Source organism: Oryctolagus cuniculus, chromosome 16 (genome assembly GCF_964237555.1).
Source record: "Oryctolagus cuniculus chromosome 16, mOryCun1.1, whole genome shotgun sequence".
Lineage (NCBI taxonomy): Eukaryota > Metazoa > Chordata > Mammalia > Lagomorpha > Leporidae > Oryctolagus > Oryctolagus cuniculus.
The window spans coordinates 67812421-67883729 of record NC_091447.1 but is presented as its reverse complement, the minus strand read 5'-3'; the positions used below and the strand labels follow the sequence as shown (position 1 = coordinate 67883729).

The following is a 71309-nucleotide window of genomic DNA, read 5'->3' as shown; positions in this document are numbered from 1 at the left end:
GTAGATAGTTCTAATAACAATGATATTCCATTCCTCCCTCCATCCCTCCCTAACCATCCCATACATCCTTCTCCCTATCTCTTAATTAGTTTTTGAGATAACATCTTTAAAATTTACATTACAGTAAAAAGCCTTAATACTTCATCAAAGAAGAAGTTTAACAAGTACAAAGCAAAAAGACACTAGTAGGAATATAGACAATGACTATAAATAATAACTGGAAAAATGAACATTTCACCCATATAGAGTAAATGTTAAACACAAATAAAAATTAGATGTTTTATTTCTTGAACTTTTGGTTAACACTTTTAACACTTTTCTATGGTTATATGTGTGTGTTTGTGTACACAGATATGTAACAAAATGCAGCATTTTAACCATTTTCAAAAATGTTTCTTGGGAGCCAGTGCTGTGGTGCAGTGGGTTAAAGCCCTGTCCTGAAGCCTCAACATCACATATGGACACTGGTTCTAGTCCTGGCTGCTCCTCTTCCAATCTAGCTCTCTGCTATGGCCTGGGAAAAAAATGGGGGGTGTTCCAGGTCCTTGAGCCCCTGCATCCATGTAGGACACCTGGAGGAAGCTCTTGGCTCTTGACTTCAAATCGGTTCAGCTCCAGCTGCTGCAGCTGTCTTGGGATTGAACCAGCAGATAGTGGACCTCTCTCTCTGTCTCTTCCTCACTCTAACTCAGTCTTTCAAATAAATACAATGAATCTTTTTAAAAAAAGTTTTGTGAGTTATTTTGATTTACTTGCACAGCAGTATGACAAAGAGAAATCTTCCATCCACTAATTGACTCCCCAAAATGCCTACAACAGCCAGAGCTGGTCCAGACTGAACCCAGGGGCCCAGAATTCCATCCTGGTCTCCTGTGTGTATGGCAAGGGCCCAAGCACTTGGACTATCATCTGCTGCCTCCCAGGTTGTATTAGCAGGGAGTTGGATGAGAAATGGAATAGCTAGGGCTTGAATAGGCACTCCACAATGCAGGCACCCAAGAAACTGCTGAACCAGCTTTGCCACAATGCCAGCCCCTATTGTAACCATTTCTTAGTGGATAGTTCAGTGGCACTAGACACATTCCAATGTTGTACACTGTTGCTGTGGATTCATTCTGGGAGGAGAAGCACAGTGGGGGCAAGAGGCGTGGAGTCACAACACAGACCCCGGGAGTCAGGTGAAAGTGGGCTAGAGGTAAGCAGTTTGCAGACTCATTGATTTCAGTTGGTGCAGCAGCTTCTATAGCCAAGGCAGCCAATCTGGTCAAGGGGTGGTTTATGCCCTAACCAATCACTGCCTATTGCCAGGCATGCTCCTTTGCCAGTTGGGTTCTGAAGCCATTCCTGAGTAACTGACACTCACTTGCCAGTGGCCATCTTGGCACAGCCTTCTCATTCCACCACATTTCCCCCTTTTTGTTTATTTTTGAACAATGGGAGGCACAATCCTTGGCCATACCATTGTTGACCCCGTTTCTATGTGGTCTCCTCATTTGGCTGTGCCTGTCTTAGGTTGTACCCCAGGGGATCTTACCTGTTGTTGACTAACCAGCCCTCAAATTGGGAGACCACAGGAGTGCTTGCTCAGATGGGGGTAGGAATGAGGAACAATGGTAATCAGGAATGGCAAGACTGCACGCAGGCTGTGGGCTTTTCTAGTGGCTGACTGGAGCTAAGTGGGGTATAAAGCAGTAGCAGATTTGGCTGTGGGCAGTTCCTCAGGGCAGGATGATAGGGCAGCAGCTTGACAATCAGTAGCAGGTGCATCCACTAACAAGGCGGACTCTCAGTCTTGTTCAGTTGGTCTGGTTGACTGTAAGTTACAGGCTTGATGTTTCTGGCTGGTAGCCAAATGGGCTGTCCCACATTCTCTGGAAAGACACAAGCATATCCTCGGCCCTTGGTTAGCAGAAGCCTTTTTATGGGTGTTGTAATCCAGGGCCTGAATTGTGAATCCACTCTGACATTAATGGCAAACATGTGGGTGGGATGGGGTCTAGTGGCTGCCCTGAGAGCCCGGGGTACCCGGGGACTGCCACAAATGTGGGGATCCTGACTGGTTGCAGATGGGATGACCTCACATGGCTTAGCACTTTGAGGTTTTCTAAGTTCATCCCATGGATATTTGGGGGATGGCTGGCTAGGCATTGCGACATTTTCTGATGGCATGTCATTTTCACTGTCAGAGCTCTCTCTCCCTAAGTTATCAACTGGTGCCTGTGAGGCAGCAGCCTGGAGGGGCAGGCTCTTATCACTCATGTATTCATTATGTTTGGTAATCTGTGTGGATTTCTGAGAGGGGGGTATCTTTCCCATGTTTGAGTACTTAAGAGTGGTGCACCACACCAACTCTAGCCAAAGGAAAGACACACACAGCACTGCTGCCATAATAAAACAAATTCCTAGCACCTCAGTGGCTGATGGCATTATGCAGGGGGGTCCCTACATTAGATGAACAGACAGTGGTGTATCAGATCGTAAGTATGTCCAGTGCTTAGAGGGGAACTCCTTGATTTGTTTGGTCAAGGCCATATGCCCACGCAGTGTATCAGGAGCTCACCTCTCTCGAGTGAGGGAAGATGACTTGGCTCCAAATTCTGGGATGATCAGTCCCTTATGTGAATTCGCCGGGTGAACCAAAAGTAAAAGAAGGAACCGAGGGGCCGGTGCCATGACTCACTTGATTAATCCTCCACCTGCAGTGCTGGTATCCCATATGGGCACCAGTTCTAGTCCTGGTTGCCCCTCTTCCAGTCCAGCGCTCTGCTGTGGCTCTGGAAGGCAGTGGAGGATGCCCAGTGCTTTGCCCCCACACCCACATGTGAGAATAGGAGGAAGTACCTGGCTCCTGGCTTCAGATCGGTGTAGCATGCTGGCTGTATCGGCCATTTGGGGAGTGAACCAGCAGAAGAAAGACCTTTCTCTCTGTCTCTCTCTCTAACTCTGCCTGTCAAAAAAAAAGGAGGATCCGAGAAGTGGCGTTACACTTCTGGGTGGTGTGTACCTAACCTAGGTACACAACTGAGGACAAGGGCAAGGAAATGGGCGTAGGAGGGGGTTCACCCTCACAGAACTGAACAGCACACAAAACACCGAGGGGCCTACTTGCTGAAATCAAGGGGGGACCTCGCCAAGTCCGACACACTGTCTCTCATTCATGTTGGGCGCCAGATGTTGCTGTGGATCCATTCTGAGAGGAGTAGCATGGTGGGCGCAAGAGGCACGGAGTCATCACACAGACCCCAGGAGTCAGGTAAAAGCAAGCCAGAGGTGAGCAGCCCACAGACTCCTTTATTTCAGTTGGTACAGCAGCTTACATAGCCGAGGCAGCCAATCCGGTCAAGGGGCAGTTTATGCCCTAACAATTCACAGCCTGTTGCCAGGCAACCTCCATTGCCACGTGCTTTCTGAAGCCATTCCTGAGTAACTGACACTCACTTGCCAGTGGCCATCTTGGCATGGCCTTCTCATTCCACCACAGTACACTGTCCTCTATCCAGTTCTTTTAGCTTTTCATCATCCCAAGCAGAAGTCTGTACACCTTACAAAAAACAACTGCCCATTCTCTAACTCCAGCCTCAGGGCAGCCTCTGTTCTACAGTAGTGTCTGAGAATTCTCTATCTGGGTTCCTCACTGAAGTGGAATCATACAATATCTGACATGTTGTGTCTGTTTTATTTCAGTTCCATCATGTTTTCAAGGTTCAACTATGGTACTGTATGTATCAAAATGCCACTCTTTCTAAATTTTTTGTTTCATTTTGATAAAATTCACATCAAATCTCTCAAGATACTAATTTTTCAAGCTTTACTGAGGTATAATTAACAAATAAAAATCATAGATTTTGATGTTGTAATATACCTATAAGTTGTGAAATTATTATTACAATCAAGTGGACACCTCACATGAAGACCATTTGTGTGTGTGTGGTGAGAACATGGAAGATGCAGCAGAGTACCTGTGTCCAGCACTTGACTCTGGCTCCTGACTCCAGAGTCCTGCAAATGCAGACCCTGGGGGGTAGCAGTGATGGCTCAATTGATCGGGTTCCTGCCACCACATGGGAGACCTGGATTGAGTTCCTGACTGCTGGCTCCTCCTCCAGCTGGGCTGGTGCAGCCATCGGGGGAGTAAACAGAGTTGATGGCAACTTTCTCTGTCTCTGTCTCTCTCTCTCTCTCTCCTTCTCACGTGAACAATAATTTAAATTTTAAAAAAGGAAGCTCTCCCTACCCCAATTAAACATTTATAAGTACACTTTTTTTTCTCCTCAAATACCACAAGGAAGCAGCTCCACTAAAAAGTAAATTTTCAGTAACTGGTGCTCTCAAGGGATGAATCTAGAACTCCTGAGTTTGTTTTAGTCCATCACTGAGGAAAAGAAAAAAGATAACAAGGACAGAGAGAAAAAGCTATTTCTCCATATACATCTGTTTCTCGCATGTCCTAGAGCTAAAAAGGGAAAATCATCTAAAATTTGCTTTATATAATCTTCATAGAAACTCGTAAAATTAATTTTATTTTAATTGGCAGTTATATGTTTATGGGAAAGAGTGCAATGTTTCAATGCACATATCCATTGTGGAATAATTAAATGGGGCTAATGAATGTATCCATCAGCTTATTTCTTTGTGGTGTTGTAACCAGGCAGAAAATCCATGGGTTCTTGTCAACTGCTTTTGCCAATGGAACATACCTGCAATGGTTTGCTCTTGGAGTAGAGAAGATTATATTTAAATCTGCACAATACAGCCAGCACTGCAGCTCACTAGGCTAATCCTCCACCTGCGGTGCCGGCACCCAGGTTCTAGTCCTGGTTGGGGCGCCGGATTCCGTCCCGATTGCTCCTCTTCCAGTCCAGCTCTCTGCTGTGGCCCAGGAAGGCAGTGGAGGATGGCCCAAGTGCTTGGGCCCTGTACCCATATGGGAAACCAGGAGGAAGCACCTGGCTCCTGGCTTCAGATCAGCACAGTGCGCCAGCCGCAACGCACCAGCCGTAGCGGTCACTTGGGGGGTGAACCAATGGAAAAAGGAAGACCTTCCTCTCTGTTTCACTCTCACTGTCCACTCTGCCTGTCAAATAAATAAATAAACAAATAAATAAACAAATCTGTACAATTCAGGCACAAGGCCGATAACTAAATACTAGGCTCCCAGAGGAGCTGGAAGTTACAGGTCCTGGGGCTTACTTCTAAGGAAGTTATACATATTCATTAAGTTTAGGGAAGTTCCAGGCAGAGTTATGCACTTCAGAAAGGAGTAGGCACACATGCCTGCCAAGGTGTCATGTGTGTTACATTATTTCATGTTCATCTGGTGTTGAAGATTTAACATAAAGAGAGGGGTTAGCTTCATATCAGGAAGGAGATGGTGAGGGGCCAAGCCCGGCTTCAGCACAGGTGCCACAAAGCGGCCACAGCTGAATCAGACTTGCATGCTTCTCCTGCATGAAATGTGTTAACCACTGAGTTTGGCTGCATCCAATCAACGGCCTCCCCCTGATCCTTCCCACCCCTTTATTTGCAAGAACACCTGGTTATTCTCAGCAAGCATTTAGCCAACGCAAGGCTACTTCTTTTGCTTCTGTGGGGGCAGAGGTGTGTTGAGCTCTCCTGCAGTTTATAACTGATGGAATCAAAAGGGGGAAAGGGCGTCACTGTCGTCTGGCTACTTCCGGCTTCATTGGGGTCATGAGCCCTAAAGGGCTTCAAGCAGGATGCAAATGAACTTTAAGGACTGGGGAGCAGGTTCCCATGGAAACGAAAGGTCTTGCAATAGGAGATCCGGCTCGGGCTTTCTTGGCTACAAATGAAAATGGTTGGAAAACAAAGAAGATGGAGACCAAATAAGCAGAGAACAGGAAAGCAGATGGGTAAGTCAGCCAAACCCAGCAGAAGCTGGAGAACTCCATCCACCAGTCACATGAGGTTTCAGTAGTCCTTACTCCCACTTGTTGACTGTCCAGTTGGTCGGTCGACTTCATGGCTGGACATGTTTACCCAAACTCAGCAGGGCTGTTGGGTCACACAGACTCCCCTTGTTTCTGCCTGGAGAAAGCTCTAAGGTGATCTTAACTTGTGGGATGGCTGCATATAATGCTGGCCAGTGGTCGCCCTCAAGGAGGCCAAACCTCGGGATGATGTGGTTAAGTCTTTTTTTTTTTACTGAATTCCGTAGCTTTTTTAGATTTGATTCAAGTATGCTTCCAGCTGACTGGTAAAAATATCCAGAACTATTACCAAGTACTTACGTCCCCTGGCTTGTCAACATCACAGTAAAATCAGTTTGCTGACCCCCAGGTAGTTGTCCCCAGAACTGTGAGCCTGGGACTTGGGGCACTTATGTTTTGGGCTTTAAGAAAAAAAGATTTATTTAGAAGGCAGAGTGACAGAGGGAAGGGGAGCAAGAGAGAGGTTTACTATCTGCTGGTTAACTCCCCAAATGTCCACAACTTCTGGTGCTGGGCCAGACTGGAACTGCCTCCAGATCTCCCACATGGGTGCAGGAACCCAAAAGTTGAGTCATTGTCCACTGTTTCCCAGGTGCATTAACAGGCAGCTGGATTAGAAGCAGAGCAGCCAGGACACGAACTGGAACTCAGATATGGAATGATGACATTGCTAGCCACAGCTTAACCCTCTGCACAACAATGCCAGCCCTACTCCCATCTCTTTGGGGTGGTTGTTGGTGTTTGCACACAACATACACTTTTGGGTGATTCCTTGTTTCCAGTCAGATTGTTTGAGAGTCATTGAAATACAACTCCTTTCCATAATGAGTACGGTCACATGTAGCCTCAACAATTTGAAAGGCACAATTGTCAGTTATAGAAAACATGTTTGTCAGGATTATAATACCAACTTTTCTACACTGATGGAAGCCCATATGATTCTCTTCAGTGAGTGTCTGAATTAGTATCAGTAGGGGCAATTGTTAGACAAGCTAAAAATTGGAATGAGTGCCATCTACAGGTAGGAGATTTATATAGGAAAATGTTGGCTGCTTCATCTGCTGGCTGATTGCTGCCCCTGACAACACATAACTGCTGCTTCAGTGAGCCCTTTACTATCACCAGTAACTTCAGTATTAGAGTCCCCACGTGTTGTTTCTTTATTGTCTGCCATTAGAAGTCCCACTTGCCTTCCAAATAGCTTCTTAAGCATGTGGAACCAGAAACGCACACCTGGAATTGGGCTAAATGTGTATGTTTCTCCCTGAAGGCCAGTCCAAGGGCACAATCTCTATTCATACTCTATGCCCATTCTGTAACTGGATTTTTTGTTTTCTAATTAGGTTTTCTGGGTTCCTTATATATTCTGGATAGTAATCCTTTGTCAGAAGAATAGCTTAAATATTTTCTCACCTTATGTTGGTTGTTTCTTCATTTTGTTGATTGCTTCCTTGATTGTGCAGAAGTTTCTTTCTTTGATACAATCTAATATGTTTTTGCTTTTCTTTTTGGTGCTTTTGGGATCTTATCCCCCCCCCCCCAAAAAAAAAAAAAACATTGCCTGTGGTATTATATTGAAGTGTTTCCCTTTTCTTTCTAGCAGTTTGATAGTTTTGGGTCTTACATTAAGATCTCTGATCCATTTTGAGTAGATTTTTGTATAGGAGGAAGGGAACATCTTAGTTCAATTAACTGCATATGGATATACAGTCTTCCCTTGCCAGTAACTGAAGAGACAGTCCATGCTCCAATGTGTGTTTTCAACAACTTTGTCAAAGTTGACTATAGATTCATGGATTCACTTTTTTGATCTCCATTCAGTCCCTTTGTTCTACATGACTGTTTTAATGCAAGTTCCATGCTGTTTTAGTTGAAATAGCTCTGTGGAATTTCCTGAAATCTAGTATTCTGGTTCCTCCCTCTTTGTTGTTTTTGTTCAAGATTGAATTTTATAAATTTTTAATAGTTGCATGAAAAATGTAGTTGGTATTTTCATGGAGACTGCATTGAATCTGGAAACCTCTTCAGGTAGTATGGACATTTTAATTATATCTTGCAAATCTTTTTTGTTTTGTTTTCTTTACCTCTTTCAGTAGTGTTATGTAATTTTCATAGTAGAAATCTTTCATACCCATGGTTAAATGGATTGCAAGGCATAACAATTTTTTGTAATTACTTCTTTCTGGTGCAGTTCATTATTGCTGTAGAGAAATGCTACTGAGTTTTGCACACTTAATTTGTACCATGCAACTGAACTTCTTTTTCAGTTCTACTAGTCTCCTGGTGAATGTATTCAGCTTTATTTCCATACAAACTCATGTCCTCTACAAACAGGGGCAATTTGATGTCTTCCTTTCCTATTTGTCTGCCTTTTATTTCTTTCCCTGGCCTAGCTGTTTTGGCTAAAACTTCCAATGCTATATTGAATAAGAGCAGTGAAGGTTGATAGCCTTTTCTGGTTCCAGATCTTAGAGGACATGGTTTCAGCTTTGCTCCTTCCAGGATCACGTTGGCTATGGGTTTGTCCCATCTGGCCTTTACTGTGTTGAGGTGTATTCCTTCTATACTTAATTTATTTAAGATCTTCAGTCACGAGTGGATGCTGAATAGTGCCAAATGCTCTCTGCATCTACTGAGGGGATCATATGAATTTTGCCTTTTTTTCTGTTGATGTGATATATTAGTTATTGACTTGCAGAGGCTGAATATTTCTGAATCCCTGATAGAACTCATACTTCATCATACTAAAGGACTTTTGTTGGTGTGTGTATTGAATGCCAATTGTTAGTATACAGCTGAGAAATTTTGCATCTGTGTTCATCAGGGATATTGACCTAGAGTTTTTTTCTGTTGTGTGCTTGACTGGTTTTGAAATCAAGGTAATTCTAGCCTCATAGAATGCATTTGGAAGGGTTCCCTTCCTTTCGATTACTTGGGAGTACTTTGAGATTAATTGCCTTTTGTTCTTCCTTAGGAGTTTGCTAGCATTCAGCAGTGAAACCATCTGGTCCTGGGCTTTTCTTTGTCCGGAGACTTCTTGTTACACTTCCATCTCACTACTTTTTATTGATCCATTCAGGTTTTCTTTGTTGTTCAATCCTGGTCAGTTATAGGTGTAGAAATCTGTCCTCCTCTTCAAAGTTTTCCAATTTGTTGGTGTGTAGTCATTCATAATAGTCTGTAATGGCTCTTTATACTTCTGTGGTGTCATTTGTAATGTCTCCTTTTCCATCTCTGCTTTTATTTATTCAAGTCTGCTTTCTGGTTTTACTCTAGCTAAAGATGTATGTTTTATCTTTTCAAAAAACCAAATTTTTTACTTCATTAATCTTTTCTATTTTAGTTTCCTATTTTATTTATTTCTGCTCTGATGTTTATTTCTTTCCTCCTAACTTTGGGCTTGGTTGTATCTTGCTTTTCAAGGTCCTTAAGATGTAGTTAGGTTGTGGTATTTGTGTGTGTGTGTGTGTGTGTGTAGGTGCTTACTGTTATAAACTTTTCATTAGAATTGCTAGAATTGCTTCTGATATGTCATAAGTTTTCAGCTGTTGTGTTTCTATTTTCATAAGATTCAAGGAATTTTTAAATTTTCCTTATTTTTCAAGGACCCACTTTTCATTTAGAAGCAAGATGTTCCATTTCCATGTATTTGGATAACTTCTAGAGTTATTTTCTCTTTGGCTGACCATTTCTAGTTTTACTCCATTGTGGTCAGAGAGGATAATGTGATAGGATTTTGATTTTTTTGAATTTGCTGGGATTTGTTTTGTGGCCTAATCAATGGTGTGTCCTAAAGACTATTCTTTTTTTTTTTTTGGACAGGCAGAGTGGACAGTGAGAGAGAGAGAGACAGAGAGAAAGGTCTTCCTTTGCTGTTGGTTCATGCTGGTGGTAAGAGGATGTATCCTGTTGTGGTTGGACTTAATGTGCTATTTTTGTAAGAATCATTTGGTCTATAGTATAGTTTAATTCTGATGCTTGTTTTCCAATGATCTGTACACTGACAAAAGTGGGGTGTTGGAGTCCCCTCAAAGTCAGGGCAGGCTCAGAAGGATCCACAGTATGGCTGGGCGGGAGTTTGGGACAAACATGCAGCACTGCTCACACCCACCAAAACCAGAGCTTGCACTGCCCTGGTGGGGGTTGAGGAAGTAGGGGACATGGTCCTGTATCCACAGAGGTGATCACTCCTTCTTAAGGTTTTGGGAATAGGACCCACTTTGCTGTGCAGAACCACCTGACCAGTGTAGTGCAGGACACCGCTTAGGCTAAAATGTTGGTCGCTGCTGCTGCAGGGTCTAGCTAGGTTTATGAGGCTGTGGTCCTCTTGCCTGAACGGTGGAGTGACTGTGGATCCCCAGGGATGAGGATATACAGGGGTTTCTATCTCCTACAGCAGTACAGATTCCAACTGTGGCTCCTTTCTCAAGATGGTGTCATGGAGCAAGCATTTGGTACCAGTTGGATTCTCAAATTCCCAGCAAGACTGAAAAGCATAAACATTACAGACCTCTGAGCTGAAAGCTGGCAGCCAGTCTTGCTTTCCCACCCATCTGATGTGAACTGATACTGGGGAAATATGTTCCTGACAATCCTTCACACCCAGCATCTCCCAAAGCACCCTGCAGTCCGTGCTGCCTTGCTCAGGGGCACGGCCAAGGAGCACAAATCTGTTCTCCCTCCTGTGTGCAGGGACCCATGGGGGCTGAGGCTCTGTCCTGAGGACTGGCAAGAAGACAGGCACGGGAATGGACCAGCTAACACCTGTGGTGGCTCCGGTGATGGGCCGGCTAACACTCATGGCACCTCCGGTGATGGAAAGCACAGGAACCATTCCCGCTGGATGGACTGGAAACCTGAAGAGTGGGAGGCACGTGCTATTGCCTCATTCAGTGTTTGGACAGGAATGGCATTGTGGCGTAGCAGGTTAATCTGCCTGCCACCTGGTATCTCATCTCAGTACCAATCAAGTCCAGGCTGCTCCACTTCTGATCCAGCTCCTTGCCCGTGCACCTGGGAAAGCAGTGAATGATGGTCTGAATGCCTGGGCCCGTGACACTCACATGGGAGACCAGGATGGACTTCCAGGCTACTGGCTCTGGACTGACATAGCCCAGCCATTGCAGCCTTTTGGGCAGTGAACCAACAGACAGAAGATCTCTCTCTCTCTCTCACCCTCTCTCTCTCTCTCTCTCTCACTCACTCTCTCTCTCTCTCTCTTTCTCTCTCTCTTTCTCTCTCTCTTTCTCTCCCTCTTTCTCTCCCTCTTTCTCTCTCTCTACCTTTCAAATAAGCAAACCTTCTTTTAAAAAAATTAAGGTTCTCACCTGCCAGACATACTATGTCTGGAGAGTTATGTTTGCACAATGAAATAGGACATTTGCTGTTTTTCCCTCACATGAAGAATGTTCCTTTTTTTAGTTGTAAAAATTTATTTTATTTGAAAGGAAAATACTGAGAGATTGAGATAGCAATGTTCTCCATCCACTGGTTCACTCCCTAAATGCCCACAGCAGCCAAGGCTGGGCCAGGCCAAAGCCAGAAGCTAAGAATTCAGTCCACATCTCCCACATGTGTGGCAGGGACCCAACTGCTTGAGCCATCACCTGCTGCCTCCAAAGATGCACATTAGTAGGAATTCAGAATCAGAGTGGAGCTAGGATTCAAAACCAGGCCCTGCAGTACAGGCATCCCAAATGGCACTAACACCCACCTCAAAAGATGAGTGTCATCAACAGAAATGAGAAGACCCTAAATTCTGCCTCGTTTGTGTTTATGAGAAGACTGATATTGAAAACTGGCTTGATTTCTTGAACACATGAAAAAAATTATTTTATTCAAAAGGCAGAGTTACAGAAAGAGAAGGAGTGACAGATCTTCCATCCACTGATTCACTCCCCAAATGGCTGCAACAGCTGGAGATGGGCTAATCCAAAGCCAGGAGCTAAGCACTTCTTCTGGGTCTCCAACATGGGTGCATGGGCCTGAGCATTTATGCCATCCACCGCTGATTTCCCAGGCCATTAGCAGGAAGCTGCATCAGAAGTGGAGCAGCCAGGACTCGAACCAGCACCCTATGGGATGCCAGTACTGCTGGCAGAGGCTTAACCTAACATGCAACAGTGCCGCCCCCTTGTGCACATTTTTAAATACTCCCATCACAGCTCATCCTCTACCTTTGCCCCTTGTCATGATGTATTCATCAGTCAAGAAACAGAAACAAATCCAGTTATCATAATGGAGAGAACGGAATATGGGCAATGGGTCCAATAGCTACTGCAGGACAGAGGTAAAGAGGGAAAAACATGTGAACAGAAATGGTAACTAAAGGGACTCTCTCCAACAATGAGGCCTGAGTGGGGAGAGAAGAGATGAGTGAAATGTACCACACTTCATATGTAGTTAAGGTTAGTGACCATGAGTGACCTTTTATTAAAGAAAGGTGGAAAGTAGAGTAGTGATTTTTTTTAAGAGCTCCAACCTGGGGCCTGCACAGTGACACAGCAAGTTAAAGCCCCAGCCTACAGCGTTAGCTTCCCATATGTTGAGAGGAAAGGTTGTGGAAAGAGAACCCCAAAAGACATGGAGATGATGATAGATGCCTTCACATGCTGTGACCTGAGGACTGATTCTAGACATCTTGAAGCTGCCCATTTCAGTTCTAGGAACACAAGGATGGCAAGGGCAGTGAGATTAGCTAATTCTGTTGACAATTCTCTGCAGAGCTCTCTTGATGTCCCTGTTCCTCAGGCTGTAGATGAAGGGGTTCAACATAGGGGTGACCAGGGTGTACATCAGTGAGGCCACAGCACTCTCTCTGGAAGAGGTGGAGAAGGATGCACTGAGATACACGCCTAAACTTGATCCATAAAATAAGCAAACGACCAACAGGTGTGAGCCACAGGTGGAGAAGGCTTTGTACTTCCCATCTGGGGATGGGACTCTCAGAATGGAGGACACGATTTTATAGTAAGAGAAGAGGATCCCTGAGATAGGGAAAAACCCAAATACAATACCAATAAGATACATGACTATGTCATGGTTGAAGGTGTTATCACATGTAAGATTGAGAAGCTTAGAAGGGTCACAAAAGAAATTAGAAATTTCAACTGCCTTGAAGCAGGTAACTGGTAATAATATCAAGTTGTGCAGCAGAGAATCGAAAAGGCTGGCCACAAAAGACACAGAAACCAAGAAGCCACAGCGGCGGGGGTTCATGATGACCTGGTAATGCAGTGGATGACAAATGGCTACAAACCGGTCATAGGCCATCACAGTCAGAATCAAATCATCCATGCATCCACAGATGAGAAAGAGAGACATCTGTGTCAGGCAGCCCACATAGGAGATGACTGTGCTGTGAGTGTGGATGTCCACAATCATCTTGGGAACCATGGTGGAGGTGAAACCCATGTCAGCCAAGGACAGGTTGCAGAGGAAGAAGTACATGGGGGTGTGCAGGTGGGTGTCAGAGATGATGAGCAGGATGATGAGCAGGTTCCCGAGCACTGTGACCAGGTACATGGACAAGAACAGCCCAAACAGGAGGGACTGCAGGGCTGGATCCTCTGAGAAGCCCACGAAATGGAATTCTAGGACACACGTCAGATTTTGTGTTTCAACAGAGCCTGTGCTCCTTCTGGAAAAAGAGAGAGGGATGGAAAAAGGAGACATGGGCCCACAGTGTTTGCATATAGTTATTCTACATATAGTTTTAATTCAGCTAATCATGGGTATAACATCAGGGTAACTCTAAGGTCCACAGAAGAAATATAATTAAAAGAATGTTTTTTAGAGCAACTTTAAAAAGTTAAGAAACCCAGAACATTAGACATAACTAGTCCATGAACATAGTCAAATGCAACCAAGTCTTTTAATAAAAAAGAATAGGAAATGCCCTTTTGTCTTCAAAGATAATATTCTAAATAAGCGTAATTAAGAAGCAGTTAAATATACTTTATTTTAACAATAATACAAATTTCATTGACTTATTTGTGCTCTAAATGCCAGGACTGTGTTATGTCAACACTAACTTAATGTTGATCATTCATGATTGGAACATACTGTTGTGTGTTAGTTATCTTTTAGAGGTTTCATCATTCTCCAGTTTTCTGCTTTCCCTTTTGTATCTCCTTTTTGTTTAATAGGGAAACACACAGAGAGACATGGATAGGGAGGGAGAGGGAGAGAGAAAAAGAAAGCAAGCACACCCATCCATTGATTCACTCCTAAATGCTTACAATGTCTTTGGATGGACTACTACAGAAGCTGGGAGCTGGAAATTGATCCAGGTCTCCTACATGGGTTATAGTCTCCCAAGTACTTTAGTCATCACCACTGCCTCCCACAGTCTGGGAGGAAGCTGAGTAATCAACAATAGCCAGGAATCAAGCTCAGACACTCCCTTGTGGAGGGGGTATCTTAACCATGTTGTGGGCACACTGTTGTGTGTCTGTCTGCCATGTGATCCATAACTTCTATCCTAGTCACTGGTGGGGGTCAAATTTTGATAAATGTGGTTTAGTTAAGTGCACATAATCATACAAAAATCAGTGATCAAGTGTAACTTTAGTGTATTCTGCACCTGTCAGTGAACAGAAATAAGGATTTTTTAAAAGAAATGTCTGAATTTTCAAAAGCTTAAACAGGTAATTTTTGTATTTGCCTCAAGATATCAGTAAATTATCTTGTGTTTGAGAGGTGTATCTTATTTAAATATTTTTTAAATTTTTCTTTTTTCATAACAACCTGGTAATGCCGCTTTACAGTTTTTATGATCATAAACCTTCCTATTTGCCGTTGAAGTGTTTGGTATCAGAGAGCACACAAAGTCAACTTTGAGTCCCAATCTTCCTATGCATAAAGAAAATATTTTCATATTAACCTTTCCTTATTCATGGGTTGTAATAACATAACTTTATCTGCCCTAAGACAACTGTAGTTCATTACTGTAGCAGGAGAAGCTGATTGAACTGAGAAATATATAAAAGAGAATTCCAGGAAGTAATGTAAACATACTTGTGCAGATTCTTCATCCGTGAAATGGATGTTTGCCCTACAAGACTGTTGGAAGGAAGTTTTCTTCAATCTTTTTATCTTTCTTTCTTCATTTTTCATCCTATTTGACACAGAGGTATCTTTCCCCCACTGCTTCACTCCCCAAATGCCCACAAGAGCTCAGGCTGAGGCTGGAGCCCAGATCTCCTAAGTGATGTCAGAAACCTGAGTACTTGGGTCATCATCCGAGTCTGTCATGCATGTTAGTAGAAAGCTTGGTCAGAATCAGTAACTGGGACTCGAACCAGGTACTTCTCTAGGAGAGACGAGTTTCCCAAGCTGAGGCTCAACCAAGTGCACCACAACGCATGAACCTTCTTGTCAGTATTAGTTTGTGCATCTCTAAGTAGATTTCTTTAAACCTCACCTGAAAAGTACATGAAGGTATCTAGTATACACACCTACTACCCCTGAAACAGACTAGGGTGCAGTGAAGTTGGGTTTTAAGCCCCTCTGGGATGTACATTCACTTCAAACATTTCATCTGCTTCACGTCTTTAGCTGGGAGGGGGGCATCATCTAATTAGTCCGTGCATTATTATGACAAGCTTTTGAAAATCTATGTCCCTCTCTTCATATCACACAAGTGAGGATTTCTGGATGAGTAGCAAAATTGGATGCATGTATGGTTTTGTCCAACACCTGTTTGCTATTCCAAAAAAAAATCAAATACATCTTTGATAAACCAACTAACTATATATTTGATACACCATCTATCTATCTGTATATCTATATCAACTCTATATTAGTATCATCAAATGTTTTTCTGGGTAATATCTAGTAGTAATCCTTTCCTAATAACAAGAAATTTCATGTTGTGTGGGAATGTTATTTCTACTTGGCATAATATTATTTCTGCTTGCTGTATGGAGGGAGTAAGGAAATCAGCATCATTCACCTACAATACATGCCAACACATGTGTAAATCTCTCCACCTCCCCGTGATTGTATTGTCCACTGGACACAGGAAGAATAACACCCATATCTGTGACAGGTTATCATCTAGGAGAATGGAGAGCACAAGCATTGCCTGTCCCCTTCTCCTGTGCATTTGTGCTATCTGTGAAACACAGTTCTGCCTTGATTTTTGAATACTCAGAAACAAAAGATTTTGCTGTAGATTACATTAATTGCCATTACAGGATCCATGTGTCCTTCACAGAGATGCAAGCACAAGCTATTCCATGGTCTCTAGTTCTGTGGGACTTTCCTGAAAGGGATCTTCAAGAAAGCACCAGTGTGTTAAAGCCACACTGATGACGGCCAGTTATTGCGAACCGTGGAAGGGTCTACTGAACGTGTAACAGAGATCTTCATTGCTGATGCCTCCACTCTGCCAAGGAAGGTACAGCATTAGGGCATTAAGAAAGGAAAGGGAGTGGCCGGCACCATGGCTAACTAGGCTAATCCTCCACCTTGCGGCAGCGGCACACCAGGTTCTAGTCCCGGGCGGGACACCAGATTCTGTCCCGGTTGCCCCTCTTCCAGGCCAGCTCTCTGCTGTGGCCAGGGAGTGCAGTGGAGGATGGCCCAAGTGCTTGGGCCCTATACCCCATGGGAGACCAGGATAAGTACGTGGCTCCTGCCATTGGATCAGCGCAGTGCACCGGCTGCATGGCGGCCATTGGAGGGTGAACCAGCAGCAAAAGTAAGACCTTTCTCTCTGTCTCTCTCTCTCTGTCCACTCTGCCTGTCAAAAAATAAAAAATAAAAAAATTTAAAAATGAAAGAGTTTCATTCTTCTCAAAAATACATGTTCACAGCCATATTGAAGTTTCAAAGCCTTTTTAGATAAAAATGTGTTTATTTTACAAAAAAAGCATCTATAAAAATTATAATGTATGGAAAATAATGTATTATGAAAAAAATCTATGTGGATTTCAAAAGCAGTAATTCATACTTTTCATTCCATTTTTCCATGAATATTCCGAAGTCCTCTCATTGGAGGACAAGAGCTTTGTTGGCTCTGTAGATGAGGTCCCAACTCAAATGACAATGCTAACTCTCAGAGATGCCAACAACTTGGCGTGGAGCAGATATGATTCAACACTACATTATCAGCATCTGAAATCTGATGTATTCAACTTCTTCATTATCTCTTCCTGCTCAGAAGGACTTAAACAGAGCTCCAGTGATCTAAACTACAGGAAACTCTGAGGACTGTTGGTAATCTCTTTCCAGTTCTGCAGTCAGAAATGGAAACCAACACCCCATTTTATGTCTCTGATTGAGAAGACTTTAGTGATTACAAGAGTGGTGAGCAAGTAGGCAGAAGAGAAACCCAGGTGTGGGGTCAGGAGAGCCATTTCCTCTGAGTTAGCATGGACCTGGGCTCCTGTGGTCTTAGCCTTTGAGCTCCGCCACACTTCACACAAGACTGCCCACAATCAACAGAGAAGCCCATGCAAAGAACACAGTGGAAGGAAAGTGAAACTGCTGCTGGGGTCACCAGAGGGGTAGAGTGGCCATGTGCCCTGTGTCTGATTCAGATGTGGTTTCAGGAGCCAGTGTATTAACTAAAGCTGCAGCCAGTAGCCCTGGCATCCCATATGGGCAACAGTTCAAGTCCTGGCTGCTTCACTTCCAATCCATTTCCCTGCTAACACACCTGGGAAAGCAACATAAGATGATCCAAGCCCTTGGGCCCCTGAACCACAAGGGAAAGCTGGATGGAGTTCCTGACTTCAGCATGGTGCAGCCCCAGCTTATGTGGCCATCTCATGAGTGAATCAGTGGATGGAAAACTTTCTCTCTCCACCTCTCCCTCTCTGTAACTTTCAAATATAATAACTTTTTTTTACAATGTGCCTTCAATTCTTTGTACTTCACTATCAGATACAAGTCACAAAAAAGTGCTGAGCTCCTCTATGCAACAGAAATTGGGAGATTGTGCAGATGCAATAAAACAGCCTACTTGCAACAGAGTTCAGAGCCTGATACTTAGGAAGCCCTCTTAATGCCCATGATGTTATGCTCCCTGGCATCTTCATCATCACCATTATGATCATGTTTCTGTGTTCAGGGGACAGTTTAGAGATGCATTTGCTTCTGTCATGAAAAGGACTGCGAGGGAGAGAGACTTAATACAGGAGGAAAGCCAAACTCTGAATGAGATATCTGGGACTCTTATGAGAAACAAGAACATAGACTTCACAGTCCTCTGGGCTGAAGCTTTGCTTATTGCTTCCCTCCCACAAGTCTACCCCAACTCTCACTTTTCTTCTGATGAGGAGAAAACAATGTTCCTAAGAGTCCAACCTCCTTCCCTGCTATCCCTCCGCACTTACTGGGCTGCGCTGAGTCTCATCTGAAGCATGACCATGGGTGATGGCTCCACTGCTCCTCTTCTGCCTGGACTGCAATGGAGGGAGCCTCAGGTTCTGCACTCAGGACTGGAGACAAACTTGGGCAGGGTCCTGGTGCAGATGCTCACAATGGGAGTGCAGCCACTATGTTTCCACCAGGAAGGCCAAGGTATGAATGTGCCAGGTCATTACTAGGACCTTGGGTGCACAATGCACAGAGCTCCCAATTAGCCAGCCAGTCCATGTTACCCTAGTCCCTGAAGACTTGCCTATATTCATGGAAGAGGAATAGGAGAAAATAAGTGTACCTGGAACCTGTCCACAAGGAAGGTCACCTGTGCCCTTTGGTGCTGACATCCAAGTTGCAAAATCTTGACATAAAACTCAGCCTTCTGTTTTCAATTTCACAGCTGAATATGTGATTTTCTTTGTCTCCCAATCCATTTTATTCATCATGAAACCTAAGGAGAATTGTATGTTGTATACCAATAATCAAATACTTTTCTCACTTTCTCGGTTAGCATTAGTCTCTAAATAGAGCTTCCTATTTCATTTCCTAAGCCTTTGCTTGGGTTTGTATTTTATGTCTTGGGAACTGATGTGCTTTTTACTAATTTGAATTAGTCTTCATCGCCAGGTTGTGACTCTTATTGAATTATACTCATAGATTACAAAACTATTGATAGTTACATATTTCTTTGTCCTTATACTTCAATACTTCAGAAGCAGCAGGTGAAAAAGCATACTTCAAAAAGTTTGCAGAAAAAAATGTAATTAACTGATAAGTTGATAATATGTATTTTGAGAACTTATGAAAGATCCTACATATGTACAAAAGCATTTCATTTGGGGGCTGGTCAGTCTAGTTATTCCAACCATCCTACTGGTCTGGTATAGGAGGAAAAATGCTTTCAACAGTGTCTCATGGGTCATCTGTATCCCATAGAACACACTGAGCTGAGCTCTCTTGCTGTGGGACATGACTGGGGGTGAGGTCCCATTGCCACATCATTCTCATTAAGCAATAAGAGCTGAGGCTCTCTCCTTAGGACTGTTGGGAAGAAAGACAGCCCTGGGCCTCCTAATGTGGATGAATCTGGGAGGAAGAGACAGAAGTACAATTTTTACTGCATTAGTATCAGGAGATTTTAAAAATTATCACTTTTATTTAAATGTAGAGGGACAAAGGGAGACAAAGATTTCTTCTATTCACCAGGTCACCCCAAAAAAACCATAGAACTTGGCCAGGAAAAAGCCAGGAGCTAAGAACTCAACACGAGTCTCCCACACAGGAGACAGGAATGAAATTAATTGAGCTAAAATCTGCTGCCTCTCTACAAGCACTCTAATGGGAAGAGGGAACTGACAGAGGAGCCAAGAGACAAACTCAGGTTCTTCAGTACGGGATGTGGGCATCCCAAGGGGAATCCCAACCACTCTGCCAAATGCCTGCCCTTGGCACCAGCATTCTGTAAGGCTGAAGACAGGCTGATCTGTCCTCCTGTGTGCTCTTGAGCACTCTGAGATGTACAGTGCTTTTGGTGGTGGTCTATGAGCACCACAGACTGACTACATCTCTCCAGCATTTCAGACAACCTAGCAAACCATCATGCTCTCAGCCAAATTGTCCTGCAGGAGAGCATTCCGAAAGGCAGGTTTTGTCTGCCTCCTGTATTTATTCCTATTCCACCATACTTCTCCATGGGGGATCCATGGTCATCTAGTCGAAAGAAGTGACTCTGCTTTCTCATCTTCCAGCAGAATCTCTCCAGTGCCATCACAACCAGGGGCAGCCATTCTAGGTCCAAATGCACCAGATGTTCCCAGCGGCTTCTGATGTTTTCTTATCACTTAAATGCTCATTTCACTCCCAATTGTATTTAGATTTTTGCAAAATTTTATTTAAGGTCTACAACTTTCATGTATTTGCTGTATACATTTTCAAAAACATAGTGATACTTCCCAACCTAGACTTCTTCCTGCGCACACTCCCACCCTTCTTCTCTTCCCTCTCCTGTTCCCATTTTTACTTTTTACAAAGAACTATTTTCAGTTAACATTATACTCATAAGATTTACTCTACACTCTGTAAAGAGTTCAGCAAATAGTATGAAGAAAAAATCCACTGTTCCTCAACAGTTGAGACAAGGGCTGCTCAAAATCATTGCCTCTCAAAGTGTCAGTTTCACTCCTATAGATTACATTTTAGGGGCTCTCCTAGTTAACAGAGATCAGGGAGAATGTGGTATTTGTCTTTTTGGGACACCCTCATTTCATTAAGTATAATGGTTTCTAGTTGTATCTGTTTTTTTGTGAATAACAGGATTTTGGTATTTTTTAACCACTGTGTTGTATTTCATAGTGTGTACACACAATAATTTCCTTATTGAGTCTTGTGATGATAGACATCTGGGTTGATTCCATCTCTTAGCTGTTGTGAATTGAGCTGCAGTGAACATGAGGGTACAGATAATTCTTCCATATGCTGATTTCTTTTGGTTTGTTTAAATTCCCAAGAGTGGAATGGCTAGATCATATGGTAGTTCTGTATTCAGATTTCTGAGGTATCTCCATACTGTCTTCCTCAGTGGCTATACCAGTATATATTCCCACCAGCAGTAAACAAGGATGCCTTTTGCCCACATCCTCACCAGCATTTGTTGTTTGTTGATTTTTGTATGAAATCATTCTAGGCCGGCGCCATGGCTCAATAGGCTAATCTTCCACCTAGCGGTGCTGGCACACCGGGTTCTAGTCCCAGTCGGGGCACCGGATTCTTTCCCGGTTGTCCCTCTTCCAGGCCAGCTCTCTGCTGTGGCCTGGAAAGGCAGTGGAGGATGGCCCAGGTGCTTGGGCCCTGCACCCCATGGGATACCAGGAGAAGCACCTGGCTCCTGCCTTCGGATTAGTGCAGTGCGCCGGCCACAGCACACCAGCCGTGGCAGCCATTGGAGGGTGAACCAACAGCAAAAAGTAAGACCTTTCTCTCTCTCACTCTCTCACTGTCCGCTCTGCCTGTCAAAAGAAAGAAAGAAAGAAAGAAAGAAAGAAAGAAAGAAAGAAAGAAAGAAAGCCAGCCATTCTAACTGGGGTGAGATGGAACTTCATTGTGGTTTTGATTTGCATTTCCCTGATGGCTAGTGATCATGAGCATTTTTTCAAGTATCTTTTGGCCATTTGAATTTCCTCTTAAAAGAAATGCCAGTCTGGGTCCCAGCGCTGTGGCACAGGAGATTAACCCTCTGCTTGCGGCGCCAGCATCCCAAATGGGTTCTGGTTATAGTCTCGGCTGCTCCTCTTCCAATCCAGCTCTCTGCTATGGCCTGGGAAAGCAGTAGAAGATGGCCCAAGTCCTTGGGCCCCTGCAACCACATGGGAGACCTGGAAGAAACTCCTGGCTTCAGGCTTTGGATTGGCACAGCTCTAGCCATTGTGGCCATTTGGGGAGTGAACCAATGGATGGAAGACCTTTCCCTGTGTCTCTCCCTCTCACTGTCTGTAACCCTACCTGTCAAATAAATAAAAAATCTTGAAAAAAAAAAAAAAGAAAAATGCCAGTATAAGCCCTTGCCCATTTCTTAGCTGGATTGTTTATTTTGTTGTTATTAGGTTTCTTGAGTTCTTTAAAATTCTGAATATTAATCTTTTATCTGTTGCATATTTGCAAAGAATGTCTCCCATTCTGCCAGTTGCCTCTTCATGTCGTGGAGTGTTTCTTTTGCAGGGTCAAATTAGTCTGTTTTTGCTGTGATTCCCTGTGTTTCTTGTGTCTTTTCCAAGAAGTCTTTGCCTATGCCAATGTCATGCAGAGTTTCCCCAGTGATCTCTAGTAATTTGATGGTATCAGGTCATAGATTTAGGTGTTTGATCTATTTTGAGTGAATTTTTGTGTGTCTAGTTTTTGTGTAAGGGGGTCTAGTTTCATAATTATGCACGTGAAAATCCAGTTTCCCCAGGACCATTGTTCAAGGGACTGTCCTTGCTTGAGAGATTGATTTTAGTTCCTTCATCAAAGATGTTGGTTGTAGATGCATGGATGATGTCTGGAGTTTCTATTCTGTTCCATTGGTATACACATCTATTTTTTTTTCCAGTACCAGGTAGTTTTGATAATAACTGCCCTGTAATATGTCTTGAAATCTGGTATTGTGATGCCTTCAATTCGTGTGTGTCTTATAAAATTGCTTTAGCTATTCAGGGTCTCTTTTGTTTCCATATGAATGTTACCATCATTTTTTCTAGTTCTGAAAAGAATGTCCTTGGTATTTTCATTGGTATTGCATTGAATCTGTAAATTGCTCTTGGTAATATGGACATTTTGATGATACCGATTCTTCCAATTCATGAAAATGGAGGTTTTTCCATTTTTTATCTCCTTCCATTTCTTTCTGGAAGGTTTTGTAATTTCTATCATAGAGGTCTTTAACCTCCTTGTTTAAATGTATTCCAAGGGATTTAATTGTTCTTGTACCTATTGTAAATTGAATTGATCTTAGAAGTTCTGTCTCAGCCATGACATTGTATTCATATAGAAAGGCTATTCATTTTTGTGTGTCAATTTAGTATCCTGCCACTTTACAAACTCTTTTATGAGTTCCAATAGTCTCTTAGTGATTCTTTGCTTCCCCTATATATAGAATCATGTCATCTGCACATAGGTATAGTTTGACTTACTTCTTCCCAATTGGCATCCCTGTAATTTCTTTTTCTTGGCTAATGACTCTGGTTGAAACTTTATTGAATAGCAGTGGTGAGAATGGGCATCCTTATGTTTCCAGACCTTAGTTACAATGCTTCCAACTTTTCCCCATTCAATAAAATGCTGGCTGCGGATTTGTCATATATTGCCTTGATTCTGTTGAGGAGTGTTCCTTCCATACACAATTTGCTTAATGTTTCCATCAAGAAAGGGTGTTGTATTTTATTAAATGCTATATCTGCATCTATTGAGATAATCATATGGCCTTTGTTTTTCAGGTTGTTAATGTGATATATATCACACTTATTCATTTGTATATTGAACCACTCCCTGAATACCAGGAATAAATCCCACTTGATCTGGGTGATTGATCTTTCTGATGTGTTGTTGGATTCAATCAGTATTTTGTGGAGGACTTTTGCATCTATGTTCATCAAAGATATTGATCTATAATTCTTTTTTATTTTTTTATTTAGTAAATATAAATTTCCAAAGTACAGTTTATGGGTTACAATGGCTCCCTCCCCATAATTTCCCTCCACCTCGCACCCCTCCCATCTTCCGCTCCCTCTCCCATTCCATTCACATCAAGATTCATTTTCAATTATCTTTATATTCAGAAGATCAATTCAGTATATATTAAGTAAAGATTTCATCAGTTTGCACCCACACAGAAACACAAAGTGTAAAATACTGTTTCAGTACTAGTTATAGCGTTACTTCACATTGGACAATACACTAAGGACAGATCCCACATGAGAAGTAAGTACACAGTGACTCCTGTTGTTGACTTAACAATTTGACACTCTTGTTTATGGCATCAGTAATCTCCCTAGGCTCTAGTCATGAGTTGCCAAGGCTATGGAAGCCTTTTGAGTTCGCCGACTTCGATCTTATTCTGACAGGGTCATAGTCAAAGTGGAGGTTCTCTCCTCCCTTCAGAGAAAGGTACCTCCTTCTTTGATGGCCCCATTCTTTGCACTGGGATCTCACTCGCAGAGATCTTTCATTTAGGTCTTCTTTTTTTCTTTTCCAGAGTGTCTTGGCTTTCCATGCCTGAAATACTCTCATGGGCTCTTCAGCCAGATCGGAGTGCCTTAAGGGCTGATTCTGAGGCCAGAGTGCTATTTAGGACATCTGCCATTCTATGAGTCTACTGTGTATCCTGCTTCCCATGATGGAGCATTCTCTCCCTTTTTGATTCTATCAGTTAGTATTAGCAGACACTAGTCTTGTTTGTGTGATCCCCTGGACTCTTAGACCTATCAGTGTGATCAATTGTGACCTGAAATTGATCACTTGGACTAGTGAGATGGCATTGGTCCATGCCACCTTTATGGGATTGTATTGGGATCCCCTGGCACGTTTCTAACTCCACTTTTTGGGGCAAGTCCGATTGAGCATGTCCCAAATTGTATATCTCCTCCCTCTCTTATTCCCACTCTTATTTTAACAGGGATGACTTTTCAGTTAAAATTTAAACACCTAAGAATAATTGTGTGTTAATTACAGAGTTAAACTGATAGCTAGTGATCCTGAACATTTTTTCATGTGTCTGTTGGCCGTTTGGATTTCCTCTTTTGAAAAATGTCTATTGACATCCTTGGCCCATCTCTTAAGTGGGTTGTTTGTTTTGTTGTTGTGGAGCTTCTTGATTTCTTCATAGATTCTGGTTATCAACCCTTTATCTGTTGCATAGTTTGCAAATATTTTTTCCCATTCTGTCGGTTGCCTCTTCACTCTCCTGACTGTTTCTTTTGCAGTACAGAAACTTCTCAATTTGATGCAATCCTAATAGTTAATTTTGGCTTTGACTGCCTGTGCCTCCAGGGTCTTTTCTAGGAAGTCTTTGCCTATACCTATATCTTGCAGGGTTTCTCCAATGCTCTCTAATAATTTGATGGTGTCAGGTCGAGGCTTGCAATCCCGTGGGGGAAAACAAAAAAGCTCACCAGGCTAACTAGAAGAGAGCAGGAAAAAAAAAAGTGACCGATACGGACACGAGTTTCTCTCTCTCCACTCACCTCTCAAAAGGCGAGCAAGACAAAGAGCATGCACCATTTTGGACTTATGTCATAAGCAGGGCGACCTCAGGTCTGCACCAGCCCAGGAGTGGAATGGCTAGATCATATGGTAGGTCTATATTCAGATTTCTGAGGTATCTCCATACTGTCTTCCACCTTGGCTGTACCAGTTTACATTCCTACCGACAATGGACCAGGATACCTTTCTGCCCGCATCCTCACCAGCATTTGTTGTTTGTTGATTTCTGTATGAAAGCCATTCTAACTGGGGTGAGATGGAACCTCATTGTAGGTTTGATTTGCATTTCCCTGATGGCTAGTGATCCTGAGCATTTTTCAAGTGTCTGTTGGCCATTTGTTTTCCTCTTTTGAAAAATGCTAGTCTAGTTGCCGGTGCCATGGCACAGTACATTAACCCTCTGCTTGAGGCACCGGCATCCCAAATGGGCACTGGTTCTAGTCCCAGATGCTCCTCTTCCAATCAAGCACTCTGCTGTGGCCTGGGAAAGCAGTAGAAGATGGCCAAGTCCTTGGGCCCCTGCACCCACATGGGAGACCTGGAAGAAGCTCCTGGCTTCTGGTTTGAGATTGGCAAAGCTCCGGCTATTGTGGCCATTTGGGGAGTGAACCAATGAACAGACGACCTTTCTCTCTGTCTTTCCCTCTCATTATCTGTAATTCTGTCAAATAAATAAATAAAAAATCTTTAAAAAAAGAAGAAAAATGACAGTCCAAGTCCTCTGCCCGTTTCTTAACTGGATTGTTTGTTTTGTTTTTATTAGGTTTCTTGAGTTCTTTAAAAATTCTGGATATTAATCTTTTATCTGTCACATAGTTTGCAAAGAATGTCTCCCATTCGGTCAGTCGCCTCTTCATGTAGCTGAGTGTTTCTTTGGCAGAGGAGAATTAGTCTATTTTTGCTGTGATTCCCTGCGCTTCTTGTGTCTTTTTCTAAGATGTCTTTGCCTATGCCAATGTCATGCAGAGTTTCCCCAGTGATCTCTAGTAATTTGATGGTGTCAGGTCATAGATTTAGGTGTTTGATCTATTTTGAGTGGATTTTTGTGTAAGTTGTCTAGTTTTTGGGTAAGGTGTCTAGTTTCATAATTCTGCATGTGGAAATCCAGTTTCCCCAGGAACATTTGTTCAAGAGACTGTGCTTGCTCTAGGGATTGATTTTAGTTCCTTCATCAAAGATGTTGGATGTAGAAGCATGGAGGATGTCTATAGTGTCTATTCTGTTCCATCTGTATACACATCTACTTTTTTTCCAGTACCAGATAGCTTTGATAATAACTGCCCTGTAGTATGTCTTAAAATCTGATACTATGATGCTTTCAAATTATGTGTGTCTTGTAAGATTGCTTTAGCTATTCAAGTTCAAGACATCAGAACCTCTGGTAGTGAAATCCAGCCATCAGAATTTTTAAAGCTCCTTAGAGGGTTTCATAAAAAGGAGCAGTGATATGCATCCTCATGGATAATGAGATCAAATAAGTTAGAAGGATATGAATGGAAATGTGCATGGAAAGTACATACAAATTATAGAAAAGATATCAATTTTAAATAACAAAAAAGCAAAGTATATTTTCTTTTTCCAGGATACCTGGATCATCCATAATGAACTAGAGAAGGCTCCATAGGTACAATATGAGTCAGGTATGCAAGGGTAAAGATATAATGCTTCCATAAAGAAAGAGCAAAACAGGAAATCTCAGTTACAAAAGAAGATGAATGAAAGCCATGAGAGCCTCAAGTGTGATGTGATGAACCAGGTGAGATATTAGGGTCTGGATGCTGAGTTTTGCTGCCTTCCAATCTGTGCTCTAAATAGCTTGCTGACTGAGAAGTCTCCACATGGCCCTCTTGATGTCCCTGTTCCTCAGGCTGTAGATAAAGGGGTTGAGCATGGGGATGACCACAGTGTACATCACTGAGGCCACTGCACACTTCCTGGAAGAAAGTGAGGCTGCTGAACTGAGATACACCCCGAGGGGTGTTCCATAAAATGAACATACAACGTGAGAGCCACAGGTGGAGAAGGCTTTGTACTTCCCACCAGCTGATGTACTCTCAGAACGGAGGAAATGATTTTGTAGTAAGAGTGGAGAATCCTGAGATAGGGAGAAAACCATATATGATGCCAACAAAATATATGGCTATGTCATGAGTGAAAGTGTCAGAGCAGGTAAGGGTGAGAAGCTGGGAAGGTTCACAGAAGAAATTAGAAATGTCAGCAACTTTCAAGCAGGTAGCTCTTAATACCATCAAATTCTGCAGCAGGGATTCCAAAACGCTGGCCACAAAGGACCTGGAAAGAAAGAAGCCACAGCGGCAGGGGTTCATGATGACCTGGTAATGCAGTGGATGACAAATGGTGACAAACCGGTCATGGGCCATCACGGTCAGAAGCAAATCACCCATGCACCCAAAGATAATAAAGAGAGACATCTGTGTCAGGCAGCCCACATAGGAGATGACTGTGCTGTGAGTGTGGATGTCCACAATCGCCTTGGGAACCGTGGTAGAGGTGAAACCCACATCAGCCAAGGACAGGTTACAGAGGAAGAAATACATGGGGGTGTGGAGGTGGGATCTGAGCTGATGGCCAGGGCAATGAGCAGGTTCCCAAGCACTGTGACCAGGTACATCAAAAAGAACATCCCAAAGATGAGAGGCTGCAGGGCTGGATCTTCTGAGAAGCCCATGAGATGAAATTCTGAGACTTGTGTGAGATTTTGTGTTTCAAAACAACCTGGACTCCTTTTGGAAAGGAAAATAGGATTGGTAAAAGGAAACAGATAAACAGGCACCCAGCACTCCATATGTCTTCAAGTCAAGTATGTATGGATATAGCATGAGGGTAACTCTAGTTTTCACAGAATAAGTTGAATTCAAAGAAAAGGGTTTTCTTGTTGTAATACAGTTGTGAAATTCATGCATTTTTTGCATGATACAAACTTTCCCTGTAGCTTCTGGAACTCCACGTTCATATTCACACTCAGCAACCAAATTCTGTCTCCTTTCTCAGTGGTGACAACTCAATCTTCTGAGAGATATTATGATTGGTTTCTGTGCTACCTCTCTCTATGCAAAAGCTTTAAGGAGTCTCACAAATATTAGAAAGCCAAGAACATTAGACCTCACAAGTCTATGACCATAGTAAAATGCAATCTAGTATTTATGAAAAAAGTCTAATTAAAGGAACTTTAAAAACAGTTAAATTTTTTTTATTTTAAGACAATGGTACAAATTCAATGCATTCACAATTTTTATAAGTCATCTATAAAGCTATGAGTGTATTGTCTGAACCCCAAACTAAGGTTGATTCTTCACAACTAGGAAATACTGTTGTATGCCTGTTGTCTTCCAGGGATCTACTCATTCCTGGCTTTTATGACATTCCTCCCTTTTTGGATGTGTGTGCTCACTCTAATATTGTTTTAGCTCATTTTTTTTTTGACAGGCAAAGTTAGAGAGACACAGAGAGAAAGGTCTTCCTTCCATTGGCTCATCCCCCAAATGGCCACTACAGCCAGTGCACTGCACCGATCCGAAGCAAGGAGCCAGGTGCTTCCTCCTGGTCTCCCATGAAGGAGCAGGGCCCAAGTGCTTGGGCCATCCTCCACTGCCTTCCCAGGCCACAGCAGAGAGCTGGACTGGAAGAGGAGCAACCGGGACAGAATCCAGCACCCAGACCGGGACTAGAACCTTCGGTACTGGTGCCGCAGGTGGAGCATTAGCCTAGTAAGCCATGGCACCGGCCTTTAGCTCATTTTCTTAGAGAGCATGCTCTCATTCACTGCTTCACTCCACAGATGCCTGTGATGGCTGTGGCTGGAACAAGGTAGAGATTGCGAGTTCTTATACTCATCTCAATCCAGGTCTCCCCTGGTAGAGACTCAACCATTTGACAACTGCCTGCCAGAATCTGTATTCACAGGAAGAAAGAGTCAGGAACCAGGGCCAGTAATCAACCCTAAGTACTGTGTGGGAGCTGGCACCTTAACCACTGTGCTATTTACACTCACTCCTTTTTGCCTCGTAGTGCCATTTAATATATAACTCCAGTGCTTGGCTTTGGTGGACCTCGAATTTTTGTAAAAGTCATGGACAAATACACATAGTCATATGAAATCAATGACCACCATTGGAACATTAGTGCATTCTGTACCTGTCAATGATTAGAAACAGTGAACTGTTAAGAACTACTTGACTTTTAAAATTTTCTGCAGGTTTCCTGTATGTTCCCCTTAGAATCTTAATAAATGCCTGATATGAGAGCTGATTACTTTAAACATTTCTGAATTTTTTTATTATGTGTTACTTAATGGCCTGGCAATACTGCTTGATTGTTTTTCTGGTCATAAACCATTTGAAGTGAGTGATATCAGGAAAGCTCCAAAGGCAGCTCTGAGTCCCAGACTTCCTATGAATAATTCAAGAATTTTTATGTCACCACTTCCTGGTACATGAATTTTTCTAACTTCAGCTGCCTAAAGACAATGCTAGTTTATTGTTTTGCTAGGTTATACTGTCTTTGAATGGTGAAAAAATGTGGAACAGAATTCCAGAAAATAATGTAAAGACACTCAATAGTTACCGCCTCTGCAAAATAGCAATAATAATTATCTCAGCCGGCGCCGCGGCTCACTAGGCTAATCCTCCGCCTAGCGGCGCCGGCACACCGGGTTCTAGTCCCGGTCGGGGCGCCGGATTCTGTCCCGGTTGCCCCTCTTCCAGGCCAGCTCTCTGCTGTGGCCAGGGAGTGCAGTGGAGGATGGCCCAGGTGCTTGGGCCCTGCACCCCATGGGAGACCAGGAAAAGCACCTGGCTCCTGGCTCCTGCCATCGGATCAGCGCGGTGCGCCGGCCGCAGCGCGCTGGCCGCGGCGGCCATTGGAGGGTGAACCAACGGCAAAGGAAGACCTTTCTCTCTGTCTCTCTCTCTCTCACTGTCCACTCTGCCTGTCAAAAAAAAAAAAAAAAAAGAAAAAAAAATAATTATCTCCCTTATAGAGCTTCAGTTATTCTTGAGGTATAGCAAATGGTTGTGTAAACATGATGATTAACCCTATAAAGAGAAAATGTTAAAGAAAATCAGAATTCTCACTTATGGTTTAGGAACTCCCTCTAAGAACCTAGATTATACACCTCATACTTTGGGGCTGAGACTTTTCATTTTGATCCTAGTCAATCTGGTTACCTCAACCACATTGCTGGTCCTACACTCAAAGAGACAAGGTTTCCAACATTCCCACATTCCCTCCTGCATGCTCTGTGTCCCTGAGAACTAATGGTGCTGGACTCCCTTGCTGAGGGGCATGACTGGGGAGTGAGTGTCCACTGCCCCTTTATGCCCAGTAAGCAATGAGGGCTGAGGCTTTCTCAAAACTGTCAGGAAAACAGCCAGGCCTGGGCCTCCTAATGCATGTGAGTCTTAGAGGAAGACATACACATACTATTTTACTGCCTTGGGACCAACATTCTTTTTAATATCTAATTATTCTTTTAGTATTTATTTTTTATTTATTTTTTATTTTTTTTAAACTTTTACTTAATGAATATAAATTTCCAAAGTACAGCTTATGGATTACAATGGCTTCCCCCCCATAACGTCCCTCCCACCTGCAACCCTCCCCTTTCCCACTCCCTCTCCCCTTCCATTCACATCAAGATTCATTTTCGTTTCTCTTTATATACAGAAGATCAGTTTAGCATACATCAAGTAAAGAATTCAACAGTTTGCTCCCACACAGAATCATAAAGTGAAAAATACTGTTTGAGTACTAGTTATAGCATTAAATCATATTTATTAATATTTAAGTGGCAGAGAGAGACAAAGAGATACATAGAACTTCCATCTATTGTTCACTCCCCAAATGCTCAAAACAGCTGGTTATGGCTCTGGCTTAAGCCTGGATCTAAAAACTCAACCCAGTTCCAAACATGGGTTGCAGGAACCCCACTGCTTAAGCTCTCACCTGCTACCCCACAGTGTGTGCATTAGCAGGAGGTGGGAATTGGAACTGGGGCTGTGACTGTAACCCACACACTCTGCTCAAGGATGCAGGCCTCTCACTGGGCTCCCTTGCTGAGGGGCATGACTGGGGAGTGAGGGTCCATTGCCCCTTCATGCCCACTGGGCAATGAGGCCTGAGGCTCTCTCCTCAGGACAGTCTTTGTTTCATTTGAATGGCAAAATGAGACAAGGACAGAGAAGGAGATAATTTCCATTGACTGAATCACTCCCCAAATGCCCATAAGAGCCAGGCTGAGCCAGACAAACCCAGGAATTCCCATGTAGGTAGTGGAGACAGAAATACCTGAGCCATTCTCTGCTTTACCTCAGGGTGCACGTTAGCAAGAAGCAGACAATGGAAGTAGAGCTAGGGCTCAAATCCAGGCACTCAGTTATGGGATGCCCGCATCCCAAGTGGCATCTTAACTGCTGCGCAAAACATCTTCTCTTGGGACCAGCATCTTAAAGACTGATTATACAGGTTGATGTCTTTCTCATAGGTTCTTTTTTATTTTTATTGCTTTTTAAATTTTGCTTAAGGTATACACATTTCATATATACAGATTTAGGAACATAGTGATACTTCCTAGCCTGCCCTCCCTCCAACCCATACTCCCACACTTCCTCTTCCTTCTTCTCCTAATCCTTTTCTTAATTTTTACAATAATCTACAGTTTACTTTATATTCATAACATTGTATTTCAACCAATAATAAGAAAAAAAACCTGTTCCTCAACAGTAAATACAAGGGCTATAAACAATTGTTGAAGTTCAAAATGTCAATTTGTTTTCTATACATTGCATTTTTGGTACTCTATTACCGCAGATCAGGGAAAACATGTATTTGTCTTTTCTGGGACTAGCTTATTTCACTAAGTATAGTGGTTTCAAGTTGCATCCATTTTGTTGCAAATGACAGAATTTCATCCTGTATTACAGATGAATAGTTCTCCATAGTGGATATTTACTATAATTTCTTTATCCAGTCATCAGTTGATGGACATCTGGTTGGTTCGCTGTCTTATTGTTAATTGAGCTGCAATAAACATAAGGTACAGATAATTCTTACATATGCTGATTTCATTTCATTTGAGTAAATTCCCAGCAGTGGTGTTGCTAGGTCATAAGGCATATCTGTTTTCCGCTCTCTGAGGTATCTCCATACTGACTTTCACATGGCTGTACTAGTTTACATTCCCACCAAGAGATTAGGGTACATTTTTCCCTACATCCTCACCAGTACTTACTGTTTGTTCATTTCTGTAGGGGTACCATTCTAACAGAGCTGAGGTAAAGCCTTATTGTGGTTTTGCATTTCCCTGAATGCTAGTGATCCTGAGCATATTTTTCATGTGTCTGTTGGCCATTTGAGTTTCCTCTCTTGAAAAATGCATGTTCAAGTTCTTTGACCATTTCTCAACTGGATTGCTTTGTTGTTGAGAGGTTCTTGAGCTCTGTGTAGATTCTGGATATTAATCCTTTATCAGTTTCATAGTTTGCAAATATTTTCTTCCATTCTATAAGTTGCCTCTTCACTTTGTTGTTTCTTCTGCAGTGGAGAAGCTTCTCAGCTTGATGCAATCCCATTTGTCTATTTGGCTGTGATTGCCCGTGCTGTTCTTGAGCACTTTAGGTACTAAAGAGTACTTTTGATGTTCTAGAATCACGACAAGATTGTATATATATTTTTCTTCTTCCCAGCATGTTACACAATCCATAAACCATCTGCTCTCAGACAAATGTTCCTACAGAATAACTGCCATATGGACAGATGTTTCTCTGTATTGTGTAGTTACACAGTGTCTATCATACTGCTCCATAGTGTATCCATGATCATATAGTCCAATGGAGGAACCATGGTTTCCCTTCTTCCCACAGAATCTATGATGTCACAGACAGTGTTAGCCATTCTTTGTCCAGACTGGCTTCCCACTGGCTTCTGGTGTTTCCTCATCAAGTAAGTACTCATTTCCCATCAGAATGTATTTTCTTTAGGAAATGTGGAGAATAATGAAAGCCACGAGAGTCTCAAACATGAGAGAGGTGAGATTCTTGTGTCTAGATGTCTAGTTTTTTTAAGATGTATTTATTTGAAAGAGTTACACAGAGAAAGGAGAGGCAGAGAGAGAGAGGTCTTCTATCCTATGGTTCACTTCTCCTTGGCCACAATAGCCAGAGCTATGCCGATAAGAAGCCAGGATTTAGGAGCTTCTTTTGGATCTCCCATGTGGGTGCACGGGCCCAAGCACTTGGGCCATCATCTACTGCTTTCCCAGCCCATGGTAGAGAGCTGGATGGGAAGTGGAGCAGCTTGGTCTCAAACCAGTGCCCATATGAGGTGCCAGCACTTGAGGCCAGAGCAATAACCTGCTGCAACACAGCGCCAGCCCTTAGATGTCTAGTTTTGCTTTCTTTTCCAACCTCCCATCCAAGGTAGGGCACAGGGACTGAAATTAGACTGTTTTATTGAGGAGCCTCTGCATAGTGCTCTCGATGTCCCTGCTCCTCAGACTGTGGGAGTGACCACACTTTACACCACTGAGGCCACTGCTAGGGAGAAAGTGAGAAAGCTGAAATCAGATACACCCCAAGGCCTGTTCCATAAAGCAAGGAAACAACCAACAGGTGAGAGTCACAGGTGGAGAAGACTTTGTACTTCCCATCTAGTGATGGGTCTCTCACAATGTAGCAAATACGTTCATAGTAAGAGTAAAGGATCCCTGAGTGGGGAAAAAACCTACATGATGCCAGTAAAATAAACGTATATGTCCTGGGTGATGGTGTCAAGGCAGGTGAGGTTGAGAAGCTGAGAAACGTCATAGAAGAAACTGGAAATTTCAACATCCTTGAAGCAGGTAACTTGCAAGACCATCAAACTGTGCAGCAGGGTGTCCTTTTCACTTTAACAAGTTTCCTTTCTGGTGCTTGGTTAGTTGTCACAGATCAGGGAGAACATATGATATTTGTCCCTTTGGGACTGGCTTATTTCACTCAGCATGATGTGTTCCAGATTCCTCCATTTTGTTGCAAATGACCGGATTTCATTGTTTTTCCTGCTGTATAGTATCCTATAGAGTATCCCTTTAATTTCTTTTTCTTGCCTAAAAGCTCTGGCTAAAACTAACAGAACTATATTGAATAGCAGTGGTGAGAGTGGACATCCCTTTCTGGTATTCAATGGAAATGCTTCCAACTCTTCCCCATTCAATAGGATGTTAGCCGTGGGTTTTTCATAAATTGCTTTCATTATATTGAGGAATGTTCCTTCCATACCCAGTGTGCTTAGAGTTTTCATCATGAAAGGGTGTTGAATCTTATCGAATGCTTTCTCTGCATCTATTGAGATAATCATATGGTTTTTCTTCTGAAATTTGTTAATGTGGTGTATCACATTGATTGATTCGCAAACATTGAACCATCCCTGCATACTAGGTTAAAATCCCACTTGTTCTGGGTGGATGATCTTTCTGATGTGTTGTTTCATTCTATTGGCCAGAATGTTGTTGAGGATTTTTGCATGCATGTTCATCAGGGATATTGGTCTATAATTTTCTTTCAGTTCTGCATCATTCTATGGCTTAGGGATTAAGGTGATGCTGGCTTCATAGAAAGAATTTGGGAGGATTCCCTCTTTTTCAATTGTTCTGAATAGTTTGAAAAGAAATGGAGTTAGTTCTCCTTTAAATGTCTAGTAGAATTTAGCAGTGAATCCATCTGATCCTGGGCTTTTCTTTGTTGGGAGGGCCTTTATTACTGTTTCAATTTCTGTCTCAGTTATGGGTCTGTTTAGGTTTTCCATGTCTTCCTGGTTCAATTTAGGTAGGTTACATGTGTCCAGGAACCTATCCATTTCTGATAGATTTCCCTGTTTGCTGGCATAAAATTCTTTGTATTAATTTCTAATGATTCTTTTTATTTCTGTGGTGTCTGTTGTTACGTTTCCTTTTTCATCTCTGATTTTATTGATTTGGGTCTTTTATCTTCTTTTTTTAGTTAGTTGGGCCAAGGGTATGTCAATTTTATTTTTTCAAAAAACCAGCTGCTTGTTTGGTGGACTCTTTTGTAATTTTTTTTGGATTCAGTCCTGTTGATTTCTTCCCTAATTTTAATAATTTCTCTTCTCCTACTAGACTTGGGTCTGGTTTGCTGCAGTTTTTCTAGATCCTTGAGATGAATTGAAAGCTCATTTATTTGGTGTCTTTCCAATGTCTTGATGTAGGCACCTATTGCTATAAACTTTCCTCTCAACACTGCTTTTGCCATATCCCATAAGTTTTGATATCTTGTGGTGTTATCCTCATTTACTTCCAGAAACTTTGTGATTTCTCTTTTGATTTCTTCTATGACCCAGTGTTCATTCAGGAGCATGTTGTTCAGTCTCCATGCATTTGCATACTCTCTAGGGATTCCTGAGTTCCTAATTTCCAGCTTCTTTCCACTGTGGTCTGAGAAGCTGCATGGTGTGATTCTAATTCTTTTAAATTGGCTGAGACTTGCTTTATGTCCTAGTATGTGGTCAATCCTAGAGAACGTTCATGCACTGTGGAGAAGAATGTAAAATCTTTAAATGTTGGATGGAAAGTTCTGTAGATATCTGTTAGATCCATTTGGGCAATAGTGTCAATTAAATCTGCTATTTGCTTGTTGATCTTCTATCCGGATGATCTGTCTATTTCTGAGAGTGGAGTATTGAAGTCCCCCAGTACTATTGTATTGGAATCTAAGTCTCCCTTTAAGTCCCTTAACATACCTTTTAAATAAACCGGTGCCCTGTAATTAGTTGCATATACATTTATAATAGTTACATCTTCCTGTTGAATTGAACCCTTAATCATTATATAGTGTCCCTCTTTGCCTCTCTTAACATTTTTGTGTTAAAGTTTATTTTGTCTGATATTAATATGGCTACACTTGCTTTTTTTTTGGTTTCTGTTGGCATGGAATATCTTTTTCCAGCCTTTCACTTTCAGTCTGCAAACATCTTTTTTGGAAAGATGTGTTTCTTGTAGGCAGCAAATAGATGGGTTTTGTTCCTTAATCCATTCAGCCAGTCTGTGCCTTTTAACTGTAGAGTTGAGTCCATTAACGTTCAATGTGACTATTGATAAGTAGTGACTTTGCCCTAGGAATGCAGAATTCTTACTGTTAGTTCCTGAATGTTACCCATGAACCAAGATTTAGAATTCAGGTGTTTGGGCCGGCGCCGCGGCTCACTAGGCTAATCCTCCGCCTTGCGGCGCCGGCACACCAGGTTCTAGTCCCGGTCGGGGCGCCGGATTCTGTCCCAGTTGTCCCTCTTCCAGGCCAGCCCTCTGCTGTGGCCAGGGAGTGCAGTGGAGGATGGCCCAGGTGCTTGGGCCCTGCACCCCATGGGAGACCAGGAAAAGCACCTGGCTCCTGGCTCCTGCCATCGGATCAGCGCGGTGCGCCGGCCGCAGCGCGCCGGCCGCGGTGGCCATTGGAGGGTGAACCAACGGCAAAGGAAGACCTTTCTCTCTGTCTCTCTCACTGTCCACTCTGCCTGTCAAAAAAAAAAAAAAAAGAATTCAGGTGTTTGTACTGATACTTTCCTTTTGGGTGACTACTCAGTCTAATTATCCCAACTGCCCTGCCAGTCCTGCCCATGAGGAAACCTTGCTTCCTACAGTACCTCTTGCGTCCACTGTGTCCCACAGAACTCACTGGGCTTGGAGCCCTGCTCTAGGACATGTCTGGGGAATGAGGTTCCATTGCCTCTTCATGCCCAGTGAGCAATGAGGGCTGAACTCTCTCCTCGGGATGATTAGGAAGACAGCAGGTTTGGGCATCCTAATACAGATGACTCTGGAAGAAGACACAGTCACAGTTCTTCCTAGTCTGGAACCAGTATTCTTATTTTAAAAGTCATCCTTTATATTTGAATGACAAAAAGAGACAAGAACAAAAAGACAAAGGGAGAGAACTTCTGTTGACTGATTCACTCCCCAAAGGCCCACAAGACCCAGTGCTGAGTCAGGCAAAGCCAGGAACTGAGGATACAACCTGGGTCTCCCATGTAGGTGGCAGAGCCAAAAATACTTGAGCCATTATCTGCTGCATCCCAGGGTGAACAGTAACAAGAAGTAAAAATTGGAAGCAGAGCAAAGACTCAAACCCAGGCACTCAAAATAAGATGCCTGCATCCCAAGTGGCATCTTAACTGCCATGCCAAATGCTCGCCCCTCAGACTAGCATTAAAGACATCACAGGCTGGCTGGTGCTGCAGCTCACTAGGCTAATCCTCTGCCTGCGGTACCAATACTCCGTGTTCTGTCCCGGTTTCTCCTTTTCCAGTCCAGTACTCTGCTGTGGCCTGGGAGGGCAATGGAGGATGGCCCAAGTGCTTGGGCCCTGTACCCACATGGGAGACCATGAGGAAGCACCTGGCTCCTGGCTTCGGGTTGGCACAGCACACCAGCCATAGCCACCATTTAGGGAGTGAACCAAGGGAAGGAAGACCTTTCTCTCTGTATCTCTCTCTCACAGTATACCACTGCCTGTCAAATAAAAAAAAAAAGACTGCACAGGCTATTTTCTATGAATTTCTTGAACACTTTAGGTACTGAAGAGTGGGTCTCAATATTGGTGTGCAAGCACCCCAAGATTGTGCATATATCAGTCTTCTCCCAGCACGTTACACAAACCATAAAATGATCTGCTCTCAGCCACATTTTCCTGCAGAACTGTCACTTGGGTGGGTGTATCTCTGCATTGTGTAGTTATACAGTTTCTACCACACTGCTTCATGGTGTATCATCGGTCATGTAGTCCAAAGGAATAACCATGATTTCTCTTCTTCCAGCAGAATCTCCCTATGATCTCACAAACAGCTTTAACCATTCAACAAATGCTGCCAGTAGAGAGGCCTCTGATGTTTGCTCTCCAAGTAAGTGATCATTGCACACCAGAATGAATTTTCCTTAGATATTTAATGTGTGTTACCATGTCATTAAGTCTTTAATGCAGTATAGTTTGGAGATTAGTGATATCAAGAAGGTGATGGAATAGGAAACTCTATGGCTCATTTCTCCCATTGAGATTGGATTTACCAACATTTTGGACCAAATTGCCTTTGTTAGAACTCTACAAACCAGTTAAGAGATTATATCACCCTAGCTGAGTGCAAAGCCAGGAAGAAGTGTATCAAAATGGGTTTGTTGCATTTTCCCACTACAGAGCTCCCTGTCCCAGAAACAGCATAACAGGATGAGGAGAAAACTTCCCCCTGCTGGAAGGGAGTTCTAATCTCTCAGGGAAGGGAAAGAGAAGGTGGAGTGTTCTTCCAAAGTTCTGTCTTCTCGGGGCTGCCTGAGGAACTGGTTCATACCTTGCTGGCCTTGGAGTTCCAATGGTAATGGCATTGAATGGTACTGGCTGTAGAGAACAATGGAAGGCACCTCTGTGCAGCCCTCAGAGGAAATGCAATTCCACAAAGTGACACTAGGGGGAGGAAGAGATGCTGGCTCTGGAGAACAAAGGCTAACCCCTTGGACCCCTGCACCCATGTGGGAGGAAGCTCCTGGCTCCTGGCATTGGATTGGCTCAGCTCTGGCCATTGCAGCCATTTGGGGAGAAGCCAGTGGAATGGAAGACCTTTCTCATTCTCCCTATCACTCTCGCTCTGCCTCTCTCTGTAACTCTGTCTTTCAAATAAAAATAAATCTTTAAAAAAAAAGTGTAGCCCCTTTAACTGCACAAATCACACATACAGAAGCCCAGGGAACTTTGGGTGTCACCCAGAGTCTCTAGACACTCTGCTGTGAAAGTCTTTCCCTGTAGGAAGCCCATCCATAAGGACTGGGAGATGCTTTTTCCCCCCAATGCTCAAATATCCATAGAGAGTACGAGAATGCATGGAAACAGGGAAATCCCACCTAATCAAATTAACAAACTGCATCTCCAGAGATAAGGTACTACATCTTCCTAAAGGAATGAAGACATTTGATCATCCCACAACAAACTCAAAATAGCCACTTAAAGATTATCAGTATTCTAACAGATAACACAGATAGAAACAAAGCAATCAGGAAAATGATGAATTAGCAAATTGGTAATAAAAATACAGAGACATAAACTCTAAAAGAAAAAATGAGCAGAACTGTAGAAGATGAAGAAAACAATAACTCTATTAGAATATTCAGTGGAATGTTCAGCAGAATATCAAGAATAATCAGTGGCTTTTTTAACTTTTCAAATAATTTTTATTGACAGTTGTATATTTTTTAACATTTGATTTCAGAATAGGTTTAAATTTATAAAACATAAATTGTGAGGTAGTCATAAGAAGAATTCCCCTACATGCATCACCACATCATTTCCTGTTTAATATCTCATTAATACCTTTGTCACAATTATTGATCCACAACCAGATTCTTTTATTTTTTGTCTAAATGCATTTTATTGCTTGATTCCTCCCAGCCTCTGGTTATGTATGAAAAATGTATAAAAATCTAAAATATGCCTCATTAAAAAGACCAAAGAAACAATAACCAGACACAAAATCTGGAGAGCACCAGCCTCACACATCATGTACAGAGAAAAGTGAGATTTCTAGGTCTAGATGCTTCACTTTGCTGCAGTTCCCACCAAGAGTCCAGACGCGTGGCACGGGGACTGCGATGAGCCTGTTTTCCTGAGGAGCCTCCACAGGGCCCTCTTGATGTCCCTGTTCCTCAGGCTGTAGATAAAGGGGTTGAGCATGGGGGTGACCAGAGTGTACACCACTGAGGCCAAGGCACACTTTCCAGTAGACACTAAGAAAGCTGAACTGAAATACACCCCAATGGCTGTTCCATAAAATAAGCAAACAACTGACAGGTGAGAGCCACAGGTGGAGAAGGCTCTGTACTTCCCACCTGGTGATGGGACTCTCAGAATGGAAGAAACAATTTTATAGTAAGAGAAGAGGATCCCTGAGATAGGGAAAAAATATACATGGTGCCAACAAGATACCTGACTGTCATTGTCGAGGAGTCAGAGCAGGCAAGACTGAAAAGTTTAGAAGGGTCACAGAAGAATATTATACCGCAGTAAGAAACTATGAAATCCAGTCATTTGCAACAAAATGGAGGAATCTGGAACACATCATGCTGAGTGAAATAAGCCAGTCCCAAAGGGACAAATACCATATGTTCTCCCTGATCGGTGACAACTGACTGAACACCAAAAAGGAAACCTGTTGAAGTGAAATGGACACTATGGGAAACGGTGATTTGATCAGCATAGCCCTGACTGTTAATGAACAACTTAATACATTATCCCTCTTAGTAGTTTTTTTGTCTGTTCTACTTAATATGACTGGTTTAATTCTGTAATTAATACACAGTTATTCTTAAGTGTTGAAAATTAACTGAAATGTGATCCCTGTTAAACATAAGAGTGGGAATAAGAGAGGGAAGAGATGTGTAATTTGGGACATGCTCAAGCTGACTTGCCCCAAATGCTAGAGTTAGAAACATACCAGGGGATTCCAATTCAATCCCATCAAGGTGGCATGTACCAATGCCATCTCACTAGTCCAAGTGATCAATTTCAGTTCACAATTGATCATAATGAAAGGACTAAGAGTCAAAGGGAGCACATAAACAAGTCTAGTACCTGCTAACACTAACCGATGGAATAAATAAAGGGGAGAGTGATCCAACACGGGAAGTGAGATACTCAGCAGACTCATAGAATGGCAGATGTCCTAAATAGCACTCTGGCCTCAGAATCAGCCCTAAAGGCATTCGGATCCAGATGAAAAGCCCATGAGAGTATTTCAGGCATGGAAAGCCAAGACACTCTGGCAAAAGATCTCTGTGAGTGAGATCCCAGTGGAAAGAACAGGTCATCAAAGAAGGAGGTACCTTTCTCTGAAGGGAGGAGAGAACCTCCACTTTGACTATGGCCTTGTCTAAACAAGATAAGAGTCAGAGAACTCAGAGGGCTTCCATAGCCTTGGAAACTCATGACTGGAGCATAGGGAGATTACTGATGCCATAGACAAGAGTGTCAATTGGTAAAGTCAACAACAGGAGTCACTGTGCACTTACTCCTCATGTAGGATCTCTGTCCTTATTGTGCTGTGCATTGAGATTTAATGCTATAACGAGTACTCAAAAATATATTTCACTTTGTGTTTCTATGGGGGTGCAAACTGTTGAAATCTTTCTTAATGCATACTAAACTGATCTTCTGTAAAAAAAAAAAAAAAAAAAAAAGAAATTATCAATTCCCAACTTGACTCTCACTGGGATTAAACATGACAATAGGTCTGATCTGATTTCATCATCATTTAAAAAAAATCATCTATTATTTTTCACTTTATGTTTCTGTGTGGGAGCAAACTGTTGAAATCCTTACTTAATGTATACTAAGCTGATCTTCTGTATATTAAGATAATCGAAAATGAATCTTGATGTGAATGGAAGGGGAGAGGGAGTGGGAAAGGGGAGGGTTGTGGGTGGGAGGGACGGTATGGGGGGGAAGCCATTGTAATCCATAAGTCGTACTTTGGAAATTTATATTCATTAAATAAAAGTTAAAAAAAAAGAAAAGTTGAGAAGGGTCACAGTAGAAATTAGAAATTTCTTTTTTTTTTTTACAGGCAGAGTGGACAGGGAGAGAGAGAGACAGAGAGAAAGGTCTTCCTTTTGCCATTGGTTCACCCTCCAATGGCCGCCGCGACCACAGTGCTGCAGCCGGCACACCTTGCTGATCCGAAGGCAGGAGCCAAGTGCTTCTCCTGGTCTCCCATGGGGTGCAGGGCCAAAGCTCTTGGGCCATCCTCCATTACACTCCCAGGCCACAGCAGAGAGCTTGCCTGGAAGAGGGGCAACCAGGACAACATCCAATGTCCCAACCGGGAATAGAACCTGGTGTGCTGGCACAAGGTGGAGGATTAGCTTATTGAGCTGTGATGCCAGCCAGAAATTTCAACATCCTTGAAACAGGTAACTTTCAAGACCATCAAACTGTGTAGCAGGGAATCCAAAAGGCTGAACACAAAAGACACTGAAACTAAGAAGCCACAGCGGCAGGGGTTCATGATTACCTGGAAATGCAGGGGGTGACAGATGGCGACAAACCAGTCATAGGCCATCACGGTCAGAAGCAAATCATCCATGCACCCAAAGATAATAGAGACATCTGTGTCAGGCAGCCCACATAGGAGATGACTGTGCTGTGAGTGTGGATGTCCACAATCATCTTGGGAACCATGGTGGAAGTGAAACCCACATCAGCCAAGGACAGGTTGCAGAGGAAGAAGTACATGGGTGTGTGGAGGTGGGAGTCCGAGATGATGACCAGGGTGATGAGTAGGTTCCTGAGCACTGTGATCAGGTACATGGACAGGACCAGCACAAAGAGGAGGGGCTGCAGTGCTGGATCCTCTGAGAAGCCCATGAAATGGAATTCTGTGACACATGTGATATTTTGTGTTTCAATACACCCTGGAATCCTTCTGAAAAAAAAAGTGTTGGTAAAAGGAAGCACACAAACAGGCAATCAGCACATGCACATGTTTTCAGTTCAACCAGTTATGTGTATAGCACATGCTTTAATGTTCTTAGAATAATTGAACTAAAGAGAAAAATTTTGGTGCAATACAATTTTTTATAAGATGTATTTGTTTATTCGAAAGGCAAAGTTATAGAGAGGCAGAGGCAGAGAGAAAAAGAGTTCTAAGAGTTCTTCCATCCACCAGTTCCTCCCCAGATGTCTACAAGGGCCGGAGCTGCCTCGATCCAAAGCCAGGAGCCTAGAGCTTTTTCTGGGTCTCTCATGCAGGTGCAGGGGTCCAAGCACTTGGGCCATCTTCTACTGCTTTCCCAGGCCATAGCAGAGAGCTCGATCACAAGTGTAACAGCCTGAAATCAAACCAGCTCACATATGGGATGCCAGAACTGCAGGCAGTGGCTTTTACATGCTACACTGCTGGATTTAGGCATTGCTGTGCTAAATGCCCACCCCGGGAGCAGAATTCTGAAAGTCTAAAAGCACAGGATTATATTGACACTCATGTGATCTTGCACACTTTAAGTGCTAACATCTGTACGCAATAAGGTTATGTAATGACCGGGCTACCTTTCAGCTGAACCCCCATCAAATTTTTGTGCTCTCAGATTCTCCTGCAGGACAACTGTCTCTGTGTTTGTACTGATAGAGTTTCCACTCATACTGCTTCATGATGTATCCACAGCCAACTAGTCCAAAGAGGTGATCCTGGTTTCTCTTTATCGACCAGAATCTCCCAACATCACAACAGGCTGTAGCCATTTTGTGGCAAAATTCACAAGTGATTCCAGTAATGTATGATTTTTGTGCATCATGTAGTGTTCATTTTGCTCCAGAATGTATTTTCTTTAGATTTTTTAATGAGTGTCATCAATTCATTAGTGGTTAATAAAATACAATGTTGGCCATGGTGATATCATTAAGAAAAACGAATAGGAAGTCTCAGATATTCATTTCACCCACAGAGTCCTGACTTAACAACATCCATGGGCCAAATTCTCTGTAAGAGCTCCACAAGCCGGTTAAGGCTTTACATCATGCCCAGATGAACACAAAGCCAAAAGGTACTTCCTCAGAGTGGATGGCAGCATTCTTTGTGTTTGTCAGCCAAGGCCCTGCCAGTGCCAGAAACACCATCTCAGGATAAGCAGAAACACCCCAACTCCTAGCATCTGTCTTGGAAGGGAAAGAGAAGATGTGTTGTCCTCTCAGGGGCTACCTGAGGAAGTGCATTATACCTTGCCTGATTTGGAGTTCTAATGGAAACGGCAGTGGCCTATGGGTACCAGATTAGGAGCAACTGAGAACTATGGAAAACACCTAGTTATCCTCCCAGAGGAACTTCAGTACCAGAAGCAAGACACCAGGCAGAGATGATGATGTGCTCTTGAAAACAACTATAAACACACACAGCCCAGAGAAGGTGCCTCCCAGCAAAGGTTTGAGAGTCCCCAACAATCTCCGTGAAGGTCTTTCCCCATATGAATCCAGTCCAGAAAACTTGGGGAAGATGTTTTCCCCAATGATCACATCTAACCAGAGAACAAAAGGAATGCATAGAAACTGGGAAATATGACCCAAAGGAACAAATTGTTTCACGAGAAATAAGTTACTAAACCCTCTTTAAAGATACGGAGAAGGGCAGGCATTGTGGCACACTAGGTTAAACCTCTGCTTGTGGCACTGGCATCCCGTAAGAGCACCGGTTCTAGTTCCAGTTGCCCCTCTTCTGATCCATCTCTCGGCTGTGGCCTTGGATAGCAGTAGAAGATGGCCCAAGTGCTTGGGCCCCTACACCCACATGGAGGGCCAGGAAATAAGCACCTGGCTTCTGGCTTCAGATCAGTGCAGCTCCAGCCATTGCAGCCATTTGGGGAATGAACCAACAGAAGGAAGACCTCTCTCTCTCTCTCTCTCTCTCTCTCTCTCTCTCACTGTCTGTAACTCTACTTGTCTAATAAATAAAATCTTTTTAAAAATAAAGATTGGAGATATTTGATTTTTAAACAACAATTTCAAAATAATCATCTCAAAGACTGTCAGCTAGCTAAGAGATGACACAAAGAGATCAACTGTGCAACCAGAAAAAAAGGAATAAATGAAAATAAAGGTAACAAACTATAAAAAAATAAATTTTGGAGATAAAGAATAAAATAACTCAGTTGGAATATTCTATACAGATTCAACAGCAGGTTCAAGTACAACAAAGAATCAGTGAACTTTTGGACTTTTCAAATAATTTATTTACTAACAGTTATATCATCATTTTTTAACACTTTGTGTCAGAATAGTTTTAAATATACAAAAAATTGTGAGGTAGTAATACATAAAGTCCCCATATACCCCTCATCCTGTGTACCTTATTACATCACATATTGATATCTTTGTTACAGTGAACCACACCCATCTTCCCCAATTATTATAAAGACTTTTTATTTATTTATTTGAAAGAGTTAACAGAAAGAGGAAGAAAGAGAGCGAAAGAGAGAGAGAGAGATCTTCCATTCACTGGTTGACGTCCCAAATGGCTGCAATGGCTGGAGCTGGGACAGGCCAAAGCCAGGAGTCAGGAGCTTCTTTCAGATCTCCATATGGGCACAGGGGCCCAAGAAATTGGGCCCACCTCCACTGCTTTCCCAGGTGCATTAGTAGGGGGCAGGACTGGAAGTGGAGCAGCCAGGGCTGAAACTGGCACCCATGTGGGATGCCGGTGTTGCAGGCAGCAGCTTTACTCACTGTGCCACAGTGCTGGCCTTTTCCCTTATTTTTTTCATCCAAAACACTTATTCCATGACTCCCAACCTCCAGTAATCAATATTTTTACATCTTTTTCAAGACTACCACCTCTGTTTCACACTTGGAGACATACAACCTCTGCCATCTTCCTCCACAGTGACAGACTCAGTCTTCCTGGAGCTCCTTCTGATTGGTTTCTGTGTTCCTCTTCTCCATCTATGCACACCTGCTTTAGACACTCACCTGAGTTGAGCACTGTCTGTGATCACAACCAAATGCAACTAAGTCTTCTAACAGAAAAGAACAGGAAGTGCATTTTCCCCCTATAGGACAACATCATTCTAATTCAAGGAAATGAAGAGCAATCGAATATATCTTATTTTCTTCTCAGGCCATGACAAAAGCTCATTTGACTGAAAATATTTATAAGTACTCCAAAGTTAGGACTGCATTATCTATACTCTAAATTGCACTTGCTTTTCATGGTTGGAAACTATTGTTGTGTGTCAGGATTTCATCATTCTTAGGTTTTCTGGTTTCTCTCTGTTATCTCTTTTTCTCTGAAAGGCTGACATACAGGGAGGCTCCCAAGATGCCTGCACTGTGTGTGGCAGACCAATGCAGAGGCTGGGAGCTGGAACTCAATCCAGGTCTCCCACATGGGTAGCAGGGGCCCAACTGCTTGTGCTGTCACCTCTTCCTCTCACAGTCTGCACTGGCAGGAAGCCGAGTCACAGCCCAGAGCCAGGAATCCAACCCAGGTACCCCAGGTGGGAGGAGGACATCTTAATCACTCCTGTTTGTCTCTTTAAAGTCATCAAGTACATCCATCCTCATCACCAGTGGATATCAGACGTTCATAAGTATGCTTTACCTAAATGCACATGACCATATGAAACCACTGACCACAAATGTTATATTAGTGTATTCTTACCTGTCCAATATTTAGAAATAATGGACTATTTAGAAATACCTGAATTTTTAAAATTTTATTCATGTTTTTATCTATTCCCTTTGCTCTCATGCTCTCATCTACCCTGTATGATCTGCTATGTGAGAGCTGTCTCTTCCTTAAATATTGTTCCAGTTTTTCCTCTCTTTTCTATAGAGACCTGGTAAGACTGCTTTATAGTTTTTATAATCATAAGTGCCCTTATTTAAGTTGAGATATTTGGTATCAGGGAAGGGCAAGGCCATTGGAGTCCCAAACTTCCTGTGCATAATTCAAATATTTTCATGTTATACCTTCTTGATTCATTGGTTGCAATTCTCTAATTCTGGCTGCCTCAAGGCAACTTGACTTTATTACATTAATAGTTCACACTGTGATTGAATCAAGAAAAGAAGTGTAAAACAAAGAATTTCAGAAAAGAATGTAAATGCACTTGAGCAGTTTCCTTATCTGTAAATGTGGAACAATAATTGTTCATGTTATAAGTCTTTGGGAAAGAAGCTTCTGTAATTATTTTACTACATTCTTATTCATTTTTCATTTTATTTGATTCTGGGCTGCCTCCAGGGTGCACATGAGCAGGAATTGGATCAGAAGTGGAGTGGTCGAGACCTGAACCAGGCACTGTGACACCGGTTGCAAGCTTCCCCACCTGAGGCTTCATTCACTGCAGCAAAATACAAGCTGCTTGTGCCAGTACTGATTTAGGGATCCTTAAATAGTTTTCTTTAAAACTTACCTGTGAAGTGTTTTGGGGCTCATTGGAGTGGTGAGCAGAATGTGAATAACAATAAAGAGATATAAAAAGCAAACAGAGGGGCTGGCATTGTGACATAACAAGTTAAGCTGCCACCTGCAACACTGGCATCCATATAGGGGCAGTTCAAGTCCTGGATGCTCCATTCCCCATTCAGCTCCCTGCTAATGTGCCTGGGAAAGCAACAGAAAGTGGCCCTAGTAGTTGGGTTCCTGCCACCCATATGGGACACCTGGATGAGGTTCCTAGATCCTGGTTTAGGCCTGGCCCAATAATGGCCATTGTGGCCATTTGGGGGAGTGAACCAGCAGATGGAAGATCTCTCTCTCTCTCACTCACTCTCACTCTCCTTCTCTCTCTCTCTCTCTCTCTCTCTCTCTCTCTCTCTTTCTTGCTCTCCTATCTCTGTAATTCTGCCTTTCAAATAAATAAATCTTTTTTTAAAGCAAATGGAGAAATAGTGATAAATAACACGGTGGGTATGTGAAGTGTTCAGTATAGTGCTCAGGAGCACTCTATGAGAGAGGAAACGTCAGTCAGCTTAAGGACTGAGCCCCTGGAATTACAAAATCAAAGGAACCAAAGGGAAAGAATGAAGATAAGTAGAGAGCACAAGAGGGTCTCACAGGAGACTGTCAGCAGAGCAATATATTCGTAATGCAAGTTCCACAATAAAAAGAAAAGGAAATAAGCATCCAGTACCCAGCCCTGTGTCTATGTTTTGGATTAGAGCAATTTACAAGTAAGGTTTCTATTTTTGAGATCCATACATTTCAGCAATATTTCTTAGTGGCAAAAAAATCAACCTTCTTAGCATTGTTTCATCATTCATTTTCTTTCCTGTATATAGTTAACTTTAGAGTCACTCAGCTAAAGAGTGTTAGAAGAACAGGAATATGTGTGATAAGTTCATGATTGCAGTAAAATGTTTAAGACAAAATATAAACAGCGTCATTCCACCTTTCATCCTAATCAGAGGAAAATAACTTTCAGCCCTGTTTTATTCAAATACTATGCAAAAAATCCCAAATATAAAATATTGATCATTTCTATTGATTGCTGGGGGTGCATTATCTGGACTTTATAAAATTCAGGGGCCAGTGCTGAGGCATAGCGGGTAAAGCCAACGCCTGCAGTGCCAGCATCCATATGGGCGCTGGTTCGAGTCCTCGTTGCTCCACTCCTAATCCAGCTCTCTGCTGTGTCTTGGGAAATAGTCGAAGATGGCCCAGGTGCTTGGGCCCCTGCACCCATGCGGGACCTGGAAGAAGGTCCTAGGTCCTGGCTCCTGGCTGCAGATCAGTGCAGCTCCAGCCATTGCAGCCGACTGGGGAGTTAACCTGCAGATGGAAGACCTAACTCACTCACTCTCTCTCTCTCTCTCTCTCTGATTCTGCCTCTCTATAATTCTGCTTTCCAAATAAATAAATCTTTAAAAATATATTAAATGCAGTGTTCATAATGAGAAAGTTTTTTTATGCTCCATTCATCTTCATAAATTTTCAACATTTTTCTGATTTTGTGCTTTTATGAAACGAGATGCATACTCAAAAAAGCAGGCTACCTTTTAAAATTCTTGTCCAATATTGATCCTAACCAGGACCTGGTCTACTTTAAATTTTAATAAGTGGCCGGCACCCTGGCTCACTAGGCTAATCCTCCACCTTGTGGCGCCAGCACCCCGGGTTCTAGTCCCAGTCGGGGCACAGATTCTGTCCTGGTTGCCCCTCTTCCAGGCCAGTTCTCTGCTGTGGCCAGGGAGTGCAGTGGAGGATGGCCCAAGTCCTTGGGTCCTGCACCCCATGGGAGACCAGGAGAAGTACCTAGCTCCTGCCATCGGATCAGCGTGGTGCTGCCACGGCCGTTGGAGGGTGAACCAACGGCAAAGGAAGACCTTTCTCTCTGTCTCTCTCTCTCGCTGTCCACTCTGCCTGTCAAAAAAAAGATTTAATATGTATACTTGGACCAAATACACAAAATCATACATTATCACTGATCCCATAGATGGCATTAGTGCATGGTGCTATCTGAATCATTAAAGAATAACTAGCACTTAGGAGGTATTTTCTATTTTTCATTTTTCTGAAAAAAATTATTTATTTGAAAGGCAGAGTTACAGAGAGGCAGAGACACAGACAGGGATCACCCATCCCCTGGTTCACTCCCCAAAAGGCCACAACTGCTAGAGCTGGGCCAGGCCAAAGCCAGGAGCCTGGAATTCCATCCAGGTCTCCACACTGAGACCGATGGCAGGAGCCCAGGCACTTGGGTCATCACCCACTGCCTTCTCAGGTACAGTTGCACAGAGCTGGACCAGAAGTGGGCAGCAAGGACAGGAACCTGCAGTCACATGAGATGCTAGCATTGGGGTTGGTGATTTAACCTGCTGTGCTACAATACTGGCCCCAGCATCATTGTGTTGAATGATGTTTGTGGATGATAGAAAGCTTGGGAACTGAATCTGGGTCCAGATGAGGACTCTGAAGTGACTGGGAGGCCCTCAGAGCCATCACTGGCTTGGCCAAGGCTAAGAGCTCCAAGCTTCTAACCTGGTGACCTTGCAGAGAGGCCTAATCAAGAAGAGAGAAGTCTCTGTCTGTAGCCAGAGTTCTCCATTGCTGCCTGGAGGCACTGTGGAAATTCCCCTTCATTGAGGCCAGAATCTGTAACCCTGAGGTTTCCTAATTCTCTGGAAGGTCCTTCAGAAACCTAAGCATTTTCTGCTTAGCCTAAAGCTCTCCTGTGGTCAGATCTCCCAAGGGTCTCTATCCTAAAGCAGATGAGAATTTCTTGTTGAATAAACAGAACCATGAGGTGTCATCTAAATGGAATATGTCATCTTATGAGCCTATGCTCATGGGTATATTGGAGGGTGAGAAAGTGGAGGGAGGTAAAGTGGGTCATGGGAAGACTTCAAAGGTCTTTTATTATGTTCATTTTAATTTTAATTAATTTTAACAGATTCAATATGATTTGTGGATGTAAGGCTAAGAACATAATGAAATTCCCCTCCTCCCTCCCTCCCTTTTTCCCTCCTTCCTACCATCCTTCCTTTTACCTTTCTTTGTTTTTAGTTTTTGAGATGACATATTTTAAATTTACATTACAGTACACTGGCTTACTACTTCACTGAATATAAAGCTTAAGTAAAAAGCAAAAAGAATATAGTTTAGTAAGAATATAGATAATAGCTTTAAACAACAATTGAATGGAAAAATGACCATTTCACCCATATTCGTGGTTTTTTGTCATTTAATCATTCATAATTTTTTCAGTAAAATAGAACCAATGACAAAGTAACACCTAAATATTTCCTGTGTGTTTATAAGATAATTAAGTTCATTTAGACTTTAAGCCATTTCCTCCCAACAGTTAATGTACATGAATAATTTTATGCATATTGCAATGCAAATAATCATACAATACATTTTGTGTACTATAATAGTTATCACAGATCATGAAACACATATGTATTGGTCTTGTGGGGATAGGCTTATTTCACTAAGTATGATGATTTCCAGTTGCGTCCATTTTGTTGTGAAAGACAGAATTTCATTCTTTTTTACAGCTGAGTGATATCTGGCAGTGTATACAACATCCACATTAGCAGGGAGCTGGATCAGAGTCAGGATTCAAACCTGCACCCACGTGGGACACCAGCACCACAGGCAACAGCTTTACTCACTGCACCACTGCACCAGCCCCAAGTATAATGTTTAATTCATATAGACAACACGCTCACATAAGGTAGCTAGGTTTCCATTGCCTTATGCTTTCTTTGTATTTGGAACCTATAAGCTCTTGTGTTCTACTCCTTCATAAAATACTGTTGTGAATGATAGTCACCCCACTGTAATGTAGAGCACTAGAATTTCTTACTTCTCTCTCACTATATTTTGGTACCCAGTATCCAATCGCCCAAATTTTTTCACAGCTGTATCCCAGTTACCTAGAAGATCTGGTACACTATAGATTCCAGTAAATATTGTCGAGTGAATGAATTTGGTAAGAAACAGCTCTGGTTAATGGTAAAGTGAATTCACTTAAAAGCAGTAGTTTCTGAATCTCACTTGAATGATTGTATTGACATGCAGGAGTGCAAACTCCAACCAATGTGTAATAATGTAAAAATGTAAAGGGAAGGGAAGAAGTGAGTAGAAAAAGGGTAACAGGAATCACCATACGCTTCACACCAAGTACTCACAGGGTAGTTTTGACCAAAGATGGAGAAACAGAGTGGGTAAGCATCAAAACTCTGTACAGTTCAGAGGCGGCATATATTTGTCCCACTGCTGTGACTTCCGGCAGCTCCCAAATCCAGGAACGATGTTCCAATCACTGAACATGGAGTGTGAACCCGAGAAGACTTTGTAAAGCTCTCTTAATGTCCGTGTTCCTCAGGCTGTAGATGAAGGGGTTCAACATGGGAGTGACCACAGTGTACATCACCGAGGCCACCATGCCCTTCCAGGAAGAGGACGAGGCGTCAGAACTGAGATACACCCCAAGGCCTGTCCCATAGAACAGAGAAACCACAGTTAGATGAGACCCACAGGTGGAGAATGCTTTGTATCTTCCACCAGTCGATGGAATTTTCAGAATGGAGGAGACAATTCGCATATAGGAGAAAAGGATCCCTGAGAGGGGAACAAAGCCAAGAACAGCAGTCACCATGTAGAGCAGGGTGTAATTGATGAACGTGTCAGAGCAGGCAAGTACCAGGACCTGAGCAAGTTCACAATAAAAGTGTGCAGCTACCCACCTGGTGCAGAAGGACAGCCTCAGCATCAACAGGGTCTGGATCAGGGCACACGACAGACTGATGCACCAGGATACAAGAACCAGCAGGCTACAGAGACGGGGATTCATGATGACTGGGTAGTGCAAGGGGTGGCAGATGGCCACAAAGCGATCGTAGGCCATCCAGGTGAGAAGTGTGTCCATGCCCCCAAAAACCATGAAGAAGTACATTTGAGTGATGCAGCCTGCAAAGGTGATGGAATAGCTCTGAGTCTTGATGTTCTGCAGCATCTTTGGGATGGTTGTAGAGATGAAACAGATGTCAGCCAAGGACAGGTTGGAGAGGAAGAAGTACATGGGCGTGTGGAGGCGGGCATGGGAGCCGATGGCCAGGATGATGAGCAGGTTTCCAAGCACCGTGACCACAAGCATGAGCAGGAACAAACCAAATACCAGAGGTTGGTGCTTTGAGTCTTGAGAAAAGCCCAGGAGTAAAAATCCTAAAATACTTGTTCGATTTCCTGGTTCCATGTTGTTGACACATCAGCTAAACAGTTCAGGAAGAGAAGGCATGTGAAATAGACAATGAGCAGCCTTTCAATTCTCTCTGAATTTTCAATTCTTGAGGTGAAGAATTGAGAAAAACAAGCTTACTGTTACAAAACTTAGGAATCCTATAGTCTGTGACTTGTTATAGACAACATTTTGTAATGCTGACCAATCTCTGTCCATTAGCCTCAGGGAGACAAATCTATTCCCTTTGGTTTTGTGTGTGTGTTGTTTTATTTGAAAGGCAGAGTTACAAAGAGGCAGAGGCAAGAGAGAGGTCTTCCATCCACTGGTCCACTCCCTAGATGGCCACAGCTGCTGGAGCCATGCCAAATCGAAGCGAGGGGATAGGAGCTTCTTCCAGGTCTCCCACATGGGTGCAGGGGCTCAAGCACTTGGGCTACCTTCCACTGCTATCCCATGCCATATCAGAGAGCTAGATGTGAAGTGGAGCAGTCAGGACTCAAACCAGTGCCCATATGCAATCTGGCACTGCAGGTGGTGGCTTTAGTCGCTATGCCACAGCACTGGACCATCACCTATTCCTTTAATCTCTGACTTAGAGTCAAGGACTACAAACAGCAACTTTAGATCTTAGGGATAAAATAGCCCACATCTTCGCTAACACATAAGAGGCCCAGTGATCTAAAGGAAAGGTATAGGCCATCTTGCTTGTCTGGGGCACATCTGAAACCAGAAAACCACATCTGGGTAGTAAGAAAATATGAGAGCAGGGACAATAACTAGATATGATATTGAAGGGTAAGTAGGATGATGACTTACTTTCCAAGGTAAAGGAAGGAAGAAAGGGGAGGAGGGAGGAGAGAGGTGTGCATATTAGCAGGAAGCTAGCATTAGGAGCAGAGCCAGAACTCTGCCCAGGCTCTGTGATATAGGATGCAGGCATCCCCCCAAAAAAATCTTAACTAACCACTGCATCAAATGCCCACCTGCCTTACTTATTTTAGTGAGCAGATGTGCAGAGATCCTATGGGCCATGGCCAGGATTCTGGTGTTCCCTGGAATGGACTCTGCATGTTAATATCATCAGCAGCATTGCAAAATAAAATAATTCCATCCCCTCCCCTGCTAGGTCTATTGCAGGGAGTTCCTTCAAAGTGTCCAGCCTGATAACACATCTTTCTAAAGTGAACATCCAGTTGTATCACTCTCCTCCTAAAATCTCTTTTTTTTTTTTACAGGCAGAGTGGACAGTGAGAGAAAGAGACAGAGAGAAAGGTCTTCCTTTGCCGTTGATTCACCCTCCAATGGCCGCCGCGGCTGGCGCACTCTAGCCTGTGCACCGTGCTGATCCGAAGGCAGGAGCCAGGTGCTTTTCCTGGTCTCCCATGGGGTGCAGGGCCCAAGCACCTGGGCCATCCTCCACTGCACTCCCTGGCCACAGCAGAGAGCTGGCCTGGAAGAGGGGCAACCGGGACAGAATCTGGCACCCCGACCAGGACTAGAACCCGGTGTGCCAGCACCGCAAGGCAGAGGATTAGCCTAGTGAGCTGCGGCGCTGACCTCTCCTCCTAAAATCTTGAGATGTCTTTCTGGCACTGTCTTTCTGATTCTGTTCAGGATGCTGTCGGGAAAAATTACTAACAAGGTGGCTGGCTTACAGATGACAGAAATTGCATGTGAGATTTCGAAAAGTCTGGGAGCCCTCTCTTATTTATTCTATTTCCTTAAGCACTTGTAGATCCACGCAAAAATAAATTTATCCTTTATTTCCATTTTCCATGAAGTTATGAAGTTTCATCATATAGTCCATGTGAACATTCAGGTTTTAGAACTAAATTCATAAAAGCAATTATTTGGCCAGAGAAAGGTTCTATTTCTGGGATAATCAAATCTTGTTCTTTCTGTCTACATTAAAAAGTTGAGACAATGAAAAATGTACAGTGGAAAACATAATTGTGGAGTGCAGCATTGTAGCACAACACTTGCATTGCCATCATCCATTCTGGCTTCCCTGCTTCCAATTCAGCTCCCGGCTAATACACCTGGAAAAGCTCTGCCACCCACATGGAAGACCCCTATGGAATTCCTGGCTCCCAGCTTTGGTGTGGCCCAGCCTTGACTATTGCAGCCATTTGGGAAGTGAACAAATGGATGGAAGATCTCTGTGTGTGTGTGTGTGTGTGTGTGCACATGCATGTGCACATGCCCCTCTCCCTCTGTCACTCTGCCTTTCAAACCAATGAATCTTGGTATATATTTAAAAATAGCACCAGCAAAATAATGATTCAAATGAGTCATGACATGATGGTTAGGAATATCGTAAGCTGCCCATGTATTAGAAACTTTCTGCCTACCTTTGGACCAAGGGTTAGACATCAGAAGCTGGGAGGATAGTCACCTCATTCATCCTAGTCCCTTTGTCCATGCACCCAATGAGTATGCCCTATTCTACTTTTACTGCCTAGAGTCGGAGGGCAGTTGTGCTAACTATCTTAGGAATAACCAAAGAATAAATGAGGGCTAGCGCTGTGGCGCAGTGGGTTAATGCCCTGGCCTGAAGCGCCAGCATCCTATATGGGCACCAGTATGAATCCCAGCTGCCCCGCTTCCTATCCAGCTCTCTGTTTTGGCCTGTGATAGTAGAAGATGACCCAAGTCCTTGGACCCCTGCATTCACGTGGGAGACCCGAGGAAACTCCTGGCTCCTGGAGCTTGCTCGCTCTCTCTCTGCCTCTCCTTTTTCTGTGTAACTCTGACGTTCAAATAAATACATAAATCTTTAAGAAAAAGAATGAATGAGGCAGCTTGTCAGTCACTGAACAAGTCCTGGAAACCATTCTGCAAGAAAGGAGTCTGGACAAGGGTATGTGTTAGCTGTTGTGATATGAAGACTAAGAGTGTGGCCTTTGTATTCATGGTCCAGCCTCCAAGGTGCAGAGATAGTTGCAGAAAACAGTAATTGTAACACAGAGAATTAAGTGCTAAGGTGGATTACTGTGTGGAATACAGAGAGGAGCTCTAAGTTGAGAAGAGGGATGGGAGATGTCTGAATGCAAGAAGCAAGAAGCAACGTGTTCAGGCACTTTGCTCTTTTTTTTTGTTTTGACAGGCAGAGTGGACAGTGAGAGAGAGAGACAGAGAGAAAGGTCTTCCTTTGCCATTGGTTCACCCTCCAATGGCCGCCATGGCTGGCGCACTGCAGCCAGTGCACCACGCTGATCCAATGGCAGGAGCCAGGTACTTATCCTGGTCTCCCATGGGGTGCAGGGCCGAAGCACTTGGGCCATCCTCCACTGCACTCCCTGGCCACAGCAGAGAGCTGGCCTGGAAGAGGGGCAACCGGGACAGAATCCGGCGCCCCGACCGGGACTAGAACCCGGTGTGCCGGCACCACAAGGCGGAGGATTAGCCTAGTGAGCTATGGCGCAGGTGCACTTTGCTCTTAAGTAGAAAGTGGTAGATGAGAACAATCAAGAATGATGTTGGAGAGATGGGCACAGATGACATCTCTGAGAACCGGGAAAGGGAAATTGCACAGAGAATGGGGCTGTGAAGAGAATACCATACAGGGAGGGGTGGAGAGAGAATGAATGAATGAATGAATACAATCAAAGGACTAATGTGATATGAATTATTGCTGGTACCTGGAGGGAAAGATAAGTTTGGGGCAGACATAAAATGTGGGGAGTCCTCACATCATTTGAATTGAAGGGAACCACTGAAGAATTATGTTGCCTAAGAAAGACAAGCATCAAGAGAGGTGCACAAGGAAATCAAGGGAAATCACAGGAAAGGGATATGGTGGGTTCCAGTGCACCCGTGTCATCCCCAAGAATTAAAGCAGGGGATGTCAGAGGGAACATGGTGTTGGGCTTGCCTGTGTCCTTCCCTTTTCTTCTCACAGCCCAACCCAAGTATTTCTGTACCACAGTCCAAGATGCTAGGGAATCCAGCCTTTGCTTTCTTGAAGGAATCTAATAAGAGCCCTGGATAAGGGTTAAGAGGGAAGGACAAGGACAGGTCTTTCTGGAAAGCAGGAAATGTTCCTAAGCAAGTGTAGGTCACAGAATTCAGAAGGCTTGGTCTGGGGGTGGTGGAGAATGGAGGATTTGGAGTACTTGGGTCATGTAACAAGAGAATAGATCTAGAAGGGTCCAGGACTTTGCTGTTAAAAATCTACAGTTCTATCAGGACCTTGGGGCATCCATCTGTGCAACTTGGACTGGAAATCATAACACTAGATGCTGTGGTCCAGGGAATTGCAGTGGCCAACAAAGACTAGCACCTCTCATCATCTTCTCAATCATGCCCACAAAGAAAACACAACCAAAGTGAAAACTCACTACACAGTGGCCGCTATCACCAAGCAGTCTAATCATTCTTCCTTCCCAGAAATAACGTTCATCAAGTCTTGCTCCATGAACATTGCAGAGTTTACCCTACCTTATACTTAACAATAGGCAATGCCCTTTCCCCTCCCCTAGTTTCCTCAACACTTACCAGGCTATGCAGGCTCAGCAGCATGAACCCACCGAATCAAATGTCTAGAATCTCTTTCTCTTGTAGAGGGTGGACAATAAAAACAGAAGGTCAGGCCCCCAGCAGAGTGTGAGACAGAGCCAGGCATGTGGTACAGGGCCTGAATTACTTCTTCTGGAGATGATGTGAGTGTCTCGAGTGTGGGACCTTGATGACTATAAATTAGTGAGTTCCAAGTTGTGTCCTGGAGGCTGTATCCCCTCTGAAGCTGATTAGAATAATTGATCAGTGACGTGTTCATTCTCTGATCATTTTGGCTCCTCAAGGACAGGGTCAACACAAACAGGAGTCTCTAACCTGCCAATTCATGATCCCTGGGAGACTAACACTGAAGACATCTGTAATTTCTCTCTCCTACATTCTTCACCTCTGGGAAAAGTTAATCTTCCTTGGATCATTTCTTGGTGACAAATATGGCAGCATTTTTGACTTGTAGATTCCTAATAAGATGATGGTTGAGTAGAAAGAGTCCCAGGATTCACTGGAGCAGTGATGTCAAAATCTAGCCTAAACCAGGACTGCCTCAATATTTGTATCTTTTAAAGATTTATTTATTAAATTGAAAGAGTTAACATATATCATATTATAATATATTATTATATAATAATATATAATATAATATGAATTATATATAATTATATATTATATAATTGTTATAATTTGAGATAACATCTTTTAAATTTACATTACAGTAAAAAGGCTTAATACTTCATCAAATAAGAAGTTTAACAAGTAAAAAGCAAAAAGACCCTAGTTTAGTGGGAGTATAGACAATGATTATAAATAAGTAAATGGAAAAGTGACCATTTCACACATATTAACCAAATGTTAATCACAAATAAAAAATTAGATGTTTTTTTTCTTGGACTATTTGTTAACACTTTACTATGGTTATATATATATATGTGTGTGTGTGTGTGTGTGTGTGTGTGTGTGTACACACAGATATATAACAAAATATAGCATTTTAAGCATTTTCAAAAATGTTCCTTGGGAGCTGGCGCTGCAGTACAGTGGGTTAAAGCCCTGGTCTGAAGCTTCGGCATCCCATATGGGTGCCAGTTCTAGTCCTGGCTGCTCCTCCTCCAATCCAGCTCACTGCCATGGCCTGGGAAAGCAGTGGGGGTTGTCCCAGGTCCTTGGACACCTGCACCCATGTGGGAGAACTGGAGGAAGCTCCTGGCTCTTGACTTCGAATCAGCTCAGCTCTGGCTGCTGCAGCCATCTTGGGAGTGAACCAGCAGATAGCGGACCTCTCTCTCTGTCTCTTCCTCACTCTAACTCTGTCTTTCATATAAATAAAATGAATCTTTTTTAAAAAAGTTCTTTGAGTTATTTTGATCTACTTTAATGGCAGTATGATAGAAAGAAATCTTCCATCCACTAATTGACTCCCCAAAATGCCTGCAACAGCCAGAGCTGGGCCAGGCTGAACCCAGGAGCCCAAAGTTCCATCCTGGTCTCCTGTGTGTATGGCAAGGGCCCAAGCACTTGGACTATCATCTGCTGCCTCCCAGGTTGTAAGAGCAGGGAGCTGGATGAGAAATGGAATAGATGGGACTTGAATAGGAACTCCATGATGCAGGCACCCAAGAAACTGTTGAACATCTTTGCCACAGTGCCAGCCCCCATTGTAACCATTTCTCGGTGTATAGTTCGGTGGCACAAGATACACTCCAATGTTGTATACTGTTGCTGTGGATTCATTCTGAGAGGAGAAGCACAGTGGGGACAAGAGGTGTGGAATCACGACACAGACACCAGGAGTTGGGTGAAAGTGGGAAAGAGGCGAGCAGATTGCAGACTCATTGATTTCAGTTGGTGCAGCAGCTTATAGAGCCAAGGCAGCCAATCCGCTCAAGGGACAGTTAATGCCCTAGCCAATCACAGCCTGTTGCCAGGCAAACTCCTTTGCCAGTTGGGTTCCAAAGCCATCTAATCACAGTCTGTTGCCAGGCAGGCTCCATTGCCATGTGGTTTCCAAAGCCATTCCTGAGTAACTGACACTCACTTGGCAGCACCCACCTTGGCACGACCTTCTCATTCCACCACATTTCCCCCTTTTCATTTATTTTTGAGCACCGGGAGGCATGATCCTTGGCCATACCATTGTAGACCCCATTTCTACGTGGTCGCCGTATGCAGCTGTGCCTGTCTTAGGTTCTCCTCTGTGGATATTACCCATCATTGACTAACCAGCCCTCAAAATGGGAGGCCACAGGAGTGCTTGCTCAGATGGGGGTAGGAATGAGGGACATGGCATGACTACACACAGGCGATTGGCTGTTCAAATGGCTGACCAGAGCTAGTGGGGTAAAAGACAGTAGCAGATGTGACTGTGGGCAGTTCCTCAGGGCAGGATGCTAGGGCAGCAGCTTGATAATTTGGAGCAGGTGCATCTGCTAACAAGGCTCTCAGTCTTGTTCAGCTGCTTCTGGTTGACTGTCAGTTGCAGGCTTGATGTTTCTGGCTAGTACCCAAATAGGCTGTCCCACATTCTCTGGAAAGACACAAGCATATCCTTGGCCCTTGGTTAGCAGAAGACTTTTTATGGGTGTTGGAATCCAGGGCCTGAATTGTGAATCCACTTCAAGATTAATGGCAAACATGTGGGTGGGATGGGGTCTAGTGGCTGCCCTGAGAGCCTGGAGTGCCTGGGGACTGCCACAAAGTGGGGATCCTCACTGTGTGTGGATGAGATGATCTCACATGGGTTATCACCTTGAGGTTGTCTAAGTTCATCTCACGGATATTTGGGGGGTGGCTGACTAGGCATTGCTGTGTTGTCTGCTGTCATTTTCACTGTCAGAGCTCTCTCTCCCTAAGTCATCAACTGTTGCTTGTGAGGCAACAGCCTGGAGTGGCAGGCTCTGATCACTCACATATTCATTATGTTTGGTAATCTGTGAGGGTTTCGGAGACGGGGGTAATTTTCCCACATTTGAGGGCTCAAGAGCAGCGCACCATATCAATTCTAGCCAAAGGAAAGACACCCACAGCACTGTTACCATAACAAAACAAATTCCTAGCACCTCAGTGGCTGATGGCATTACACAGGGGGTTCCCTACGTTAGAGGAACAGACAGTGGTATATCAGATTGTAAGTATGGCCTGTGCTTAGGGGGGATTTCCTTGATTTGATAGGTCAAGGCCATATGCCCACACAGTATCACCAGAGTGTCACCTCTCTCGAGTGAGGGAAGATGACTTGGTTCCAAATTCTGGGATGATCAGTCCCTTATGTGAATTCGCCAGGTGAACTGAAAGTAAAAGGAGCCAAAAAGCGGTGTTATGCTTCTGGGCAGTGTGTGCCTAACCTGGGGTCACTTTGACCAAGGACAAGGACAAGGACAAGGAAAGGGGCATACAAGGGTGTTCTGTGCTTACCCTCACAGAACCAAACAGCACACAAAACACTGAGAGGCCTACTTGCCGAAATCAAGGGGGGACCTCACCAAGTCTGACACACTGTCTCCCAGTCATGTTGGGCACCAGATGTTGTGGATTCATTCTGAGAGAAGGAGCGTGGTGGGAGCAGGAGGCATGGAGTCACCACACAGTCCCCAGGAGTCGGGTAAAAGCAGGCCAGAGGTGAGCAGCCCGCAGATTCATTTATTTCAGTTAGTACAACAGCTTAAATAGCAGAGGCAGCCAGTCCAATCACGGAATGGTTTATGCCCTAACAATTCACAGCCTGTTGCCAGGCAACCTCCATTGCCAGGTGCTGTCTGAAGCCATTCCTGTGTAACTGACACTCGCTTGCCAGTGGCCATCTTGGCATGGCCTTCTCATTCCACCACAGTACACTGTCCTCTATCCAGTTCTTTTAGCTTTTCATCATCCCAAGCAGAAATCTGTACACCTTACAAAAAACAACTGCCCATTTTCTAACTCCAGCCCCAGGGCAGATGTTGTGTCCAGATAAGTAGATCCCCAAGAAGCTATCAGCAACCCAATCACACCAAACTGCAAAAGCAGGATTTATTCAAGAGTACAAGCCATGACAGGGACCCCATCCAACCAACCGGCACAGCGGAGGAAGGAGTGAGGCCTCGGTCTTGTTAGGGAGAGTTTTTAAAGCAAAAAAGGGCTACATCAGCAGGAAAAAAGAGTTACATCAGTGGGGGCTTACAGCATGGGAGCTTTGGGTGCAGGCAGTTACTTTGGCCTTGGTCTACTGAGCTAGCTGTCCCTGGTAAGCTTTGATATCTCCGGAATGCCTGAATGCCTGCTTCTACAAGGACTTGGGTCTGCTATGGGAAACGGAGGCTGCTTTTTTTATTGTTTTAAAATGGAGTCACTTTGGCTCTTCACAGCCTCTATTCTTCAGTAGTGTCTATGAATTCTCTATCTGGGTTCCTCACTGAAGTGGAATCAGACAATGTCTGACATTTTGTGTCTGCTTTATTTTAGTTCCATAATGTTTTCAAGGTTCAACTATAGTATGTATCAAAATTCCACTCTTTCTAAATTTCTTGTTTCATGGTGATAAAATTCACATCAAATCTATCAAGTTAGTAATTTTTCAAGCTTTACTGAGGTATAATTAACAAATAAAAATCATAGATTTTGATGTTGTAATATACCTATAAGTTGTGAAATTATTACTACAATCAAGTGGACAATTCCATCACCTCACATGATTACCATTTGTGTGTGTGTGTGTGTGTGTCTGTGTGTGTGGTGAGAACACGGAAGATCTACTCACCACGGCAAACATTTGGCACAGAGGTTAACACACCAGTTGGGATATCTGCAACCCATATCAGAGTAACTGGGATTGAGTCCCAACCCTGTTTCTAATTCCAGATTCTTGATAATGTGTACCCTGAGAGGCAGCCAGCAATGGCTCAATTACTTGGGTCCCTGCTAGATTAAATTCCAGCTTCATGGCTTCAGCCTGGCTCAGCCTTAGCTGTTGTAGATATTTGGAGAGTGAATCAATGGATGGATGACCTCTGTCAGTCTTTGTCTGTCTCTGCCTTTCTGAATAAATAAATACTTTTTAAATATACTCAGCAATTTATAAGTATACAATAGTTATAAATTTAGTATTGAGTCTATTTACATTGTTGCATAACCACCACCAATATCTATCTACAAAACATCTTTCATCTTCCCAAACTGAAGCTCTGTACCCAACAAACACTAACTCCCAGTCCTTACACCTCCCCTGCCAACCTCTGGCACCCACCATTCTACTTTCTCTATGAATTTGACTACTGTAAGTTCCAGATACTTGTGCAATCCTACAATATTTGTTCTTTGGGGATTGACTTCTTTCATTTAGTATAATGTATATTCATGGTTCACTCACACTGTTCCGTGTGTGTGAAATTCCATCCTTTTTCAGGCTGAATAATAAATATCCCATTGTAGGTATAGGTTGAGTTGTTTCACCTGCCCAAGGATGCTGTATTGCTCCACTTTCGGCTGTTGTGGATAATACTCCTATGAACATGAGTGCACAAGTGTTTCTTCCAGTCCCTACTTTATACTACTCCAATTTTTTTTTTGCCTTAGTACTTCCTACACTTGAAATGTTACTGGTTCACCTTTTTGTGAGCAACCATGGCTCCCAGAACTGGAACCATCGTAGTTTCTCAATAGATATTTACTCTGAATACCTAAGATTTAAGGAAGAAGAAGAGATTGAAAATGAAATAATTAGGACCAGTGTGTGAATTTAGCCTAGTCTGAGACGCAAGCTCAGAAGCCGGCTTCCCACAGCAGAGTACCTGTGTCCAGCACTTGACTCTGGCTCCTGACTCTAGTGTCCTGCAAATGCAGACCCTGGGAGGTGGCAGTGATGGCTCAATTGATCAGGTTTCTGCCACCCACATGGGAGACCTAGATTGAGTTCTGGGCTGCTGGCTCCTCCTACAGTTGGGCTGGTGCAGCATTCGGGCGAGTTAACAGAGTTGATGGTCAACTTTCTCTGCCTCTCTCTCTTTCCCTCCTTCTCACATGAACAATAATTTAAATTTTAAAAAAGGAAGATCCCCCTACCCCAATTAAACATTTATAAGTACACTATTTTTTCTCCTCAAATACCACAAGGAAGCAGCTCCACTAACAAGTAAAGTTTAAGCAACTAGTGCTCTCAAGGGATCAATCTAGAACTCCTGAGGTTGTTATAGTTCATCACTGAGGAAAAGAAAAAAGATAACAAGGACAGAGAGAAAAAGGTTTTTCTCCTTATACATCTGTTTCCCACATGTCCTAGAGCTAAAAGGGGAAAATAATCTAAAAATCTGATGGCATTGCTGGCAACAGCTTAACCCTCTGTGCAACAATGCCAGCCCCACTCCCAACTGCTTGGGGTGGTTCTGGTTGTTTGCACACAACATACACTTTTGGGTGATTCCTTATATCCAGTCAGATTGTTTGAGAGTCATTGAAATACATCTCCTTTCCATAATGAGTATGGTCACATGTAGCCTCAGCAATTTGAAAGGCACAATTGTCAGGTATAGAAAACATGTTTGTCAGGATTATAATACCAACCTTTTCTACACTGATGGAAGCCCATATGATTCTCTTCAGTGAGTGTCTGAATTAGTATCAGTAGGAGCAATTGTTAGACAAGCTAAAAATTGGAATGAGTGTCATATACAGATAGGAGATTTATATAGGAAAATGTTGGCTGCTTCATCTGCTGGCTGATTGGTGCCCGTGACAATACATAACTGCTACTTCAGTGGGCCCTTTACTATCACCAGTAACTTCAGTATTAGAGTCCTCACGTGTTGTTTCTTTATTGTCTGCCTTTAGAAGTCCCACTTGCCTTCCAAATAGCTCCTTAGGCATGTGGAACCAGAAATGCACACCTGGAATTGGCTAAATGTGTATGTTTCTCCCTGAAGGCCAGTCCAAGGGCACAATCTCTATTCATACTCTATGCCCATCAAATACTGGATTTTTTGTTTTCTAATTAGGTTTTCTGGGTTCATTATGTATTCTGGATAGTAATCCTTTGTCAGAAGAATAGCTTAAATATGTTCTCACCTTATGTTGGTTGTTTCTTCATTTTGCTGATTGCTTCCTTGACTGTGCAGAAGTTTCTCTCTTTGATACAATCTGATATGTTTTTGCTTTTCCTTTTTTGTGCTTTTGGAATCTTATTCAAAAAAAAAGCATTGCCTGTGGTATTATATTGAAGTGGTTCCCTTTTCTTTCTAGTAGTTTGATAGTTTTGGGTCTTACATTTAGATATTTGATCCATTTTGAGTAGATTTTTGTATAGGAGGAAGGGAACATCTTAGTTCAATTCCCTGGCCAGTAACTGAAGAGACAGTCCATGCTCCAATGTGTGTTTTCAACAACTTTGTCAAAGTTGACTGTAGACTCATGGATTCACTTTTTTGATCTCCAATCAGTCCCTTGGTTCTACATGACTATTTTTATGCAAGTTCCATGCTGTTTTAGTTGAAATAGCTCTGTGTACATTTAGATATTTGATCCATTTTGAGTAGATTTTTGTATAGGAGGAAGGGAACATCTTAGTTCAATTCCCTGGCCAGTAACTGAAGAGACAGTCCACGCTCCAATGTGTGTTTTCAACAACTTTGTCAAAGTTGACTATAGACTCATGGATTCACTTTTTTGATCTCCAATCAGTCCCTTGGTTCTACATGACTATTTTTAAGCAAGTTCCATGCTGTTTTAGTTGAAATAGCTCTGTGGAATGTCCTGAAATCTAGTATTCTGGTGCCTCCTGCTTTGTTGTTTTTGTTCAAGATTGAATTTTATAAATTTTTAATAGTTCCATGAAAAATGTAGTTGGTATTTTCATGGAGACTGCATTGAATCTGGAAACCTCTTCAGAAAGTATGGACATTTTAATTATATCTTGCAAATCTTTTTTGTTTTGTTTTCTTTACCTCTTTCAGTAGTGTTATGTAATTTTCATGTAGAGATCTTTCACACCAATGGTTAAATGGATTGCAAGGCATAACAATTTTTTGTAATTACTTCTTTCTGGTGCAGTCCATTATTGGTGTATAGAAATGCTACTGAGTTTTGCACACTGAATTTGTACCATGCAACTTTACTGAACTTGTTTTTCAGTTCCACTAGTCTCCTGGTGAATGTATTCAGCTTTATTTCCCTACAAACTCATGTCCTCTAATAACAGGGGCAATTTGATTTCTTCCTTTCCTATTTGTCTGCCTTTTATTTCTTTCCCTTGCCTAACTGCTTTGGCTAAAACTTCCAATGCTATACTGAATAAGAGAAGTGAAGTTTGACAGCCTTTTCTGGCTCCAGATCTTAGAGGACATGGTTTCAGGCTTTGCTCCTTCCAGTATCACGTTGGCTATGGGTTTGTCCCATCTGGCCTTTACTGTGTTGAGGTGTATTCCTTTTATACTAATTTATTTAAGGTTTTTGGTCACAAGTAGATGCTGAATATTGCCAAATGCTCTCTGCATCTACTGAGGTGATCATATGAATTTTGCCCTTTTTCCTGTTGATGTGATATATTACTTATTGACTTGCATAGGCTGAATATATCTGAATCCCTGATAGAACTCATACTTCATCATACTAAAGGACTTTTGTTGGTGTGTGTATTGTATGCCAATTGTTAGTATACAGCTGAGAATTTTTGCATCTGTGTTCATCAGGGATATTGACCTAGAGTTTTTTCTGTTGTGTCCTTGACTGGTTTTGAAATCAAGGTAATGCTAGCCTCATAGAATGCATTTGGAAGGGTTCCCTTCCTTTCAATTACTTGGGAGTACTTTGAGATTAATTGCTGTTAGTTCTTCCTTAGGAGTTTGCTAGCATTCAGCAGTGAAGCCATCTGGTCCTGGGCTTTTCTTTGTCCGGAGACTTCTTGTTACACTTCCATCTCACTACTTTTTATTGGTCCATTCAGGTTTTCTTTGTTGTTCAATCCTGGTCAGTTACAGGTGTAGAAATTTGTCCTCCTCTTCAAAGTTTTCCATTTTGTTGGTGTGTAGTCATTCATAATAGTCTGTAATGCCTCTTTATACTTCTGTGGTGTCATTTGTAATGTCTCCTTTTCCATCTCTGCTTTTATTTATTGAAGTCTGCTTTCTTGTTTTACTCTAGCTAAAGATGTATGTTTTATCTTTTCAAAAATCCAAATTTTTTACTTCATTAATCTTTTCTATTTTAGTTTCTATTTTATTTATTTCTGCTCTGATATTTCTTTGTTTCCTTATAACGTTGGGCTTGGTTGTATCTTGCTTTTCTAGGTCCTTAAGATGTAGTTAGGTTGTGGTGTGTGTGTGTGTGTGTGTGTGTATGTGTAGGGCTCACTGTTATAAATTTTTCATTAGAATTGCTTCCGCTATGTCATAAGTTTCGGGTTGTTGTGTTTCTATTTTCTTTTTTTTTAACTTTTATTTAATGAATATAAATTTCCAAAGTACAGCTTATGGATTACAATGGCTTCCCCCACATACCGTCCCTCCCACCCACAACCCTCCCCTTTCCCACTCCCTCTCCCCTTCCATTCACATCAAGATTCATTTTCGATTATCTTAATATACAGAAGATCAGCTTAGTATACATTAAGTAAGGATTTCAACAGTTTGTTCCCACACAGAAACATAAAGTGAAAAATAATAGATGATTTTTTTAAATGATGAAATCAGATCCGACCTATTGTCATGTTTAATCCCAGTGAGAGTCAAGTTGGGAGTTGATAATATCTTTTTTTTTTTTTTGCAAAGGATCAGTTTAGTATACATTACGTAAAGATTTCAACAGTTTGCACCTCCATAGAAACACAAAGTGAAATATATTGTTTGAGTACTCATTATAGCATTAAATCTCAATGCACAGCACAATAAGGACAGAGATCCTACATGAGGAGTAAGTGCACAGTGACTCCTGTTGTTGACTTTACCAATTGACACTCCTGTCTATGGCATCAGTAATCTCCCTATGCTCCAGTCATGAGTTTCCAAGGCTATGGAAGCCCCTTGAGTTCTCCGACTCTTATCTTGTTTAGACAAGGTCATATTCAAAGTGGAGGTTCTCTCCTCCCTTCAGAGAAAGGTACCTCCTTCTTTGAAGTCCTGTTCTTTCCACTGGGATCTCACTCACAGAGATCTTTTTGCCAGAGTGTCTTGGCTTTCCATGCCTGAAATACTCTCATGGGCTTTTCAGCCAGATCCAAATGCCTTTAGGGCTGATTCTGAGGCCAGAGTGCTATTTAGGACATCTGCCATTCTATGAGTCTGCTGAGTATCTCACTTCCCATGTTGGATCACTCTCCCCTTTATTTATTCTATCGGTTAGTGTTAGCAGGTACTAGACTTCTTTATGTGCTCCCTTTGACTCTTAGTCCTTTCATTATGATCAATTGTGAACTGAAATTGATCACTTGGACTAGTGAGATGGCATTGGTACATGCCACCTTGATGGGATTGAATTGGAATCCCCTGGTATGTTGGGGCAAGTCAGCTTCAGCATGTCCCAAATTACACATCTCTTCCCTCTCTAATTCCCACTCTTATGTTTAACAGGGATCACATTTTAGTTAATTTTCAACACTTAAAAATAACTGTGTATTAATTACAGAATTAAACCAGTCATATTAAGTAGAACAGACAAAAAAACTACTAAGAGGGATAATGTATTAAGTTGTTCATTAACAGTCAGGGCTATGCTGATCCAGTCACCGTTTCCCATAGTGTCCATTTCACTTCAGGAGGTTTCCTTTTTGGTGTTCAGTCAGTTGTCACCGATCAGGGAGAACATATGGTATTTGTCCCTTTGGGATTGGCTTATTTCACTCAGCATGATGTGTTCCAGATTCCTCCATTTTGTTGCAAATGACTGGATTTTGTTGTTTCTTACTGCAGTATAGTATTCTAAAGAGTACATATCCCATAATTTCTTTATCCAGTCTACCGTTGATGGGCATTTAGGTTAGTTCCAGGTCTTAGCTATTGTGAATTGAGCTGCAATAAACATTAGGCTGCAGACCGCTTTTTTTGTTTGCCAATTGAATTTCCTTTGGGTAAATTCCAAGGAGTGGGATGGCTGGGTCGAATGGTAGGGTTATCTTCAGGTTTCTGAGGAATCTCCAGACTGACTTCCATAGTGGCTTGACCAGTTTGCATTCCCACCAACAGTGGGTTAGTGTCCCTTTTTCCCCACATCCTCGCCAGCATCTGTTGTTGGTAGATTTCTGCATGTGAGCCATTCTAACCGGGGTGAGGTGAAACCTCATTGTGGTTTTGATTTGTATTTCCCTGATTGCTAATGACCTTGAACATTTTTTCATGTGCCTGTTGGCCATTTGGATTTCCTCTTTTGAAAAATGTCTATTGAGGTCCTTGGCCCATCTCTTAATTGGGTTGTTGGTTTTGTTTTTGTGGCGTTTCTTGATCTCTTTGTAGATTCTGGTTATTAACCCTTTATCTGTTGCATAGTTTGCAAATATTTTTTCCCATTCTGTCAGTTGTCTCTTCACTCTCCTGACTGTTTCTTTTGCAGTACAGAAACTTCTCAATTTGATGCAATTCCAATAGTTGATTTTGGCTTTGACTTCCTGTGCCTCCCAGGTCTTTTCCAGAAATTCTTTGCCTGTGCCAATATCTTGAAGGGTTTCTCCAATGTTCTCTAGTAACTTGATGGTGTCAGGTCGTAGATTTAGGTCTTTAATCCATGTTGAGTGGATTTTTGTGTAAGGTGTAAGGTAGGGGTCTTGCTTCATGCTTCTGCATGTAGAAATCCAGTTTTCCCTGCACCATTTATTGAATAGACTGTCCTTGCTCCAGGAATTAGTTTTAGATCCTTGATCAAATATAAGTTGGCTATAGATGTTTGGGTTGATTTCTGTGATTTCTGGTGTTTCAATTCTGTTCCATTGGTCTATCCAGCTGTTTCTGTACCAGTACCATGCTGTTTTGATTACAACTGCCCTGTAGTATGTCCTGAAATCTGGTATTGTGATGCCTCCGGCTTTGTTTTTTTGTACAAGATTGCTTTAGCTATTCGAGGTCTCTTGTGCCTCCATATAAATTTCAGCACCAATTTTTCCAGGTCTGAGAAGAAGGTCTTCGGTATCTTGATTGGTATTGCATTGAATTTATAAATTGCTTTTGGGAGAATGGACATTTTGATGATATTGATTCTTCCAATCCATGAGCATGGAAGATTTTTCCATTTCTTGGTATCCTCTTCTATTTCTTTCTTTAAGGTTTTGTAATTCTCATTGTAGAGATCTTTAACGTCCTTGGTTAAGTTTATTCCAAGGTATTTGATTGTTTTTGTAGCTATTGTGAATGGGATTGATCTTAGCAGTTCTTTCTCAGCCATGGCATTGCTTGTGTATACAAAGGCTGTTGATTTTTGTGCATTGATTTTATATCCTGCCACTTTGCCAAACTCCTCTATGAGTTCCAATAGTCTCTTAGAATAGTTCTTTGGATCCCCTATGTAAAGAATCATATCGTCTGCAAAGAGGGATAGTTTGACTTCTTCCTTCCCATTTGTATTCCTTTAATTTCTTTTTCTTCTCTGATGGCTCTGGCTAAAACTTCCAGAACTATGTTAAATAGCAGTGGTGAGAGTGGGCATCCCTGTCTGGTGCCAGATCTCAGTGAAAATGCTTCCAACTTTTCCCCATTCAATAGGATTCTGGCTGTGTGCTTTTCATAAATTGCTTTGATTATATTGAGGAATGTTCCTTCTATACCCACTTTGCTTAGAGTTTTCATCATGAAAGGGTGTTGAATCTTATCGAATTCTTTCTCTGCATCTATTTAGATAATCATATGGTTTTTCTTCTGCAGACTGTTAATGTGGTGAATCACATTGATTGATTTGCGAATGTCGAACCATCCCTGCATACCAGGGATAAATCCCACTTGGTCTGGGTGGATGATTTTCCTGATGTGTTGTTGTATTCTATTGGTGAGAATTTTATTGAGGATTTTTGCGTTTATGTTCATCAGGGATATTGGTCTATAATTTTCTTTCAGTGCTGCATCTTTCTCTGGCTTAGGGATTAAGGTGATGCTGGCTTCATAGAAAGAATTTGGGAGGATTCCATCTTTTTCGATTGTTCTGAATAGTTTGAGAAGAAATGGAATCAGTTCTTCTTTAAATGTCTGGTAGAATTCAGCAGTGAATCCATCTGGTCCTGGGCTTTTCTTTGTTGGGAGGGCCTTTATTACTGTTTCAATTTCTGTTTCAGTTATGGGTCTGTTTAGGTTTTCAGTGTCTTCATGGTTTAATTTAGGTAGATTGCATGTGTCCAGGAATCTCTCCATTTCTGATAGGTTTTCTTGTTTGCTGGCATACAAGTCCTTGTAGTAATTTCTGATGATTCTTTTTATTTCTGTGGTGTCTGTTGTTACATTTCCTTTTTCATCTCTGATTTTACTGATTTGGGTCTTTTCTTTTTTTAGTTAGTTGGGCCAATGGGGTGTCAATTTTGTTTATTTTTTCAAAAAACCAGCTCTTTGCTTGGTTGATTTTTTGTAATTTTTTTTGGATTCAATCCTGTTAATTTCTTCTCTGATTTTAATTATTTCTCTTCTCCTACTAGATTTGGGTCTGGTTTGCTGCAAATTTTCTAGGTTCTTGAGATGCGCTGAAAGCTCTTTTATTTGGTGCCTTTCCAATTTCTTGATATAGGCACCTATTGCTATAAACTTGCCTCTCAATACTGCCTTTGCCATATCCCATAAGTGTTGATACATTGTGTTGTTATCCTCATTTACTTCCAGAAAGTTTCTGATTTGTCTTTTGATTTCTTGAATGACCCAGTGTTCATTCAGGAGCATGTTGTTCAGTCTCCATGTGTTTGCATACTTTCTGGGGTTTCCTGAGTTGCTAATTTCCAGCTTCATTCCACTGTGGTCTGAGAAGCTGCATGGTATGATTCTAATTCTTTTAAATTTGCTGAGACTTGCTTTATGACCTAGTATGTGATCAATCCTAGAGAAGGTTCCATGCACTGCTGAGAAGAATGTAAAGTCTGTAGATGTAGGATTGAAAGTTCTGTAGATATCTGTTAGATCCATTTTGGCGATAGTGTCGATTAAATCTGCTGTTTCCTTGTTGATCTTCTGTCCGGATGATCTGTCTATTTCTGAGAGTGGAGTATTGAAGTCCCCCACTACTATTGTATTGGAATCTAAGTCTCCCTTTAAGTCCCTTAACATATCTTTTAAATAGACCGGTGCCCTGTAATTAGGTGCATATACATTTATAATAGTTACATCTTCCTGTTGAATTGAACCCTTAGTCATTTTATAGTGTCCCTCTTTGTCTCTCTTAACAGTTTTTGTATTAAAGTTTATTTTGTCTGATATTAATATGGCTACACCTGCTTTTTTTTGGTTTTTGTTGGCATGGAATATCTTTTTCTAACCTTTCACTTTCAGTCTGCATGCATCTTTGTTAGAGAGATGTGTTTCTTGTAGGCAACAGATAGTTGGGTGTTGTTCCTTAAGCCAGTCAGCCAGTCTGTGTCTTTTAATTGGATAGTTCAGGCCATTCACGTT

At 42.6% G+C, this 71309-nt stretch overlaps 2 protein-coding genes, 1 long non-coding RNA gene and 3 pseudogenes across 6 annotated transcripts; 1 reads left to right on the top strand and 5 right to left on the bottom strand.

The window, feature by feature from the left end:
• Positions 1-3319, bottom strand: part of LOC138845840 (olfactory receptor 7E178-like) — an 18054-nt pseudogene extending 14735 nt beyond the window's left edge.
• A 9296-nt stretch (positions 3320-12615) lies between these two features.
• On the bottom strand, positions 12616-18979 carry LOC127489330 (olfactory receptor 7E24-like). Of its 2 annotated transcripts, XM_070059296.1 has the most exons (2): positions 18017-18979; positions 12616-13566 (listed from the first exon to the last, which is right to left on the bottom strand). In XM_070059296.1, exons 1-2 carry the CDS (start codon positions 18151-18153, stop codon positions 12645-12647), a joined length of 1059 nt encoding a protein of 352 aa, XP_069915397.1. In that variant the 5' UTR covers positions 18154-18979; the 3' UTR covers positions 12616-12644. The 2 variants fall into 2 exon arrangements, with proteins under 2 accessions (XP_069915397.1, XP_069915398.1); XM_070059297.1 differs by lacking the exon at positions 18017-18979 and having other exon boundaries at positions 12616-14111.
• Positions 18980-23599: 4620 nt separating this feature from the next.
• Positions 23600-28261, bottom strand: LOC100347626 (olfactory receptor 7E178-like; annotated as a pseudogene).
• A 4649-nt stretch (positions 28262-32910) lies between these two features.
• Positions 32911-47790, top strand: LOC127489333 (uncharacterized). 2 transcript variants are annotated; one of them, XR_011383022.1, is made up of 3 exons: positions 32911-33014; positions 37881-37961; positions 46830-47790. It is a non-coding gene; the product is annotated as an uncharacterized lncRNA (long non-coding RNA). The 2 variants fall into 2 exon arrangements; XR_007917275.2 differs by lacking the exon at positions 32911-33014 and adding an exon at positions 33023-33100.
• LOC127489332 (olfactory receptor 7E178-like) lies at positions 36321-42576 on the bottom strand (annotated as a pseudogene).
• A 2746-nt stretch (positions 47791-50536) lies between the features above and the next one.
• LOC100347114 (olfactory receptor 7C1) lies at positions 50537-60426 on the bottom strand. 2 transcript variants are annotated; one of them, XM_070059528.1, is made up of 2 exons: positions 56773-57412; positions 50537-52306 (listed from the first exon to the last, which is right to left on the bottom strand). In XM_070059528.1, the coding sequence occupies exon 2, from the start codon at positions 52288-52290 to the stop codon at positions 51355-51357; it is 936 nt and encodes a 311-aa protein (XP_069915629.1). In that variant the 5' UTR covers positions 52291-52306; positions 56773-57412; the 3' UTR covers positions 50537-51354. The 2 variants fall into 2 exon arrangements, with proteins under 2 accessions (XP_069915629.1, XP_069915628.1); XM_070059527.1 differs by lacking the exon at positions 56773-57412 and adding an exon at positions 60267-60426 and having other exon boundaries at positions 50538-52306.
• Positions 60427-71309: the final 10883 nt, after the last annotated feature.

Excerpts from the sequence above, each read along its gene's own strand:
- LOC127489330 (XM_070059296.1), bottom strand. The coding sequence starts at position 18,153 with ATGTTCTTGTTTCTCATAAGAGTCCCAGATATCTCATTCAGAGTTTGG. Across the intron at positions 13,567-18,016 it reads TGTCCCCTGAACACAGAAAC|ACAAAATCTGACGTGTGTCC; the intron begins ATGATCATAATG and ends CTCTGTTGAAAC.
- LOC100347114 (XM_070059527.1), bottom strand. The coding sequence starts at position 52,290 with ATGGAACCAGGAAATCGAACAAGTATTTTAGGATTTTTACTCCTGGGC.